The sequence below is a fragment of the Molossus molossus genome, unplaced genomic scaffold (genome assembly GCF_014108415.1).
Source record: "Molossus molossus isolate mMolMol1 unplaced genomic scaffold, mMolMol1.p scaffold_m16_p_12, whole genome shotgun sequence".
NCBI lineage: Eukaryota > Metazoa > Chordata > Mammalia > Chiroptera > Molossidae > Molossus > Molossus molossus.
In genome coordinates this window covers 22780638-22852726 of record NW_023425347.1, presented here as the reverse complement: position 1 = coordinate 22852726, position 72089 = coordinate 22780638, and the positions used below count along the sequence as shown (strand labels likewise).

At 41.3% G+C, this 72089-nt stretch overlaps 1 pseudogene; it reads left to right on the top strand.

Moving 5' to 3' along the window:
* The first annotated feature begins 57021 nt into the window (after positions 1-57021).
* On the top strand, positions 57022-61775 carry LOC118626236 (annotated as a pseudogene).
* The last annotated feature ends 10314 nt before the right edge of the window (positions 61776-72089 follow it).

The window sequence follows — 72089 nt, the reverse complement described above, 5'->3', positions numbered from 1 at the left end:
AACTTTCTGCATGAAATATTCACTTCATTGTTCTAAGGGCACATACAGTTCCATATGATGTTCTCAAACCACATTATTTATCTCCAAGGGCAGTATTGAGAACATTATTTGCTATTATAAATCTCCTCTTTTGTGGTCTAGGGTAGAAATTTTTCGTTGGTCTCAGTACAAAGAAGAAATGTTTTTTTTCCTAAGTAACTGATTTGCTTTGCTCTCACTGATCCTGTGAATCTTTCAGGGTCGTGAATATAAGGAAGCTTAAAGGTAGATTCGTGGCCCTCTTCTGGTTCACTTATGGCTTCACATTCTTTTCCTACCCTTACTTTTCTCTGGCTTCATTTTCTTCTTTCTCATTTTTATTTTCATATATTATTTTACCTTACTGTGTAGTATGCATGTTTCTAAGCTTCTGTAATTTTTTTCACTAGATAGGGGTATAAATAATTAAAAAATAAACACATGGATCCATTCCACTTTCCAGCTGCATCTCCTTCTGCTTTCTTGTCTCTTTGTTAAGGACATCTTTAAACGGCCTGTCTCTACACTTAAGACTTGGAGTTATTTTAAATTCTCTCTATTCCTCATTCCTTATATCTAGCTAATCCTCAGAAGTTTTTTAGTTGTGTTTCTACAATATCACTTGCACATTGGGGTAATAAAAAGAAAATAGTGGTTGTTTGTATCAGAAATTTGGGACATAATTTGAAGAGATGTGATGATCTGCATCCTTCAGATCACCAATCTTTTGGTAAAATCAGCTGCCTGTTCCCCATCTGTTCGAGCCTTTACTTTCCTTACCTGGATTGAGTCTTCATTACCAGTTATCTGGACAATTAAAATGAACTTGTAATGATTTCCTTGTTTTTAGAGCAGTTGTTCTCAGACTTGAGCTTGTATCAGAATCCCCTGAAGAACTTGTTAAACCATGAATCCCTGGCCCCACTATTTTAGCTGCTGCTGGCCTGGGGACCACACTTTGAGAACCATTGCTCTAGACTGCTCCCTTCATCCATTCTACATGCTGCTCCCAGGCTGTAACTTTTTCAGGGACATTTCTTCTTTCAAAAACTTCATAGCTCTTCACTGTTTATTGCATTTATTTTCACATTTCAAATGTCCTACCTACTATTCAAGACCCCCCCCCCCCCAAAATCTAAATGCAACTTGTCTTTTTTATTTCCTGATATTTCTCCTTAGTCAGGAGATACTCTTCTCTTTCTTCCCTCATCTCAGCTTATTAAAGATCAACTCATTCTCTAGGGCTCTACACAAATGATGTCCACTTCATGAAGCTTTGCCTGATATTCCCAGTTGAAATTGAGAATTAACCCTCTTTTATTCTCTTATAGCATTGATAACATTTTGCTTTTAATTATTAGCATAGTTATCTTGTCTCCTCTACTGAATTTAATAAGATCCAAAATAAGGAGCACAAATCCTCAGACTCTATTGCATACTTTTCACATAGGTCTTCTTTAACATGCATTTTACTAGCTATTTACATGGAGATTTTGAGGGGTGGGGTATAGAGGATGAATGCTTTTATAAAACACTTGTAGAATTTCCTGAAATCACTTTTGTTTGTTTGTTTGGCACAATTTATAACATTGCACACTTTTATTAATGCAAATGAAACATTTCACAAAACATAATAAGCAACTAAGAAATTAGGACCCCATCATGCCACAGGATTTCAACTGAACAGTAATTTTTGTCTCTTCTTGATTATTGCCAAAGTTTATTAATTAAATATTATGGCCAGTTTATGGACCAAATTATATAGATGGCAATCTGTCATAGAAATAGTCCTTCTATTTGCTAATTTGCAAATAATAAAATGTTCTGTTTTGACGTAGAAAATCAATATGTTAAAATTGCATGGCCTTGGAACACTTTTTCTGGTGTATTTATAGGTGTTGACTGTATAAAAACATTTTCCATCAAATACATTTAGAAAATTCTAAATTGAATTGTTCTTATGTCCTCAGAGTCCATAACGTGCTAATATATTTCAAGAATCTTTAAAAGAGAACATACAGCCTGGCCAGTGTGGCTCAGTGGTTGAGTGTCGACCCATACGCCACAGGTCACCAGTTTGATTCCCAGTCAGAGCACATGTCCAGGTTGTGGGCCTGATCCCCCCAGTGAGGGGCATGCAGGAGGCGGCCAATCGATATTCTCTCTCATCGATGTTTCTAGCTCTCTCTCCCTTCTTCTCTCTCTCTAAAATCAAGAAAAAACATTTTTAAAAAAAAGATTTAAAGAGAATACACAATATCCAGCATTGTTTCAAAATTCTTTTTATGTTTTCATTATTTTATGTTTTGTTTTAATTTGCACAGCAGCCTACAGTGATAACTCCCCTGTGTCACTATTTAGAAACCCAGTCACAAGGCTCCCATGTAAATGTTTGGAAAAGAGGCAATTGCCATTCCAATGACCTGAATTAAATGGGAAACTGATCCCACTAAGCATTTGATACGTATGTATCTTTACCCAGTGATGAAAGTGATACTCAGGGTGACAGCTTCGAGTTCACATTTAGTGGATTTCTTTTGTGATTTCTGATTCCTTCAAGTCACTGGGAAAGAGTTTTGTTGAGGATGGAGTAGGGAGGCTGCTAGACAAAAGATCCAGCTGGTTCCTTCATTAGGTTGCAATTAGCTCTCGCTGCCAGTGCAGGATTCTGCTTGACCTCATTGCCTGAGCGGCTCCAGACCCTTCACAGAGCGCCAACAAGACGGCTCCTTTCACAGGTCTCTCTGGAATATAGTGTTCAGATGTGTTGATAGCAAGTTAAAGCCAGCTACTAAGATTACTGGTAATTATAAGAGGTCACATCAAGGAGCTGGAAAACCAAGGATTTCTCTGCTATGCATTCTGTTTGTGAAGTTGAGTATGTTGTTCCTGACATTGCATTTCTTAGGGGAATGGAGATGGTGGGAGGTGGCTGTGTGGACTGGTATTAAGAGAGTAATACATGTCCCTAGCCAACCTTTTCTAGATTATCACCTCTACACCTCATCTCATTCCATCTGTTCTCTGTCATTGAGAACAGAGATGCTTTTGCATATTTTCTGAACCTTTAAAAGGGTTCAACTCTCTTTGATGCCTTTACCTTCAACCAGTCCCCTGGCTATCATTTTCTGTATCTCAATCAAGTTTTCCTTTTTCCATCTATGAAGACTTTTTTAGATGTTGACTTGTTTCTGGTTTGGATCTTGGAATTTTCTTTTTAAACCATTGTCTTGAAATAAATAAAATACAGTGTAGTGAAATGTTTTTGAAGCATTTGTTGTCTGAATACCCAGGGAATGATATAATATTTCTTTCCAAGAATGTCGACTCACAATTTTGCTGATTTATTATCTTATATCCCCTATTGTTATTCTTGTACTTTGCTTGATGCAGAGGTTTCTTTCTGAATCCTACAGTCAATGCCCAGGTGATTATTATGACACATCTGTTTCCTTTCATCACTGGGCTAAGACACATTTACTTATAATGATTTCTTCTGACTTAGATATGACGTTCTTTTTTACTTATTTTCAAACGGATTTTACCTACTGTTGGGGCATCCAGGCAGACCTCGTTTTATTGTACTTCACTTTATTGTGATACTTGCTTTATTGTTATAGTCTGGAACCCAACCCACCATATCTCCGAGGTATGTTTGTACTGTCTTACTGACCCATTTTTGAAGCCTTAAGGGTTAAATGCTGAGAGGGGAAGTTTGGGACAGTCTGATGGAAGACCAAACGTTCTTGAGATCTACTTTTATATCAATGTCCCAGCCATGGTCTGGGTTTTAAATGTGCCCAAGCAGGGATTAAAAATATTTATCAGTTGCTCATTTTTATATCAGGCTTTTGAAAGATCCAAATAACCTATTTAATGTCAACATACCTTGGAATCTCATGAACTTCAATCCCAGTATCCTAAGATTTACTTGGTCACCCTTTAGGTGCCTAAATTTGCACCCTAAAGCCGGCCTCGTGCTCTGTTTCTGGCAATGATAACATAATGGATGGGCATCAACACTGAAGATTTTCATTTCAGAAAAGGAAACGAGACAACAGGCCTGTCAGAGTGACCTTGCCTTCACGCTATACAGGTGGAAGGAGGAAGAGCCAGTTGGAGGCATTGTAACGCCCTGTCCTGACTGGGAAGAGCCAGCATCCGCTGCTGTCCAAGGGACAGTGCTCCTACCACTGCGGGAAAGGAGGGTGGAGGAAACCGAGGGAACCCCCACGGGGCCTCCAGGGGCTGCCTGTCTTCCACGTTGTTCTCTAAGATTTCTGTGTAAGAGTAAGAAGTGGATGAGCTCTACCTTTGTCTGTAACTTCCCTAAGAACCAAAAAACGAAGAATAAGAAAAACTGCTCTAGAGAAGCAACTTTCCATTGTGCCCGCAGCTGTTGGTTTTTGATCATGATCACGTCTGCATCTTTCCTGGGAAAGCCTCCATCTTGCTCTGTTTCCTTCCAGAGTCCCACCTGGTTCTCCTGAAGGAGAAAGTGATGCAGCCCCGGGGGTTCCTGAGGGAGATGTGCTCCTCCAAGGGAGAAACACAGGGCCACTGTCACGGAGAAGTTCCTGGGAACTTGATAGAGCAGGTGCGGTTCTTTAAAGCTCACATCAGCCGAAGAGTGGGACACTCACTCTCTGGAAACTTGGGTCAAACGTACTCATCTTAGATATTCTGCTGTGCTGATGTCATGTGGTATGGAAACCCTCTTCTTGTGTCTGAAAACAGTCCTAAAGAAAACCAGCATCGTCGCGGGAGGGGGAGGAACGGGAGGAATGTCCCTGGCCAGGAGGCCGGAGGTGCCCCAGGAAGCTGTTTCCTCTGAATAGTTAAATGGTTGCCTCTCAACTTGCACAATGTCACATTGAATTTGAAACAGGGAACTTTTTATATTTTCCCCCTGATTGTGCTGGCACCTGGCAGATGCCTATTTACCACAGGCATCAATACACATAGTAATCAAAGGAAATCAGAGGCACAGATTAGCAACAGCTGCAAGTCATTAGTGACAGACACGGGAAAGCACAATTCTGCACCCAACTTTGAAATAACCAATATGAGTATTTCAGAGCACAAGGGTTACCGCAGGGCACTCGCTAACACGAGAGCAGCCAAACAATAGCTGGGCTTGTCTCTCAAGAGAGCCCTTTTCTCAAAGGCAGCACCACACACTCCATATTAGAAACCAATCAATCACACGATATTGGTCCACTGAGTGTCAGTCCTTTCCAGATAGATGTCCCCATCTCCTGATCAAAGGTTGTCTCAACTGAGAAATAACCTTTGGCCAGTGGGAAAACATATCTCCTCTCATAATTTTAGGGGTGGGAGTTTGTGTGTATTTCTGAGGACTTAATTATATCATTGACCCAGTCAGAAAGGGGCATATAGAGGGGAAAATAAGACATTCCCTGTTTCCTGATTTAATCTAATTTTTTCACATTTCTGTTATAAAATCAGCTCTGATTGATAGCCATTCTCCTGGTGGTTACATATTTTCACTGGCAGCACTAACCTTAGCCCACTCCAGAAAATACTATTCAATTTTTAGCTTTTCCCTAATCAATTCATTCAGTGCCTCGGCGGAATACAAGTTGGTCATTTAAAAATTTCTAGCTGTTGCCTGATATGTCCCAAAACAAATTTAGCCAGCATGGGTTTCTATTTTAGACCATCTCTGGAATTGCAGATTTACTGTACAACTGGGTAATGGCTTAGAGATAAACAGATACAGTGAGCCGCTGTCTGATTAGCAGGACTGGGCAAAATGTAGCATTATATATGTATGCTGTAATAATTGGACCATTGGACCATGGGATGTAGATTAAATTGGTCTCATCACTGCATGCGGTCTCTTCCTTTACTTGATATTAAAGTTTATTTTTTCTCTCTTTCTCCTTCCCCCGGATCTCTCTCCCCCCAAATAGCTTCTGAAGTTTTCTTTCTAAAAATTCTTATAATAATAAGTAACTTGGTTTGGAGATTATAATAAGAATGGGAGAAAAATTCTCCCTTTTATCTAGGTCAGGGCCAACCATTCGCATCAGCTCTTTAATGAAAGGCAATACACTATTACTTTGGAAGAAAGCCTCCAGGGAACATGGACTCCATGTGGAATCTATCCACCTTCATAGGCATTCAGATGCATATTAACACCTTACGTATTGCTTCTTAAACTTTTGGGAGAGATTATTTCCTACTGGATTAAATATCATACAGTAGGCTTAAGGAGATGTGATTTCTTGGGGCCATTTTACAAGGGAGCAAAGACATGGTTTTAATAATATGTTTTCTCTTTATTGTTGAAAGTATTACAGATGTTCTTCCCCCATTGACTCCCTCCTCCCTGCTCCCATCCCCCTCCTGCTTTCCCCAAACTATTGTCTGAGTCCATTGATGCATATAAGTTCTTTGGTAATTCAGCCCATATTTATTGACCGTCTACTGTATCTCAGAGAATGTTTAGGCACCATGGATAGTGCAGCAAAATGAACAGTTGACTTGGTTATAAGATACCTAGTTGATGGTGAGGACTTAGGTGGCTTACATTTGAGGTGTATGCATTTAATATACCTCCTCCTCTTCTTCTTCTTCTTCTTCTTCTTCTTCTTCTTCTTCTTCTTCTTCTTCTTCTTCTTCTCTCTCTCTCTCTCTCTCTCTCTCTCTTCCCTTCTGTTCCCTTCCCTTCTTTCTCTCCCCTTTATCCATGTTTTATGATTTAGACCTTAGAGGGACTAACATTATTTATTACACAGAATTATTTTATTAAATAAAATATATATTTTGAGAATCTGTATTAGTTAGAGTAAAGCAACTGCAACAACTAAAGCCCCAGGGTCTAGTGGCTTCACCCAATAGAAGCATATTTCTTGCTCATGTAATAATCTAATGAGGGTAGTCCTAGTTGATGTGAGGCTGTCCTCCACACAGTGACTCCGGGACTCAGGTTTCTCCCATCCTGTGACCCTACCAGGCCTTGGAGTCCTTAGCTTCCAGGTGATGGGCAGAGAAAACCTAGATGGTCCCATCTGGATGAAAGGGGGCTTTCAAAAATTTTAGTCTTGGCTGAATAGACACTTCAAGGTGACAGTTCTATCCTAGGGAAGTGGGAGAACAGGTATGAGTAGGCAATTATGTGTCAGGCACTGTGCTAATTTCTGGAGACAAAACATGGCCTTTAGGATGGGTACCCAACTAAGCATGCTATCTAAATACTAATTAAAGATGTTGTGGGCAAAGATGCAGGGACAAATAACTCCTTCAGGGGGGCCCTTAGAAGAGAGGTTGTTAAAGCAGAGCACGAAAGGGCTTCCCCCAGCACAGAAGAGGAAGAAGGGTGTCAGGCCTGAGCAAAGGCATAGAGCTGAGACGATGCCCACTATGTCCAGACAACAGTGAGTGGCTCCATGTGTCAGGTGCCTGAGATGTGGGGTGACTGGGGTCAGACCAGGGCTTGTGGGCTATGCCTTTTGCACAAAGAACTAGAATAGGATTGTGAATGTGTGGTGTGTGCTCAAGGCTTCGGATGCGGGTCTCCTGAGTCCACTCCTTTCTGAAGTCCTTGTTTCTTGGATATTTCATTACATATGTGCAAGGAGACTGATTTTTAAAATTCGGGAATTCATATGTAGGAACATTAAAATGTATGAATTCTCCCACCCGACTTCAAGGTGGGTATTTCATCACGTATTTAAGGTCCTTCCCTTTCTCCCCAGACCTGTAGCAGTGAATGTGCTTTATTATACTGCCAGAGAGAGGAGTTTCAGGTACCACCACTGGCTGAGGTTGTCTCCGCTGTCATACCTGGAGAGCACTTGCTTCATGCTGGTTAAGCTTAGCCTAGGGCACCTGCCAGAGAACCAGGTCACTATGGTGTGAATGCGGGAGGCCAGCTGCAAGTCACACCCGTTACTTTCCCAAAAGTTTTTGTAACTCGAATCAAGGGCCTAGAAGAGACCACGATTTTGATGTCCTTGTATCCGGGCTGATCATAGAACACTGTTAATTTCATAGTGAATATCTGTTTTTTTTTTTTCTTTAATATACACATTTTTTTTATTCCTCACCAGAGAATATATATATTTTTCTATTTATCATCAGATAGAGTGGGAGGGACAGAGAGAGAGACAGAGAGAGAGACAGAGAGACAGAGAGAAACATCAATGTGACAGAGCCACATCGACTGGTTGCCTCTCGCATGACCCGACTGGGGCTGGGGATGAACTGCAACTGAGGTACGTGCCCTTGACTGGAATTGAACCCGAGATTCATTGGTCCGAGGGCTGATGCTCTAACCACTGAGCAAAACTGGCCAGGGCTGTTTTTGTTTTTCTTTATTATTTTTTTTTATCTTCACCTGAGAACATTTTTCCATATTATGTTCAGATAGAGTGGGAGAGAGAAAGGGAGAGAGAGGGGGAGAGAGAGAGAAACATCAATGTGAAAGGGACACATCGAGTGGCTGCCACCGCATGACCAATCAGGGCCAGGGACAACCTGCAACTGAGGTACGTGCCCTTAGCGGGAACCGAACCTGGGTCTCTCTGGACTGCAGGCCAACGTTCTATTGTTTTTCTTTAAATGATCTCAAGCTACTTAGTAAATATGATCTCTCCTTTCTATATCCACTTATATGTGAAGAGAGACTATTAGAGTGAAGTAAATTGATAAGCTTCATTTATGAATCTAATAAATACTTAATGAACCTGTATTAAAAATCAAGACTTTATCTGGGCTTTAGGTGGAAAGGAACAGAGATAGAAATATGGGTAAACTGAGGTTCCCGCTACATCTACTAGAGAAGATGTGTCTGTATGTAAGTAACTAATGCCACAATGGATTGAAAAGTTTTGGAAGGACGGAGTGGACAAGAGAAAGAATTTGCTACTGGAGGAAATCAGGGAGGGCTTACTGGAGTAGGGAACTGGGTCTGAATAGTATAGGTAGACGGAGGTTAATCTAGAAAGAGAAGGAGGCTGGACCGGGGCCATGGGGATGAGTAAGTATGGGGGACATATTTGGGGGTCAGGGAGTCCTCCAGCCCACTTGAGACAGGATAGCATTCGGGGTGGGAAGGGGTGGGGAGTAAGGAGGAGGAAGGGGTGTTAGGGATGTTCACATTTAGGACCTTGAATACATGGGTAGGAATCTTGGATCTAAAATGGGAAGGTCTATTTCTAAGCTTTCAGGCAGAGATGGTATTACCCAGACTTTGCTGACAAAGATTCTAAAACTCAGAGAAGTTTCCAGAGATTGGGCCAAGGTTACACAGCTGGTCGCTGCTTGAGGAAGAAGAGGCTCCTGGCTTTCTGCATGATGCTGGGTCAGAGAGAAGGTCTAGGGCAAAGGCCAGAGTGCACGGGCCCTCAGCTTCGCGCTCAGGACAGTGGAGACTCAGCTGGCTGTTGGCACATTTAGGGCACGAGGAGGAAGGTGGTCCTCTGAACCCAATCCTGCTCCTCCCACCTGGCGCGTTGGCTTCTGTTTTTTCCCCACTGAAAGTGCAAATCCAATTATCCTCATGACGTTGGAAGTCAGAGAGAGTTCCATGGGTCAGAAAGACTGCTTGTAAAATATAAAGACAAATGAGGACTAGCAGAAAAAAGCTTCTGAGAGGATGAAGAGACAAAATTCACTATAGTTTGAGACGGATAAGTGTTGTCCAATTGGCATTTTTTTTCCTTTTTTTTTTTTTTTTTTTTTTACCGTAAAATACAGAATAGAGAATGCTAGAAGATTTCCTTTTTAAAACTTGGTAAAAATGATAGCAAATGAGCCTTAGACAAAATCAAAGGGGGATTTTGCTCACATAGGAAAGTTGCTAAGAAATCGAGTTGAGTCTGGTTCCAGGATTTGCTGAAGTTTGTGGCTGTGTCAACAAAGATGGGTTAAAGTAAGCATATTTTAGATCCTAAACAGAGCAGCCTCATAGTCTGGAATAGAGAGAAGCGTTAAAATGTTTTAAAATGGGTTTCCTTTTCTTTCCTTCCAGCTGTGCCTAGTGCTGGGGGAAGATGAACTGGCATGTTCTTTGTTACATAGCAACATACCCACCCGCGGGACTGAGGCACATTCGATTTTCAAAACCTGACATCCTTTCAGTCAGTCGATAGTGGAGTTGGGGAAAATAGATGAGGAGAAGCTATGTAACCATTGAGTATGGCCCGGGAACGCCTGGAACATTTTAGGCACAGTCCTCAGAATGCAGCTGATGGTCTCATTGGTGAAACTGGCCCGATCAAAGGGCTCAATGGTTGAAATACCCTCACTGGTGTTTGCCTCGGCACATTTTGGCCTGTTTTGGCAGCTGCTGTTTTTCTCATACTCCAGTGGATATAATTGGAATAGAGTGGAGAAGGGCATTAATATCCAGATGAACTTCTTAGTTTTATTTTTGTACCTTCTTGATTTTATTTATAACTCTCTACCCTGATCAAAATTGTCTTCATTTTATGAATTTGATTAGCCTTGTGAGTACCTAGGACCAAGTGACCCTTAAGAAACCCAGTGTCCCTTTGCTATCCATCCATTGTTCTCTCTGAGGCAAATTCAGTTTTCTAAGACTGGTGGGAATTTTGACCTTTTTCTCTTCATGAAATACTCTGCAGATTTTGTGCTTAATAACTATTGTAATATAAAGTTTTTTAAATTCAAATCAAATACTAAAGTTTTCTTGAAATGTTTTAGGTCCCCCCCCTCCCCCCCGCCCCATTCACCTTTATGGCTTTAATTAGGAGCATTATTTTTCAAAATCCATTTCTGGTCCTATAAAAACAAAACCTACATTTTGAAGGCAAAGGATTTTTAAATAGTTTTAATACTAGGAACATTTGTTAATATTAATATAAAATTAACATAGTAACATATTGTTTAAAGCTTTAACATTTCCGAGTGCCCCAAGTTAGTAAATACTGAACCATCGCCCCAAAGGTAGATACACAGTTGAGTCCCTGAGAGCATCTGCCCACAGCATTTTCAGCAACTAATCGACACCTAACCTTTTCTTATGAGTGTTTCTGTTTAAAGACACCTTGTTGAGCATACATGGTTGAGTCATTTATAGTGAACTCTCGGCCAATACCACAATAACTCACGTCTGAACACAACTTATCCAACACAAGAATTTAAGTCACATCACAGCCTTCTTGCTCAGGAACACTCGGCAGTCCTTCAGTGCTACGTGTGGGGGCTATTTTAAACAGTGAAATCACGACCAAAACACACAAAGTATGAAAATGTTGCATTAAATAGATCAGGAAGGCCTTGGCTGGTGTGCTCAGCAGTTAGAGCATCGGCCCTCAGACCAAAGAGTCTCGGGTTCTATTCCTGGTCGAGGACACGTACCTCAGTTGTGGGTTCCATCCCTGCCCCAATCGGGGTCACGCAAGAGGCAACCAATTGATGTGTCTCTTTCACATCAATGTTTTTCTCTCTCTCCCTTCCTCCCTCCCACTCTATCTAAAAATCAGCAGAAAAAATATCCTTGGGTGAGGATCGAAAAATAAGAATAAGTAAATAAATAAATAAACAGACCAGGAAAAGGACTCTTGTCGACATTACCAGACCTGAAGTGGGAAGGCAGAGTGCCCCCCGGTTCCACCTCAGCGGGGAACACACGTGCTGGGCAGCTTAGGTCACTTGCCCTGCACACGTGTGAATGACTGTGAATGCACGTGGGTACAGATACCAGGTTGTGAGTAAATATTACCAAGCAGGTGAGTCCGCAAATACAGAACTCTTGAGCAATGAGGACTGACTATATCGGTATGTCCATTGAAAGTATGTGGAAACTCGAGAAAGAAACTCCCAGTTCAGAAGGTCTTGTTGGTGGTATTACAAGTAGAACTGAAACCTGGGTCTTCTTGGCCTTGGGGTCAGTGCCCATTCTAACATCCAGGCCGCCTACTCAGAAAGCGGTTCCCCTGAACCTAGAATCAGGCTCATAGGTACATAGATAGTTCCTATTTTTGAACAATAGGTGGTATCCACGCTTAAAGTTATCAAGTTCTGTAATTTGAAATGACTCATTGAAAACTTTCTTGCAAGTTATCTGTTTTGTAACTTGTAATGTTTCTCATTTATATTAAAGCATAAATAGTCTTTGAAATGTTGTCCCACTGTGTCTATGAAAGGAAAATGGGATTAAGGCTTATTCTTCTGACATATAAATTACATTATTGCAAGAAGGAGCATCACGATGCGCGGCTTTGCTCTTAGAGAACAGCCGGGGAACTCACACCATACAAGGTCCCGGCATTAGGAGGAGGCTGGAGAAAGGTGAGGAGGAGGTGGGTCACTGCCTTCAAAAACATCTTGAGGGTTATTCTGTGCTGGTTTGGTGCCTTGGTCCTTAACAGGTGTCAGCGTACTCAGCTCTAAGTAGAAAAACAAAAATGGGTCAGAGAAGACTTCAGTTTTCGCTCTTTAATACCAAGATGACAAAATACAGCTGTGTGTTCTAATGTTGGAAAAGAGAAGACAATAACGATTGCTTATGTAGTCTTAATCTATGACACTCGCAATATTTTCAAAAGACATTTTCCAATTGTGTTCTGCAGGACATTAGCATTCCATGAGATCTTTTTTTAAATCCTCACTGGAGGCTATTTTCCATTTATCTTCAGATAGAGTGTGGAGAGAGAGAGAGAGAGAGAGAGAGAGAGAGAGAGAGAGAGAGAGAGAGAGAGAAACATGGATATGAGAGAGACACATCGATTGGTTGCCTCCTGCTGCACGACCATGACCAGGGCCGGGGACTGAACCGAGGTATATACGTGCCCTTGACTGGAATTAAACCCATGACTCTTTGGTCCATGGGCTGACACTCTAACTGCTCAGATAAACCAGCCAGGGTGCATTCCATGAGATCTTAAAAGATACTCTGTTAAAAAAAAAAGTTCTTTAAGAGCAAAAGAGTTTTGGAGACATTGGGTTAAATGAGGTTAACCAGGTTTCTTTACTAAAGTCTACTTTACTGGACGCTTCTCAGAGCTTGCAGGCGTGGTCACTCTCTCAAGCATTTCATTGCAGAACACCGTTCTCGTGCTGCAGATCCTGGTTAGAAAAACGCCGTGATGCAATATTATGCACAACTTCCAGGGAAGGTGAGACAAGAGAAAGTTAAACTTTCCATTCTGCCAAAGGAGATGGAAAGCTTAGGTGAGATTGATTGTGTTCCCCACCTCACACCACTTCTAGCGGGTGAAACAGGATCTCCAGCAGCAATTCTCTCGGTGGAGAGATAGTATCTACCTGCCCAAGTCAAAGGGAACTGAGTTCCCTCAAGTCCATGCAGTGCACAGTGGGCGACCTAGTGAATTTCCTCCTTGAACCTAGGGGCTCTGAATGATGTCCTCCACAGCCAGTGGCCAGGCTCTGAGAACTGGGGCTTGCAGTGGGATGAGCGGTGGTCTTCCTCTCTTGCAAAGGGTAAGACTACCCACAACCTCTGAATGTGACCTTATTTGGAAATAGGGTTTTTGCAATGTAATTTAGTTGAGGATCTCAGGATGAGATCATCTCATCTTGGGTTATCTGATTGGGTACTAAATCCAATGATAAGGACTCTTTTTTTTTTTTATCCTCACCTGAGGATATTTTCCCATTTACCTTCTGATAGAGTGTGGGAGGGTGCTGGGGAGGAGAGAGAGAGAGAGAGAAACATCAATGTGAGAGAGACACATCGACTGGCTGCCTCCCGCACTACCCCACCAGGGTCTGGGATGAACCACAACCAAGGTACGTGCCCTGGACTGGAATCGAACCCACGACTCTTTGGTCCGCGGGCCAATGTTCTAACCGGTGAGCCAAACCCGCTAGGGCAATGATAAGGATTCTTTTTTTTTAAATCCTCACCCGAGGACATTTTTCCATTTTTTTGTTCAGACAGAGTGGGAGGGAGGGAGAGGAAGAGAGAGGGAGGGAGAGGAAGAGAGAGAGAGAGAGAGCGATAGAGAGAGAGAGAGAGAGAAAGAAACATCAACGTGAAAGGGACACATGGAGTGGCTGCCACTTGCACAACCCAACCAAACCGTAACGGAGGTACATGTCCTTAGTGGGAACCAAACCCAGGTTTCTCTGGACCGCAGGCCAGTGCTCTAACTGCTGAACCAAACTGGCCAGGGTGATAAGGATTCTTATAAGAGAAAAGGCAGAAGGAGGTTTAAGGCCAAATGGAAGACTGTGTGAAGATGGATGCAGAGATTGGAATTATGTGGTCACTGACCATGGAACCGCTGCGGCCATCAGAAGCTGGAAGAGGGAGGAAAGATTCTCCCCTGGAGGCTTCAGCCTAGTGCAGTTCTGCTCACACCTGAATTTTGGACCTTGAGCCACCAGAACTGTGAGAGAATAAATTCCTATGGTTTCAAGCCACCTCGCTTGTGACAATTTGTTATGGCAGCTCTAGCAAGTGAATACAGAGCTTTAGAGGAGGAAAGATGAAAACCGACAGAGAAGTGGGTGAGGTTGGAAGATGGGGACTGATACGTTCAGAAGGCAAGGATCATCCTCGGCAGTGCTCTGAAAGTGGAGATACAGAAATCTTTCAGAGTTTCGATATGGCAAGCTGACGGCCGTGTGTTGTGGGAGGATGGAAAGAAAGATGCACGGGGATTGTCTGGAGAGCAAGGCCACCCAGGAGCTGGCAAGAATGTTCTGCTGCCTGGCAAAGGGTTAGAACAGGGCACCTCTGGCAAAAGCAATACAAGATGGCTTGGCAAGAAAATAACATACATTTCCCTTGCCTTGGAGAATCAGTGGTGCTGGTGGTCTTGTGAATGGGTTTTAGGGTAAAGTCAGCCCACAGCCAGCAGGGTTCCTGATACTGCCGGGTCCCAGGTCTTTCAGGACTGCAGGAGAGCATTCCTGGGACAGGCAGTGTGAGCTTCAAAGAAATGTGCCTTAATTAAAAGACTTCCCACCTATGTAGCCATTATGAGTAGAGCAAGCAAGGAAAAGTTACTAACAAATGAAAATTTGTTACTGTTTTTATCTTCTTGGGAAATGCCATAATACATTACTCCCAAGGAAATGAATCTGTTTGCTTTGGAAAAAGCCCTGATAAACCTTTAGATTGAGAGATAAGACTTCCTGGGCATATTGCGGAGGAATCGGAATGAGACCAAGATAATGCTTTACTGCTCTGCACAATCAAGTGAAATAGATGGGTTCAGTGCAGGGAGAGGGGAGGGAGCCTGTGAGGAGGGCAGGGTGAGGTGGGGGCTCCCAGGAGCATGGAGGAAGTTGCATGTGGCCTCTGGACGACGATGGCTCCTGAAAATTTGCTTGTAGTCAAAACTGGCCAGTCCTTGTCTACCTGCACCTGTTTGTTTCCTGCTCCGCGCTGCCTTATTACTTTCTATTACTTTCAAGCTGTCAGTAAAATGTACTGCTCACAGTCCTGTGTTGGAGCTGCCTCAGGAAGTGCAGAAAGAGCTCGGTGTCCAGCGTGGATGTGGGGGAAGTGGTTGGCGAGAGGACATCCATCACAGGGACCGGGCACGAGGAGCAGGGATGGCAGGCTGTGGAGAGGACGCACTCAGGGAGGCAGGGGCAGATCCCAGACCTCGTGTCCTGTGTGGCCTGGGAGCTCTGTCTAGATCTTAAGGGAGGCTTTGCTCCAGACGAATGGGGGGGGGGGTTGTTCAAACAGGTGTCTGGGCACCTGAGTAAAATCAGATACGCTCGGGATCGGGGAAGGTGGGTGTACTTGACTGAGGAGACTTATCAGTTTATTATAAAAATCACCAAATTAATTGTTTTGTGTTGTGGAATTCAGTATAACTCTTTGGCAAAGCATCTGCCCTATATTCAGAATCTCTGTAAAAGACTGTGTATGTTTGATTGCATGTTTTGGGGGAGAGGGTGGATATTAAGGATGGGGGAAAGTGGAGGGAAACCGTGTCAAACGCCATAAAACCGTGGGCTGGTGGTGCATAGCTGTGTTTCTCACTGAACAAGGAGCAGAGAGAAATGGGACAGGCGGAACGGCAAAGCGTTGGTGACACTCATGGTGGAGCATTGCAGAAGGAACAGAAAGTCATAACCCAGAAAGATCGTTCTCCGTGCGGAAATGTAAAGTCATTTTGAAAATGGAGAAGTGGATGGTTTGAATCTACTTGGAAAAACAATGAAAGTGGGAATTGATGCTCAGTGTGTTTACTCGGACAGATAGATGATCATGCTCTTCTTGTTAGATAGATACAGGTTTAAATATTTAAGTCTTGCAGGTGAAAGGTCACTCAAGACTGAGACTCTGCCTCACCCAAGGTGTCAGATTGGTGTGAGTGTAAGTTACCAGGCCATCAAATATTATTTCTTTAGAGAATATAATGACCTCCTGAACAAGGGCTCCGTTGGGAAAACATTTTTGTTTGTGTATTAGGAACACTTCACTTTCCTATGATGTCTTCTTCCCATGTGATCAGATGAATGTCTGGTTTCTGTGCCTTCTGAGGCTTGAGAGAGATTAGATCACTCATACCCAACTGGTCATTTCTCTCTTTAAATGGGAGAATCAGTGCTAATTGATACTTTTATATTTAATTACACTTAATTTCTTCTGTCTGGCTGCCCTGAAACTGAGAAGAGGAAAACAGTGTTCTACAAGCAAATCTTCTAACATAAACATTCCTTAACCTCATTTGCTCCAGGATTGGTCCAAATATAGAATCGTTAACGATAAAAGCTGTTTAAAGTGGTTTCTTATCTTTTTTTTTTTTGATCCTGTCTCCTGAGTCTCTCTTTCTGGAAACCATCTCTGTGATTTCTGAGACAGGAGTGGTCTTATTCTCTGCTTCCGAAACACTCATCTCTTCTGTATTCATTATTACTATAATCAGGTCCCAGTCCTTTTGTAAACTGATTTCAGAATCCTTAGGTCCATTTCTCTGTCTTTGAAACACCGGGCTCAGGCCTCTGGTCACAGTGCTCTTCCCAATGGCTTTGATGGCACCACCCTCCTCCCAAACCTGCTAACTTTCCACTTCCTTCCGAACAGAGTTCCCCACCTGGTCCCAACTCACCATTCCTGATTTTCTCCGGTGCTTCTGTATCTGTCGAGCTGTTCCACTTGCTCTCTTACAATGTCCTGCTTCCCCCGCCTGGAACATCATTCCACTCCTCTCTCTCCCCCACCCATCGTTCCAGGAGCACAGCCTGTCTCTCCTGCTCTGGAATTCTTCCCGACCGCTGCCGCCCAGCGAGCTCCTTCTGGTCCCCTGCATCGACCTGCCAATCCAGGGGGTCAACCTAGGGAACTGGAAGGACAGAAAGGGAGGTTTGGGGAATAAAAAGATTCCAGTGTGAACTTTGCTGCTTACAGGTAACGGAGTTCAGAAAAACTTGTTGATCTCCACTGGTTTCTGTTTTTTTATTCCTAAAACGGAGACAAACTATTCTGCTCCTCTTTCTGCTTGTCATGGGGATTAGTAGATGTAATATATGCAAAAGTCCTTGTAATCTGTGAAGTTCTACACAGTATAAATGACCATAACTGCTGTTAGATACCTCTGTTATTGATTGACTATAAAATTCCTCTGTTGTTATTTAACTCTTCCTATATCCATATGTAATCAATGCAACTAACTTCTCTAGCTAAGGTGCAAATATTGATATCACATGTTATTTGTCTAATTCATTGCTTGATCTACCCTCCGCCCCATGATATTATTAGCAGGAAATCTGTTACCTCTCTCTTGAAGTTTCCAAATATCCCCTTCTCTGTTAGAAAATCAAGAGGTTTATTACTGAGTATATTTCCTATGATTACATCATAGGTATATAAAGTCGAATCATTATGTTGCATACCTGAAACTAATATAATATTATGTCAACTATATTTTAATAAAAATAAATTGATTAAAAAAAAACCCAAGGGGTTTATTCAGTCCCAAAGGGCAAGCCTTGTTCCTAAAAGAGAGGCAGAGAGAGAGGACTGAAAATTCCAATTAGTCTGCCAGTGAACATCGGTTTTGTCCAGCCTGGTGGACACTGCATCCAGGGATAATCCTTTCACAGGCCCAGATGCCCATACAGGTGGCGGGAGCTGTGGGTCCCCCAGCATGGCTGCATGGCATTCGGCCAGATTGTCCATGGCAGGCATGGAGGCGACCTGCCCCGGCCTCCCTTCAGGAGAACACGCTCTGGGAAGCATGCTGACTGATAGCCTCCAATGTCCCACCTTTAGACTGAGGGAGATGGGGCTGGGGAGGGTGCGTTAGAACCAGGACATTTCTACCCAACACAGAGGCTTCTAAAGGGCAGCTGGGGCCCCGGCACCGCCCATCGGCCTGGCTGAGACCTCCTCAGAGCTCAGTCCCACTGGCTTGCTCTCTCCCTGCACCATCGTCAGTGCTGCCTCATGGTCGGAAGACTCTCCTCCCCGTCCCTTGTTCTTCCACCTTTATTCTTGAGGAGAATTTCCTCCAGTACATCTCTCGCCTGTCCAATCCTATCTCTGTATCTGTTTCTAGGACGATCCAAAATGACATGGAAGGGTTTCCAGCCTCACCCCTACTTACCGGACTCGGAGACTTTTCAGCCGACACCCCTTCTCCCCTGTAAGCTCCCCTTTGGGACTTTCCTTTCACGCCAGCAGACCTGGGGCCAGGGACATTTTGGTCTTTCCTGACAAATGTCTTTATTCTGAATCAGGGAGTTTGGGTTGAGTTTTTCCCTTCTCAGAAGACTCACAGTTCCTTTCTGCAAACTGTCTCACTCCGTATGACTTGGCGAGCAAGGGAGCCACGTCTCCGTGTCTGCGTATGGTACCTATGTCCTGTGAATCCCTTTCCTCAGAGCCAGGAGGTGTCTACTCCCCTTATACTTTGAAATCCAAGGCAGAAGCAGTTTAAGGTATTTTCTACCTAAAAAAAAAATTCTCTGCCCTGACCAGTGTTGCTCAGTGGTTAGAGTGTCAGCCTGTGTAACGAAGGGTGGTGGGTTTGATTCCCAGTCAAGGGCATGTGCCTGGGTTGCAGGTTTGATCCCCAGCCCCGTCAGGGTGCATGCCGGAGGCAACCAATAGCTGCATCTCTCTCACATCTCTCTTCCTCTCCTTCTCTCTCTCTCCTTCTCTCCTTCTCTCTCTTTCCCCCTCCACCCCTCCCTTCCACCCTCTCTGAACATGAATGGGAAAAATATCCTTGGGTGAGGATTAACAACAAATCTCCTTCAGGTGACTTGCTATTTCTACCCCTGGTCTTCACAGAGGCTGACATGGTTTTAGGTATTTCTTCAGTGAGTATCCTTTTCATATATGTTTGTCTTACTTCACCATATTATAAGTTTTCTAAAAGCTGCTTCTTGTGTTGCAGATTGCTCGTCTGTAGAATTAAGAGCTAGCAAAACTGTTTTAAACATCCCTTTTTGTTTGTGTGATCTCCAAGGAAGATATAATATTAGAGATAGGCTGGTACATAATTTTTTTCCTTTGAATATTGTACTCATTCTCTTTGATAGTCTACCTTATCCTTATACATAGCATTTTCCTTTTCACTCACATGCATTATATTGTTAGTTCTTCGCACCCACCTTGTGAAATGTCAGAGTAGCTATTAGCTGCCTTTTACATGTTAGGAGCTTGAGGCTCGTGGAAGTTAAATGACTAGTCTCCAAGGTCCTGGAGGCGTCGCTGGGTCTGGTGCCCCTTGGCCTACTAATTGAGATGGGACATGATTTTCCTTTCACTCCATACGCAACAACCAGCAACCTTCATGAAGCACCTTTTTGTTTCTCTTATTCTTAACCTATGTCCTTAGGGACAAAGGGTTAGATAACGTATCACCGTTCCAAATGCCTAAAAGGGCCAGGCAGGGTGAGTTAGTGAAGGAGGGTCAGAATGCTGCCTTCGGAAGGGCAGGGACACTGAAGACCACATGTCCTCTCTGGAAGGGAAAGTCCCTATTCCGCCCTAGCCCTTTGTGGCCATTCAGAAATGCTAGCCTAGGGTGGCTAAATTTTTAGTTTTTCAAGGGAAGCTGGAAATATATTTTTAATTGTAAAATATACATTTTAAGATGCTGAAAATAAATGAAAAAATGTAAAACCCTGCGAGGCCAAAACACACACATCTATAGCTGTGTTTGGTCTCATAAATCCCCAAATCAGAGACCTCTCATTTGGAGGTATGAAGTATGTTTAACTAACTGTTAAGTTTCTTCCTCAAAATCTTCTGAGATGATTTGGTGTATTTTGCCACTTTTATTAAAAATTTGGAATAAATATCACAAGTAAAAATAGTAATCAATTATTGGTTGCCTTCTATGTTCTAGAGAGGATACTAGGTGCTTGATACATGTCATTACTAATTCTCTTCGCAAACCTATGGGAAATAGGTATTGCTATTTTCAGTTTATAGATGAGGGAGTGGAGGTCCAGAGCTGACCTAATTTGCTCAGGCTACATGTTCTGTTAGCAGCAGAACCACGATCAAGCTCAGGCGTCTGGCCTCAGAGTGTGTTCTCATTCTTTACGACACCACATTGCCAGCATCCTCAGAGCAGAGAGAGAAACTGTACAGTGGAAAGTGTGGTACTTTTATTTTGAAACTAGTCAAAAATGGTCTCTTGATATGGAGAACTTAAAAGACAAGCATAATCCTCTTTTATTTTCATAGTGGAAAATAGTGCTTTTTCTTCCTGAGCTTGGGGAGGAAGGGAAGAGACAAGGAGATTGCTCACAGTAGGATGAGCTCCCCCTTCCTCTCCAACACTTTTGAAATAGACTCGCAACCAGCTAGTGTTTGGCTTTTGTGTTCAGACTGTCTGCCTGCTTTGACCATGATGTCCTGTGCCATGGACACCGGCTCACTACTGCTATCTTTTGCTCCCAATTCCAGAAAGCAAAGCTCAAGGGGGGGGGGGGGTTGGGCTGGAGGAAGATCTTTTGTTTAGGGTCTGAAGTCAAGTCCAAATATAACGAGATCCCAATAACTTCCTCCACCCCCTAGGGTTTAAAACCAAATTCCCTCTGCCCAGATGGCTGCTACAGAAAGACAGAGCATTCCCCCACTGCTTCCTCTTTCTGTGGGCTGCCCACTGATTACAGCTAATGACTCCCAGCTGTACTGCCTCTGAAGACTAGGGGAAGATGAATCTTTGAAAAATAATTTAATAACAAGACTCCTCCAGGGGTGGGTGGGGCTGATGCCAGTCCTGCTGGAGCCCTCCGTCATGGGCACTTAGCTGGATGGTGTGCCTGGGAAAGAGAGGAGGCTGCTATTGTGCATTCTGAAGTCTTCTTGGTGTTCCCCTTAAGAATCTGATGGATTCTATTCCCTAATCTTGGTCAAAAAATATATATCTCTAAATGCCCCAAAAGAAAAGAAAAGTTAGATAAGTACAATGTACAATGTATACTTCTTCAGCTCCAAGCCAGAGAATTTGAGGAAATATCTATTAGGACTATGACTTTATCCAAATCAGACATACTTTAGGATAGATCTCTTTGGAGAGCCAACATGTTTATATCATACAAATAATTCAATGTCTAAAAAATTTTATTTTATTTTTACTTATTAGTATTTTTCACTTTATGTATAATCATTATTTTTATTGTTTAAATTTGTTAAATTGAATTTATTGGGGTGGCATTGGTTAATACAATTATATAGGTTTGCGGTATACAACTCTACAATATATTATCTGTATATTGTGTGTTTACTACCCCTAGTCAAGTCTCCTTACATCAACATTTATCCCCTTCTTTACCCTGTTCTATCCCTCCCACCCCGCTTCTCTCTGGCAGTTACCATATTGTTGTCTGTGTCCTTGAGTCCTTCTTTATTTTCCTTAGCTTAATCCCTTCACCTTTTCCACACAGCCTCCCAAATCTCCTCCCCTCTGACAGATGTCAGTATATTTTCTGTATCTATGAGTCTGTTTCTATTTTGTTTTTGTTTATTTTGTTTATTAGATTCCACATATAAGTGAAATTATATGCTACTTGTCTTTCTCTGACTGGGTTGTTTCACTTGCATGATGCTGTCCAGGCCCATCATGCTGTTGCAAAGGTAAGAATTCCTTTTTTTTTTTTTTTTTTTTTAACAACTGGGTAGTATTCTATTGTGTAAATGGACCACAGCTTTTTTATCCACTTATCTACTGATGGGCACTTGGGTGGCTTCCAAACCTTGGCTATTGTAAATAATGCTGCAGTGAACATAGGGGTGCATATATTCTTTCAAATTAGTGTTTCAGGTTACTTCAGATATATTCTCAAAAGTGAAATCGCTAAGTCATAAGGCAGTTCTATTTATTTTATTATTTTATTTTTTTATTGTTGAAAGTATTACAGATGTTCCCCTTTTCCCCCCACTGACTCCCCTCCTGCCTTCCTTAGCCAAGTATCTCTGTTGATAGGTTGGACATATAAGTTCTCTGGTTCCATTTTTAATTATTTGAGGAAACTCCATACTGCTTGCCATAGTGGCTGCACCAGTCTGTATTCCCTCCAGCATGAGGGTTCCCTTTTTTCATGTCCTTACCAACACTTGCTATTTGGTTTATTGATGATAGCCATTCTGACAAGTGTGAGGTGGTATCCCACTGTATTTTTTTTAAAGAATAGTTTATTGCATTTTGGAGAGAGGGTAAGGGAGAGGGAGAGAGAAAGAGAAACATTGATGTGAGACTCAAAACATCTATCCCTGGCCAGTTTGTCTCAGCGGTTGAGCGTTGGCCTACGGATTAGAGAGTCTTGGGTTCAGTTCCTGCTAGGGGCACATACCACCAAAAAAAAAAAAAAAAAAATCTTTTGGCTGCCTCCTTCATGCTCACTACTGGGGATCAAGCCTGAAAACCAGTCATGTGCCCTAACCTGGATTTGAACTGGTAACTTTTAGGTGCATGGGAGGACACCCAATCAATTGAGCCACACTGACCAGGGCTCACTGTGGTTATAATTTGCATTTCTCTGATGATTAGTGATTTTGAATGTCTTTACATATGTCTATTGACCATCTGTATGTCCTTTTTGGGAAAGTGTCTGTTCAGGTCCTTTGCCTATTTTTTAATTGAATTGTTCGTTTTTTTTGGTGTTGAGTTTTATGGTATTTTTTTTATAAATCCTCACTGAGGATATTTTTCCATTGCTTTTCAGATAGAGTGGGAGGGATGGAGGGAAGGAGAGAGAGAGAGATAAAGAAACATTGATGTGAGAGAGACACATCCATTGGTTGCCTTCTGTATAACCCCAACTGTGGCTGGGGATCGAACTCTTGACTCTTCAGTCCACAGGCTGATATTCTAAACACTGAGCCAAACTGACCAGGGAAAGTTTTATATGTTTTTAAAAAAAATAAAATTTGAATGTTAACCTCTTATCAGATGTATCATTGGCGAATATGTTCTCCTAGTCAGTGGGCTGTCTTCATTTTGTTGATGGTTTTCTTTGCTGTGCAAAAACTTTTTAGAGTGATGAAGTCCCACTTATTTATTTTTTCTTTTGTTTCCCTTACCTGAGGAGATATACCAGAACAATTATTGCTATGAGAAATGTCTGAGGTTTTACTGGCTATGTTTTCTTTTAGGATTTTTATGGTTTCGAGTCTAACATTTAAGTCTTTAGTCCATTTTGAGTTTATTCTTGTGTATGGTGTAAGAAGGTTGTCTAATTTCATTTTTTTTGCATGTATTTGTCCTATTTTCCCAACATGACTTATTGAACAGACTATTTTTACCCCATTGTATATTTTGCCTCCTTTGTCAAATATTAATTAACTGTAAAGGTGTGTTTTTTTCTGGTTTCTCTATTGTGTTTCATTTATCTTCATGTCTTTTAATGTCAGTACCATGCTGTTTTGATTATTATGGCCTTGTAGTAAGGTTTGATATCAGATAGTGTGATTCCTTCAACTTTGTTCTTCTTTCTCAAGCTTGCTGTGGCTATTCGGGGTCTTCTGTGGCTTAATATAAATTTTTGGATATTTGTTCTAGTTCTGTGAAATACACAACTGGTATCTTGATAGGAATTGTGTTGAATCTATAGACTGCTTTGGGTAGTATGGACATATTAAAGATGTTAATTATTCCTACCCATGAATATGGTACATACTCCCACTTATTTGTATCTTCTTCAGTTTTTTTCTTCAGTGTCTTATAATTTTCTGAGTACAGGTCATTTACATTCTTGGTTAATTTATTCCTAGGTATTTTATTTCTTTTGAAGCAATTGTAAATGGGATTGTTTTCTTAGTTTTCCTTTCTGATAATTCATTATTGGTGTATAAAGATGCAAGTGATTTCTGTATATTTATTTTGTATCCTGCTACTTGGCTGAATTCATTTATCAGTTCTAGTAGCTTTTTGGTAGATTCTTTAGGGTTCTCTATATACAGTACATCTGTAAATAATGACAGTTTTATTTCTTGAAAGCCTTTGATTTCCCCTTCTTGTCTGATTGCTGTGGCGAGAGCTTCCAGTACTATGTTGAGTAAGAGTGATGGAAGTGAATATTCTTGTTCCTGATTTTTAGGGAAACACTTGTAGTTTTTGCCTGTTGAGTATGATGTTGGCTGTGGATTTGTCGTATGTGGCCTTGATTACGTTGTATGTTTCCTCTATTCCCACTATGCTGAGAGTTTTTGTAATAAATAAGTGCTGGATTTTATAAAATGCTTTTTTTGTTTGCATCTATTATTATGATCATGTGATTTTTATTCTTCATTTTGTTTATGTGGTGTTTCACATTTATTGATTTGTGGGTATTGTACCAAATGTGCATCCCTGGAGTAAATTTCACTTGGTCATGATGTATATTAATGTCTACAAAATTTTAAATCTTGGCAACGTAAAGTTTTCATTTGACATTTAAAATATCAGATACTTTGAAAGGTTGATTTCAAATGCTGTGATCCATCAGAGAGAAAAGTTAGAACTAAAAGGATACCAGTGATGAAAACTATTAATAACAGAATTGTAGAGATTGATAGGTCTTTTCGTTTTTCATTTCCTCCTTTTATTCTTTGTTACTTCTTCTTCTTCTTCAACTACAAAAATAACAATCATAATTTCCTGGTGGCTTGATGAGGGAAAAAGGATGAAGGAATTTTACCAACCTAAAAGTTGATAAATTTTTTTTTCTCAAACCCTTTTTTCAGAAGTTTCTGATGGTATTTGGAATCCCTTCTCCTCCATGGGATCTTCTCCCCAAACTGCAGACAGGATTGATTCTATACGCCCATATTGAACATCTTCTGTGCACTAAGCCAGGTCCTGAGTTAGATACATAAACAACTTATTTTCTTCATGTCCTTTCAGAGCACCAGCTGGAGAAAGCACATTCTTGAGCCATTGATTGCCGTGTTGTCTTGTTTTATAATGATTTATTTATGGAACATCTTACCTTCCTGGGGGGATAATGTGGCTTAGTGGAAAGAGCATGAGTTTTGGAGTCAGAGCTAACTTTGAATTTTGACATGCTTCTTTTTTTTTTTTTTTGAAATTTTTATTTATTTATTTTTTTGTTACAGATATTTTACCTTTTTACCCCATTGGCACCCCCCACCCCACCCTCCCTCTACCCTGTCCCCGGCTTAGTTGTCCATGTCCATTGGTCATGCATACATGCATATAAGTTCTGTGGTTTATCCCTTCCCACCCCCCCACCCCCCATCCCCTCTTCTGAGGGATGTCAGTCTGTGCCCCACTTCCATGTGTCTGGGTCTACTGTATTCCTCAGACTGTTATGTTCATTATATTCCGTATATAAGTGAGATCATGTGGTATTTGTCCTTCTCTGCTTGGCTTCTTTCACTTAGGATAATACTTTCCAGGTCCCTCCATGTCGTCTCAAAGGATAAGAGATCTTTCTTTCTTACCGCTGCATAGTATTCCATTGTGTATATGTACCACAGCTTTTTGATCCATTCGTCTACTGGTGGACACTTGGGCTGTTTCCAGATCTTAGCTATTGTAAATAGTGCTGCTATGAACATGGGGGTACATATATTCTTCCTGCTTGGTGTTTCAGGCTTCCTAGGGTATATTCCCAGCAGTGGGATCACTGGGTCAAATGGAAGTTCAATATTTAATTTTTTGAGGTAGCACCATATTGTTTTCCATAGCGGCTGCACCAGTCTGCATTCCCACCAGCAGTGTATTAGAGTCCCCTTTTCTCCACACCCTCGCCAACACTTGTTTGATGATTTGTTGATGGCGGCCATTCTGACAGGTGTGAGGTGATACCTCATTGTTGTTTTAATTTGCATCTCTCTGATGATTAGTGATGTTGAGCATTTCTTCATATTGACATGCTTCTTGCTTAAACTTTCTGAGATTTACTTTTTACATCTGTCAAGTGGAAGTTTCAGGATTGCTGTAAGGAATGACATTATGTGGGGGTACTGGCAGGATGTTTTTCAGGCCTCCTTTTAAATACTTCAATTATGGTCTTTATTATTATACTCCCTATACATTATATATTATACAATTATATATATATATAAAATCAGGCAAAGGACATTTTCATAGTACTTTCAATTGACTCACAGGAAAAGAGATAGGGGAATGTGGAATTCTATTTTATGGTGTTTATACTTTAACTTTGATTTTTGTCTTTATTTTTAATCTTCAGAGTAATTATGAGAGGTAGATGCCATTAAACACATTTTAAAGACCAGAAATTAAGTCCCAGAAAGGCTAAGTCCCTTCCAAGTATACTACTATCTTTGAAGGATTTTCCATCATGGTTATATTGTATAAATTTTAAAATTTGTATTCTGGCATTTATATTTTGGCTTTGAAATATTGGATCTTTTGAAAGGTTATCTTCAAACACTTGTTCCACTCAGGATCCTGTTCTATTCAAGAATGCAATTAACCATGCATAGTCTATTCTAGGGAGGCAGGGTCAAGGAAGAGGACTGCTGCTTCTTTATAGTCACTAATAAGCATTGAGTCCGTAGAGTGCTGAGATTTTGCAGTTTGATTCTGAGGCTGGCTATCTTGGAAATGAGTTCAATAAGAGCAAAAGAAAATTTACCTGAGAAACTTATTTAAGATTCTGAGAGCAATGAAATCTTTCTTTTTTAATGTGTGTATAAGATCCAGTTAAAAATGTCTTATGGTATTACGAATAAATACTATTTTCATGAGCTTACTAGAGGAGCAGATACAGCGCTTGACACTCAACAGGAGTAGCCTGTCTTCCTTCCTTCCTCCCTCTCTCCCTCCCTTCCTCTCCCCATCCCCTTCTTTTCCCTCTTCTTTCCTCCTCCCCCATTTTTTTGTTATTTGGGGGGCAGTGTTGTGTACCTCACATACTTACCACCCTTCTTTCTGTAATCAAACCCACTCTCTGATTATAGAGGGGGCATATAATCTGGATTAGACCAGTCATATTCTTTCAACCAGGTGTTTGAATATTGAGTGTGGACACCAGAGACAAAGAGCTAATGGAGCTTGGTCATGTGATAGCTGGACCTTAGCTGGGCAGTCCACGGAAAGGCTCCTGCTGCTGGCCCTGGGGCTGCCCCTGGGCTTTGCCCTTCTTAAAGCCTACTTGTTCACCTCTTTCGTAATTTGTTGAACTATCTCAGTATCTTTCCAATACATTAACTGTTACTCTTTTTGTTTGTTTGTTTGTTCAGATAGAGTGGGAGGGAGAGAGAGGAAGAGAGAGAGAGAGAGAAACATCACGTGAAAGGGACACATCGAGTGGCTGCCACCTGCACGACCAACCAGGGCCGGGGACAAACTGCAACCGAGGTAGGTGCCCTTAGCGGGAACCGAACACGGGTGTCTCTGGACAGCAGGCCGACCCTCTAACTGCTGAGCCAAACTGGCCAGAGCCATTAACTGTTACTCTTAAATTAGTCAGAGTTAGTTTACGTTGCTTAAAACCCAAGAACCTTGTTTAAGTGACTAGACATATAGTATCTATCTTAATCTTCACATCAATGCTACATAGTAGGTTTTATTCTTCACATTTTACAGATGAGAAATGGAAACTTGTGAGGATAAGTAATTTGCCAAGGATCAGAACAGACTGGTGTTCAAATTCAGTTCTTCCTGGTCATGGAAACCAATGTTGTATTAAATAGAAAAACTAGGTAAAGGACATGAATACTTATTTCTTGAAGAATTTATAACAATGTGTCATACATGTGGAAAAAGTTTAACCCCATTAATAATACAAAGAATGAAAATTAAAACAATAGCATACATGTTTAACTACTTTATTAAAAATCATAAAACTAAGTTTTGGCAAAAGTTTTGTGAAAACCTTTCTCTCATCATAGGTCTGTGCAAACTTTAGAGAGAAAAATTTGTTCAAGTATGTTTAGAATCCCAAATTTGCTCAAAACCTCTGATTTAGACATTTATTCTAAGATAATCAGTGATATACTGAAAGACTTATGTATTAGCATATTTATCATCATACTGTTATTTATTTTTATTTTTATTTTTTTTTATCCTCACCTGAGGACATTTTTCCATTTTTTGTTCAGGTAGAGTGGGAGGGAGAGAGAGGAACAGAGAGAGAGAGAGAAACATCGATGTGAAAGGAACACATGGAGTGGCCGCCACCGCACAACCGACCAGGGCCAGGGACAAACTGCAACTGAGGTACGCGCCCTTAGCGGGAACCGAACCCGGGTCTCTCAGGACTGCAGGCCGACGCTCCAACCGCTGAGCCAAACCGGCCAGGGCTCATACTGTTATTTATAATAGCAAAAGTAAGAAGCAAATTAAATACCTAATAACCTGGAAATGGGAATAATTGAGTAAAAGCTATGACATTGTTTATCATTTTTTTCAAAACTAGGAGGTCCAAATATTCACTCACTCAACAATTATTCAGGGCATTTACAATGCCCAAGGCACTGTTCTAGGCATTGGAGAGACTGTAGCGAATAATATGAAGTCTTTGCTCTCATGAGCTTACATTCCAGTGGGGTAGACAACAAACAAATACATATATGATTATGATCAATATTGTGGATAAATATATAGAAAAGTAAAGAGAATTGAAAATGATTCAAAGGAGATAACACTTGAATCAAGATCTGAATTACATGTAAGAATAAGCTATGCAAAAATATGGGATATATATCCATGAACTATTGCTATAATAACACTGGGTACAAAAACATCTCAAAACGAAGTAGCTTTGATAGACAGGGTTTAGTTAATTCAGTCTGAGCTTGGGTTTGGCATAAAGTTGAAAATAATACCCATATGAGTCTCATTCTTCTTGGATTAACAGGTCAGTTGGGGCATGTCACCCTTGGTGATGACAGAAGCACAAGAAGGCAGACCCCACCACACAATTAAACTGCAAACCATATGCATATGTGCATCACCAATGGACATAGACAACAATACTGTGAAGGGGTAGTGGGAGCAGGGACAAGGATGTCGATGGGGGGAAAAGGAGAAACATCTGTAACAAAAATAAATTAATTAAAAAAAACAAAATAAAACAAAAAACTGCATATCATATTTGAGTCACGTTTGTGAACTTTCCATTGCAAATTCCAATGCAAATCATGCTGACAAGCCCGATATCAATGGACCAGGGGAGCATATGCTATCCAGAGTAGGACAGGCAGGTGAATGGATATTTGATGAACTATAATCCAAGTAATCCGAGGAAGAGAGAGATGTGCCAAGGTTTATGATGGAAGCATGCTTGGTCCAGCAAGAAGTATAGTGAGGTTTAAACAGAATAGGTAGGGAGCAGAGTGAGAGGAGAGGAGGCAAATAGACCTGGATCATTTCCAGTTTTGAAGCAAGGTTAGGTAAAGGGTTTAGATTTTATAAGAGGGTACTAGAAAGGCACTGGAGGTTTGCAGGAGACAAATGATCATATAATTTACATGTGCGAAACATGACCCCATTTTAAAAAATTAATTAATTAATTATTGTTACAGATGTTTCTCCTTTTCCCCCCACTAAGTCCCCCCTCTCCTCCCTCCCTGCCCTATGTCCCCGTTTTTATATAAAAAGCGAAACAAGCCAATCAGAGAAAGACAAATATCACTTATTTGCCACTTATTTGTGGATTATAATGAACAAAACAAATTGATGAACAAAATAGACCCAGAGACATAGAAGTGCGGTACAGACTGACAAACCTCAGAAGAGGGAGTGGGAGGGGAAGGGAGGAGATAAACCAATGGACATAGACAACAATGCTGGGGACGGGGCGGACGGGGGTGGGATCGAGAGGAGGGTGACATTGGGGGGAAAAGGAGAAACATCTGTAACAAAAATAACTTAATAAAAATAATTTTAAAAAAGATATATGTCTCCATAGAAAAAAGACCAAAAGAATCTATACCTAGATAGAAACAGTGGCAGTCTCTTAGCAGCATGATTATGTAAAATTGATGTGTCTGACACCTCAATGTTTCTCTCTCTCCCTCCCTCCCACTCCATCTGAGAATCAATGGAAAAATATCCTTGGATGAGGATTAAAAAAAAAAATTGATCATGGTTTGGTCATAACTATATCTATAGATTTAGAAATAAATATATATTTAAAGATTAGCATATATTTCATTTTATTATAGAATATTTCACACATATGGGAAAGTATAGACACTAATATAATAAACAATTCATGTATTTATGACTCAGGTCATTCATATAATAAATTTTTCCTTATCAGCTTCAGATCTTTCTCTCTCCCTCCCTTCCTTCTCCCTTGCAAGTTAAAATGTTACAGATACAGTTGAAGTCCCTGTAACTAACATGATCCTATTTCTCTCCTGCCATATGCATAGAAAGCCTGAATTTGGAGTTTTGCTTCCTGTGAATAGTTTATTCTTATTTGTGTAGCCATTAAACAATTTATAGGGTTGCTTTTTCTGTCTTCCATCTTTTTTTAAATTCCTCACCTGAGGATACTTTTACATTTATCATCAGATAGAGTGGGAAGGACGGAGGGAGAGAGAGAGAGAGACAGAGAGAAACATCATTGTGATAGAGTCACATCGACTGGTTGCCTCCTGCACGACCTGACTAGGGCCAGGGACACTGTAACCAAGGTACGTGCCCTTGGCCAGAATCGAACCCGGAACTCATTGGTCCGCAGGCCGACACTCTAATTCCCAAGCCAAACTGGTCAGGGCCTGTCTTCCATCTTTATTAAATGATTTATTCTATGCTTTTCTAACTTCTCACTCAATATTTATTAATACGAATTCACTAGTCTATTTAAACTACTATAGAGTATTCAACTGTTAAGATAATAATTTATCTATTCTCTTGTTGATGGACTGTCAATTTTCTATTTTTTCTCAAACAGTGCAATAATAAACATTCTGGTACATGTCTTCTTGTGAGGGTTTCTCCATACAAGATAGAATGTCTCACCAAAAATATATACACAACTTTGAATATTTATAATGTTTGTTAAAATACATTTTATTTTCAAAGTGTAATAGAATCTACAGACACATTGTATACAATTTTTGGGGACACCCTGTATATACCTAGGTATGGCATCACTGAATGGCATTGTCCTTGATAACTGGGGTATAATTCACATACCATAGTATGCATCTGGGTATTTATCCAAAGAAATCCCAAACACTAATTTGAAAAGATGTATATACCCCTATGTTAATTGCAGAATTATTTACATTAGCCAAACTATGAGAGCAACCTAAGTGTCCATTGATAGATGAATAAATAAAAAAGATGTGGTATGATATATAATGGAATATTATTCAGCCGTAAAAAAGAATGAAACCCAGACATTTACAACCACATGGATGGATCTAGAAGTTATTATGCTAAATGAAATAAGTCAGACAGAGAAAGACAAATAACATATTATTTCACTTATAGGTGGAATCTAAAAAACAAAATAAACAAAATAGAAAAAGTGTACAATTTGGCAGTTTTTAGTATATTCAGACTGTGCAGCCATCATCACAATCTAATTTTACTTTTGTTGTGCCACAAAGAAATCCAGGACCCACTAGGAGGCATTCTCTATTCTCCCCTCCCCACAACTGATAGCACCTACTAATTAACTTTCTGTCACTATATATTTACCTATTTGGAAACTTCATATAAATGGAACCATACAACATGTGGCCTTTTGTGTTTGGCTCATTTCACTTCGCATAGGCTTTTAAAGGTTCACCCATGTTGTAGCATATAGCAGTACTTCATTTTTTAGCAGTCCATTCATTGCCTTAACCACTTGGTCACCTTGTCCATTGTAGTTCATTTTTTAAATGGCTGAATAATATTCCATTATAAGGATATTCCACATTTTGTTTATCCATTCATCATTTGATTCTTTCTGGCTATTATGAATAATGATGCTATGGACATTCATGTACACATTTTTGTGTGTTTTCAGTTCTCTTGGATATATCCTGTGAGTGGAATTGCTTGATGATATGGTAAATCCATATGTAACATTATTTTTGATGCATAAAGAAGTTTTTTGTATGTTTTTGTTGTCATATTTAAGATCACTGATTAACTTAAGGTCATGAAGATTTATGTCAATGTTTTCTTCTAATAGCTTATAGTTTTAGCTCTTGCATTTACATCTTTGATCCATTATCTATTAATTTTGGTGTATGGTGTAAGCTAGAGGTCTTACTTCATTTTTTTTTTTTTTCATGTAATGTCCAATTATCCCAGCACTATTAGGTGACAAGACTATCCTTTCTCCACTGAATTATCTTGACAACCTCATCAAAATTCAGTTGGTCATAAGCGTATGGGTCTATTTCTGGAATCTCAATTTTATTCCATCTATATATCTGTTCTTATACCAGAACTACACAGTGTTGATTATGTAACTTTTTAGTATGTTTTGAAATTAGGAAGTACGAATGAGTACTTCTAACTTTGTGATTCTTTTTCAAGATTCTTTTGAGTCTCTTGCATTCCCACATGAAATTGAGGATCTGCCTGTCAATTTGTGCAAAAAAGGCAGCTGGGATTTTGACAGGTATTGTGTTGAATCTGTATATTGATTTAGGGAGTATTTCTGTATTAAAATATTAAGTCCTTCAATATATGAACTCAGGATGACTTTCCATTGTATAGATTCTCTTTAATTTCTTTCAGTGATGTTTTGTAGTTTTCAGTATACAAGTCTTATTCTTTTTTTGTTATATTTATTCCTAACTAATTCTTTTTATTGCTATTATAAACAGAATTATTTTCTTATTTTTATTTTCAGATTGTTCATTGCTAATGTATGATATACAATTGATTTTATATATTAATCTTGAAACCTTGCTAAACTTGTTTACATTTCTAAAAGGTTTTTTGTGTGTGGTACCTTATGATTTTCTATATACAAGAGTAAGTCACCTGCAAATAGACTTAATTTTACTTCTTTCTTTTCAACCTGGATGCCTTTTATTTTCTTGCCTGATTGGCATGGCCAGAATCTCTGGTACAATGTTAAATAGAAGTGGTCAGAATGATCCTAATGACTGTGGGGGATGATGGAGCATGATGTGGTGATAACTGGGCTGCAAGCCTGGTGGGTGTGCTTCCCCTTTCCTTCCTCCTACCCCAGGCTCTGCACCCCTGATGCTGCACAGGTGCCGAGCCTGCCCTAACCTGGATGATGGTGATGTATGTCCTGGGCCAGAGTGTGCTTCAGAGTTCCTGGGACCAAGTGTTTGCTGCCTTCTGGTACCCGAATCCCTACAGCAAACATGTCTCTCTTTTTTTTATTAATTAATTTTTGTTACAGATGTTTCTCCTTTTCCCCCCACTGATTCCCCCCTCTCCCTCCCTCCTCGCCCTGTCTCCAGTTTGTTGTCCATGTCCACTGTTCATACATACATGCATATAAATGCTGCGGTTTATCTCTCCCCCACAATCCCCTCTTCTGGGGATTGTCAGTCTGTACCCCACCTCCACGTCTCTGGGACTACCCCATTCCTCAGACTGTTATGTTCATTATACTCCACAAATAAGTGAGATAATATGATACTTGTCCTTCTCTGTTTGGCTTGCCTCACTCAGGATGATACTCTCCAGGTCCCTCCATGTAGTCTCAAAGGACAAGAGATCTTTCTTTCTTATAGCTGTGTAGTACTCCATTGTGTATATGTACTACTGCTTTTTAATCCATTCATCTACTGATGGACACTTGGGCTGTTTCCAGATCTTAGCTATTGTAAATAGTGCTGCTACAAACATAGGGGTACATATATTCTTTCTGATTGGTGTTTCAGGCTTTTTAGGGTATATTCCTAGAAGTGGGATCACTGGGTCAAATGGAAGTTCAATTTTTAATTTTTTGAGGTAACACCATATTGTTGTCCATAGTGGCTGCACCAGTCTGCATTCCCACCAGCAGTGTACTAGAGTCCCCTTTTCTCCACACCCTCACCAACACTTGTTGTTTGATGATTCGTTGATGGCGGCCATTCTGACAGGTGTGAGGTGATACCTCATTGTTGTTTTAATTTGCATCTCTCTGATGATTAGTGATGATGAGCATATGTCTCTTAGCCATTTGTATGTCCTGTTTGGAGAGGTGTCTATTTAGTTCCTCTGCCCATTTATTAATCGGGTTCTTTGTCTTCCTTTTGATGAGTTGTATGAGCACTCTCTATATATTGGAAATTAACCCCTTATCTGATATATCATTGGCAATTATGGTCTCCCATACAGTGGGTAGCCTTTCCGTTGTGTGTGGCCTTAAAGTCTCTGTTCTGTTAGCTTAGAGGTCAAGTAACAATTGGACAATTGTATCTTTCGCTGTGCAGATGGTTTTGAGTTTGATGTAGTCCCATGTGTTCATTTTCTCCTTTGTTTCTATTGCCTTAGGTGATGTATCAGTGAAAATTCTGCTGCGTATGATGTCTGAAATTTTGTTGCCTACAGTTTCTTCTAGGATTTTTATGGATTCATGAGTCACATTTAAGTCTTTTATCCATTTTGAGTTTATTCTTGTGTAGGGCGTAAGTTGATGGTCTAGTTTCATTTTTCTGCATGTAGCTGTCCAATTTTCCCAGCGCCTATTATTAAAGAGGCTTACCTTACTCCACTGTATGCTCTTCTACAGCAAACATGTCTTGATGGGAAGGAAAGGGAGAGAGATAGGAACATCGATGAGAGAGAACATCGATTGGCTGCCTCCTTCATGCCCCTCAGTGGGGATCGGCCCCAAAACCTGGGCATGTGTCCTGACTGGGAATTGAACTGGCAACCTCTTGGTGCATGGGTTGACACTCAACCACAGAGCCACACCAGCAGGGCAAAGATTTAACATTTTTGTCTAGTGAGTCCCCTGTCTGGGATTTCTAAGGGAAATTTATATTGAATATTTTTTCCTTTTGTGTCTTCAGCTGTCTATAATTTTTGTTGAAAGCTGGATATTTAAAATGATATAATATGGCAATTCTAGAAATTATATTCTCTCCTCTCTTGAGAGTTTGTTATTGTTTTTATTTGCTTTTATTGTTGTTGTTTGTTTAGGGATTTTCCTGAAGTAATTCTGTGAAGATTATATTGTTTGTTGTGTGTGGCCTTAAAGTCTCTGTTCTGTTAGCTTAGAGGTCAAATAACAATTGGACAAAAATTTCATTAGATGCGTGGGGCCAATAAGTGCTTTCAATATTTGATGAGTCTCTATGTGCATGTCAGGGTACAGCATCAGTACTCTGCCAAGCAATTTATAACTCTGCCTTAGACTTCACTTCCATCTTGCACAGGGCCTCAAAGTTAGTCAGAGGTGAGAGCTTAGCACCTTCTCAAGTCTTTCATGAACATACACACTGCCCTATGCATCTGTGTGATTATTTTAGATTCTCAGGAATATGTCAGAGCTTTTCAAAGTCTCCTATGGGCATCTCATTCTGCTATATATTCTTTTTAAGCATTTTGGTTAGTCTATTATTTGCCTCAACTGTGATCTACTGCCACAGTCAGCTGAAATGTTTAACAATTGCCTCTGATTGCTTTTGGCAAACATCACCAAAGGAAACGCTGTTTGTATTAGAAGAGCTCTGAGTCAGATCAAATAAAGACTGCCTTGTGAGTGGGGTCTTCCAGAAAACTACAAGACAGGTCAAATAAAGACACTTCTCTGAAGATGAGACTTTGATGGAGCTTCCTTCTCTTCCATCTCCTCCCGTGGCTGCTAGGCTTCACGTTTCCACTGTGATTGCTTGTTGCTGGCTTTCAAAGTTACCATGGAGCTGAGGAGGGGGAGACACAAATAGGGCTGGTAAAAATGCTACAAATATCACTTTTTTGTTGTTGTTAATCTTCACCCAAGGATATTTTTTCACTGATGTTTTTTAAGATAGAATGGAAGGAATGGAGGGAGGAAGAAAGAGAGAGAGAAACACTGATGTGAGAGAGACATATCGATTAGTTGTCTCCTGCACAACTCTGACTGGGGCTAGGGATTGCACTTGTAATTCAGATATGTACCCTTGACAAGGCATCGGACCCATGACCCTTTGGTCCTTGGGCTGATGCTCTACCCACTGAGCCAAACCAGCCAGGGCACAGATATCACTGTTTTTACTGAGTCATTCCCCTCCCTCCCCATAAACCTTCATAGAGTACCAGAAGGCTTTGGCTAATTTCCAGAGTTCTAAAAAACTTTATTTTGACAGTTTTGCCAGTAGTTGTGTTACTTTCATGGAAGAGAAAATTTTCAGAGTTTCTACTCAACCTTTTTCTGACATCACCCCTTGGTTCGTAACTATTTTACCTACAAAATCTAAATCAAGTATTAACAGGTAAGATGAAGTCATGGAAATGTTTTGATCAAAGAGAGTGAATAACAATGTTGCATTGTTTTGAGATGGCAAACAAAATAAAAACTATGACTCTATTGGATGTAATACCATGGAAGTCATTGTTCACCTTATACAATTGTTTGGATAGGATAGAGTGGCACATTTGAGAGAAAAGCCAGATTGGGTACATGAATAATTTTAAGATCTGAAGATATAGGAACTTTGACTCTTGACAATCCTTGGAGAAGTTTGCCATAAAGTGAGAAGAGAATGACCATGTGTAGTTAGAATAGGGAGGAAGTATATAGGAGGGTTTGAAAATTTGGAGATACTTGAACATGGTTGAATATGATAGAAAGAAGCCAACAGGAAAAAAGGATTAACCACACAAGAGAAACATGCTTAATAATGCAAGGTCCTTGCCCAAAACAAAGGATAGAATTTGTAATGCAGATGGAAGAACTGGCCTTAGAGGGATGAAAGATGGGTATGTGTGTAGTGTTTGGGACACCAGAAGGAGTTACTGTCTGATGGTTTTTATTTTTTCCAAGAGGTCATCTTCTATATGGTAGAGGAAAGATTGTAGTGATGGGGTATTGTGGATACTTGAGAAATTTTGAAATGGAACTGGAGAATGAGAAAGTGTGGTGATAGGGATGGTAATATTTTGAAGAAGACTTCAAGGGTCAAGAGAAGTTATTGATATGATTGGTTCTAGTCAACCTGGTTGAATATTTCTGATAATATTTAACAACTTGTGAGGCATCCACTGAAATGTGGGAATACTGGAATTCATCTAATGTTGAGATTTTGTTAGCAGTTGTAACTAAAAGATAGTAGGGCAAGGAAGTTCCTGAAGATTAGTAAGGGAGACAAATACTGCATGATCTCCCTTATGTACGGAATTTATAAAAGCTGAACTAATAGAAACAGAGAGTATAATGATGGTTACCAGGGTTGGGGGAGGAGTGATGGGAAAAATGAGGAGATGGTGGTTAAAGGATACAAACTTACAGTTATAAAATTAATGAGTTCTGGGATCTAATGTAGAGCAAGGTTAACAATTCTGTATTATATACTTAAAGTTATTGAGAGTAGATCTTAAATGTTCTCAACACACACACACACACACACAAATGGTAATTATGTGAGATGACGGAGGTGTTAACTAACTATTGTGCTAATCATTTTGCAATATATACAAGTATCAAATCATATTATATGGAAAAAAAGATTAGCAAGAGAGTTGAGATTATGAACCACAGACTCTTAGATGAAAAAGGAAGGAAATGGAGCCTGGAAGGGTGAGGGCCTCAGAGGTTTTAATAGGACTGACAAATATGTGTGTTGAGAGTAACTGAGCGTGTAGGCTGGAGTGATAGTAGTCTGTGGTCAGGGGTGGCTTGTATTAACGAGTAGTTTCAGAAGTGGAACAGTTCTGAGGTATATTAGTTATGGGAGAAGGTAGCCAAAATGAAATGGAAGAGGAACTTTCTAAAATCATAAAGTTAGATTGGCTCTGAAGAGAATAAAATCACTCAAGATGATGACAGAATTTAGGATAAAGAGAAAAACTGCAAGCCAGTTGCCAAATAATTCAATCAAGTGCAACCCATACAGTGAAACAAATATTGAAATTTGAGTCTGGAGCCCTGGATTGTACTTTCTCAAACTACACTCAGTACTGTTCTGTTTTTAGCACCTTCAATTATATTAAAATTATTTTTAGAATCTCTCCTTTATCTGATTATAATCCACTTTAGGTTCAAGTGCAGTGTCTTCATTATCACTGTGTAACTCAGATTACATTATCTGATATTCAATAAATTTTATATTGATTATATGAATAGGAGGAAAAATAAACAGAATAGACACCATTTTGGAGAGTAGAGAGACACACTTTCATTTTTCTGAGTGTGGTTTTAGTAGATCACATGTCTCTTTCTCCTCTAACAAGCTCCGGTATAACTAGTTAGATACATTTAAAAAAATAAAGTAGAAAAACATCTACAGATGTTGGTGAAAGTGAATAAAAGAAACAAACCTTGCCTGCTATTTATCTTTGATTACCTGTTTCCTATTTGTCTTTCTAACACCTTTCAGCATTGCAATTAAGGATTTCTAAGTACCCAGTATAAAGCTGTCAAACAGAATATAGGGTGATTTAATTTTAAAAGCCTTATCACGGATTGACTTTTTTCCTCAGAAAGCCAATAGATGTTCTGTTTAGAGAGGATAAAATAAATAACGAGAAAAATTAAAGGCATCTGGATCTTTTATAATACATCCATCTTCTAATGCTTTCCTTGTAATGATTAAGCTTTTTATGAATGAAAATTGTTTTCCATATGGTCTGACTTGTCTGCTCCTTAGCATTTTTGCTCATGTAACAAAATTGTTATTAATGTTATGTAATTTGATGATTTGTTATACACAAATACATAGTAAGTCCTTACTTAATGTCCTTGTTAGGTCCTGTGACTTCAATCGAAATGACATGTCATGAACCAGCTATACCTTAAACAAATTGATATAAGAACTTAAGTTCCTGCAGTATTTCATCAATGTTATAATGAACCAATGTTAAATGAAACGATGTTATTTGGAAACCTGCTGTGTGCGTGTGTGTGTAATGAAATTTCACATTATACCATTTTTAAATGCTAATTTTCTTTCTTAAACCTGGAAACAAGAGGATACAATGAAGGATAAAGATGGAGTAAATTGAATGAGAAAAAGGCAACACATTCAATTCTGTAGTCTAAAGATATAACCAAGGCTTGATTTTTATTTTCTTGGACAAATTGTATTTATCTTTAGTATATTCTTATACTCCTTTCCGAGATAAAAAAGTAATTTGGCCCTGGCTGGTTTGGCTCAGCGGTTAGAGTGTCGGCCTGCGGTCTGGAGAGACCCGGGTTTGGTTCCCGCTAAGGGCACGTACCTCGGTTGCAGTTTGTCCCCGGCCCTGGTTGAGTTGTGCGGGTGGCAGCCACTTGATGTGTACCTTTCACATTGATGTTTTTCTCCCTGTCTCTTCCTCTCTCTTTCTCCCTCTCTATCTGAACAAAAAATGAAAAAATGTCTTCGGGTGAGGATAAAAAAAAAGGGTAATTTGGCTTTGACAACTGTCATTACGTTGATCCCTGTGGTTGGTCTTGTACTTTTCTTTCATCGATAGCTACATTTCTTCCTTCTGAAGCTATGCAGGAGGACATTGAGGAGGATGACTTTCAATTTAGTGTTTAGTTAAGTGCATACAAGTAGTTAGACCACCAGTCAACATTTCTCATGCCTCCCTTTATTTATGGGCCTTTCTGCCCTCACTCCTCCCATGTGTCCAGTATCCCTCTGTCTGGACCGACGGCTGACACTCTAACCGCTGAGCCAAACTGGCCAGGGCTCCAGTATCCCTTATACAATTTTGGCTGCCCAAAATCCAATGCTGTAATGCTTCATGACGGCTTCTCCTTCCTCAACATGCTCCATGCTTTGCATTTTATTATTCCCTTCCCTTCACTTCTTCTATTAAAATTTCCCTTCCCTTGTACTTAATGAACATATGTAAGATGTCTTCTCTGGCTTATCCCAATGTTTAGACCTCATGCTTACAGAACTTATCCTCTAGTTTGAGTCAAAATTTACTTATGTAAACAATCATACACACACAAAAGCATTGAAGGGTCAATTATATTACATTAGTCATAGGAATAATTTTCAAAGAAAGACAAGGTCAGTATGTGCTGGAGTAGTTAGATAAAGATTAATGGAATGTACATGCCCCAGTATCTGGAGATAATGAATTAATGTTTTATTTCCTTATTGAATAACTTACTGGAATAGCTGGCAATTAATGAAATAAGATTTATGGCATTGTAGGGAGGTTTCTGGTCAAGGCTATATAAGCTCCTCAGTTCACTTAGCTTCCTGCATGGTGTACTTTCCTCCTATCAGCTAAAAGCTTACACCCCAACTTTCTTCCTGTTCATGGGGGGCACTATGGAGAAGCCATGGTCAAATATATACAGGTCTTTACTCCCAGTGGAGTCTCTATGAGAGTTGACTGAAGACAAAGCTGATAACAATGATGTCCACCTGACAACCAGAATTTTTGGATGCATTATGCCTATAATTTGGGAAGGGACTATAGGCTAAGATTTTTTCAAATGCTTGGAGCTCATCTAATTTTAATAGTTTTTCAGTGACATGAAGAATCAGACTTTCTTTCTGCAAGCCATTTTCTAAGAATTATACCTCATATCTCTGTTCCCTCTGGTAGACCAGTTAGCCTGCCACTCTCTTTTTAAACTAAATTTGATTTTTGAGAGATTTAATCTCATTCTCTATCACAACATTATTTTTCATAACAGCAGGGAGAAATTTGATAAACTATTCTAGTTTCTTACATTTGTGAATTTAATTCCCACTTCGTCAAAATGGGCTTCTGTCAGGGGATGAAACCAGATGCGCCAAGTTGTTCAAATCTTAAATGTCTCTCCAGCTGGTTGAAGCAATTGCATTAAAAATCTTAATAAATATGGTTGCTGACTTTGTTGCTCCCTCTGTGTTCCTGCTGCAGTTATACTATTTACACTTGAGCTTTTGCCACATCTGGTTAGAACTCAATGACTACCCTTCTCACTTCTCCTGTTTTAAGTTACTACCTCCCTCAAGGCTTCTCTTCCACGCATTGAACTTCCATTAATTTCTTTCTTTGATTGAAAAGAGGTGGGGTGGTGTAGCAAGAAGAGCATGGGCATTGATCCTAGAAATATTCAGGTCTGAATCCTAGCTCTGGCTTCCACTAGCTGCGTGATCATGGATATTATCACTTTTCTGATAGTCAGTGCTATCATGCTTACCTTGAAGAGTTGTTAGGATTCAATAAAACAACCCATGAAACAGCATCTGCCACAATGATTTGCGTATAGCAAATCATTCTTTCCACTTATATTGATGTATTTGGGCATAACCAAGAACTAGCAATATCTTATTTAAAGAGGGCTTATTTAAAACTTAGTTCTGAAGATTCCAAAATGGTGGCAGAATGAACGGAAGCTACACAGACCATCTCCCAGGACCAAACTGGAATTACAACAAAAATAAAGACAAATTGCCAGGAAAAAGCAACAGAAAAGTAGCTTGGGGGCCAATATAATCAGGGACACTGACTCAGTCCTGGTAGGATTGCAGAGTCGTGAGAGAGGGGCTGGGAGCCCATGAACAGCAGCGGTCTTAGCTGTGAGCAAGTGGCTCACCATCACCTTTGTTACACTCCCAAGTGGCTCCACAGCGCAGAGCCAGGACAAACGCTAAAATAGCCACAGCCACTCACCTTCGGCTCTGGCAGAGGGACAGCAGACTGGACTGGAACTATGTGGGGACACTCGGGATTTGGAGGGCACTCAGAGCATTTATTGAGTTGCAGCTGTGCAGGAGAGTGGTCATCTTACTCCCTCCCAGGGCTCTGGGGAGAGGCAGCAGCCCCTCCCTTGGAGATTCAACCCCACCCAGTGGCCATTGAAATGCAAATTGAGGCTCATTAACAACCAGCATCTGCCCTAACCTTGGGAAATCCCCTTATGCTGAACACCTGAGGGAGTTTTTCATTCAACTCAGAAGCCAAGGCTCTTCAAGTAACTGCGAATAATAGCCTCCAGGAAAAAAGCTAGAGAATAACTGATTCATTCCTGGGCTTTCAACTCTGCCCAGGAAGGTAAGACTTGAAGGTGGTGTTTGACGTGGGTCCTCCCATGCTCATCCAAACCCAGTAGAGGGTGCCACAAACAGCAGAACACCAACACCCACAGGGAATATTTAGCAGGCTCCAAAGCCCACTGAGATAGCCAAAATAGTGAAACAAAGAAACAAATGCCAAATGAAAGAATAAGAGAACTCTACCAAAGATGAGATAAATGAGGTGCAGTTAAGCAAGTTAACAGAACTAGAATTCAGAGCTATGATCTTGAGAAAGCTCAACAGCATGTGTAAGAATATGAGCACCATGAGTAACGACATAGAAATGTTGAAAATCAACCAGTTGGAAATTAAAAACCACCAAGAAGAAATGAAGAATGACATACCAAAAATAAAGAACACATTGGAAGGTCTAAACAGCAGAGTAGAGGAAGCTAAGGACCGGATCAGTGAATTAGAAGACAGGGTAGAAAAAATCAACCAATCAGAAAACCAAAAGGAAAAAACAATTAAAAAACCAGGATGATAGCTTAAGAGAACTGTGGGACAACTGGAAACATAATAATATTTGCATCATAGGAGTCCCCAAAGAAGAAGAAAATGGGCAGGGGTTAGAAAATATATATGAAGAAATAATGACAGAAAACTTCCCTAATTTGGTGAAGGAAGAAGGCATTCAAGTTCAAGAAGCACAGAGAGCCCCAAATAAGAAGAATCCAAACAGGCCCACACCAAGACACATAGTAATCAAAATGCCAAAAATCAAAGACAAAGAGAGAATCCTAAAAGCAGCAAGAGATAAAGAACAGGTTACCTACAAAAGAACCCCTGTAAGGCTCTCAGCTGACTTCTCAACAGAAATACTACAGGCCAGAAGGGAATGGCATGAAGTAATCAAGGTCATGAAAAACAAGGATCTGAATCCAAGACTACTCTACCCAGCAAGGCTGTCATTCAAAATAGAAGGTCAAATAAAGAGCTTCCCAGACAAAAAAAGGCTAAGGGAATACATTAGCACCAAACCAACACTGCAAGAAATGTTAAAAGGACTGCTGTAATTAGTAGAAGAAATAGGAAGAAAAATATAACCAAACTAAACAAAAATGGCAATAAATAAGTACATATCAATAATCACCTTAAATGTAAATGGACTGAATGCTTTGATAAAAAGACAGAGTAGCTGATTGGATAAAAAGCATGACTCATCTATATGTAGATTACAAGAGACCCACCTCACAACAAAAGACTCACATAGGTTGAAAGTGAAGGGATGGAAAAAATCTTCCTAGCAAACAAAAAGGAAAAAAAGCTAAGGTAGCAATACTCGTATCTGATAAAAAAGATTTCAAAATGAAGGCTATTACTAGAGACAAAGAAGGCCACTACATAATATTGAAAGGATCTATCCAACAGGAAGATATAACCTTGATAAACATATATGCACCCAATATAGGAGCACCAAAATATATTAAAAATCTTCTGGAGGACTTCAAAGGAGAAATCGACAGCAATACAATCATAGTAGCAGACTTCAACAACCTGCTGACATCACTGGATAGATTCTCTAGACAAAAATTAGCAAGGAAACAGAGACTCTAAATGAAGCACTAGACCAAATGGATTTAATAGATATCTACAAAGAATTACACCCCAAAACTATAGAATTCACATTCTTCTCAAGTGCACATGGGACATTCTCAAAGATAGACCACATGGTAGGACACACACTAAGTCTCTACACGTTCAAAAAGACTGAAATCATATCAAGCATCTTCTCAGATCACAATGGCATAAAACTAGAAATCAACTGCAACTAGAACATGCAAAGACATTTGAACACATGGAGGCTAAATAGTATGTTATTAAACAACGAATGGGTTACTGAGGAGATCAAGGAAGAAATTAAAAACTTCCTGGAAACCAATGAAAATGAACACACAACAACACAAAAGCCACAGAATGCAGCAAAAGCAGTTCTGAGAGGGAAGTTCATAGCACTACAGGCCTACGTCAAAAAACAAGAAAAATCTCTAATACACTATCTAACCTCACAACCAAAAGAACTAGAAAGCAAACAAAAAGAAAACCCCAGAGCAAGTAGAAGGAAGGAAATAGTAAAGATCAGAGCAGAAATAAATGACATGGAGACCAAAAAAACCATTCAAAGGATCAATGAAACCAAGAGCTGGTTTTTCGAAAAGATGAATAAGATTGATGGACCCTTAGCTAGACTCACCAAGAAACAAAGAGAGAGAACCCAAATACACAAAATCAGAAATGAAAAAGGAGAAGTAACAACTGACACCACAGAAATACAAAAGATCATTAACAATTACTATGAACAATTATATGACAACAAATTTGATAATCTAAGCGAAATGGAGAAATTTCTAGAAACACATAGTCTCCCAAAACTGGACCAGGAAGAGATAGAAAACTTGAACAGAACAATAACAACAATAATAACAATAACAACAGAACAATAACAATAACAACTAAGGAAATTGAAGAGGTAATCAAGACTCTCCCAGCAAACAAAAGCTCAGGTCTGGATGGCTTCATGGGGGAGTTTTACCGAACATTCAAAAAAGAACTAACACCCATTCTCCTCAAACTATTTCAAAGCATTCAAGAAGAAAGAAGAATTCCAAACTCGTTTTATGAGGCCAGCATAATTCTAATTAAAACAAGAGAAAGACATTGCAAAGAAAGAAAACTACAGGCCAATATCTCTGATGAATATAGACGCCAAAATCCTGAACAAAATACTAGCAAAACAGCAAAAAAAATTATTCACCATGACCAAGTGGGATTTATCCCAGGGATGCAAGGCTGGTACAATATTTGCAAATCAATAAATGTGATACACCACATAAATAAAATGAAGAATTAAAAACCACATGATCATATCAATAGATGCCGAAAAAGCCTTCGACAAAATCCAGCATCCATTTCTGATAAAAATGCTTAGCAATATGAGAATAGTGGGATATCTCGATGTAATAAAGGCCATATATGAAAGACCTACAGCCAACATCATACTCAATGGGAAAAAATTAAAAGCATTTCCCTTAAGAACAGGAACAAGACAAGGATGCCCACTTCAGCCACTCTTATTTAACATAGTACTGGAAGTCTTAGCCACAGCAATCAGACAAGAAGAAAAATAAAAGGGATCTAAATTGGAAAGGAGGACAGTTTCACTGTCATTATTCGCAAATGACATGATACTATACATAGAAAACCCCAAAGACTCAATAAAAAATTTACTACACTTAATAAATGAATTTGGAAAAGTAGCAGGATACAAAATTAACATCAAGAAAGCGATGGCATTCTTATACACCAACGATGAACTCACAGAACGAGAAATGAAGAAAACAATTCCATTTACCATTGCAGCAAAATAGTTAAGATACCTAGGAATAAACTCAACCAAAGAAATAAAGGACCTATTTGCAGAAAACTACAGGTCATTAAAAAAAGAAATAGAGGAAGATATAAAAAAGTGGAAGCACATACCTTGTTTATGGATTGGAAATATTAACATCATTAAAATGTCCATACTACCCAAAGCAATCTATCTATTCAATGCAATCCTCATCAAAATATCAACGACATACTTCACAGACCTAGAACAAATATTTCAAAAGTTTGTATGGAATCAAAAAAGACCTCCAATAGCCACAGCAATCTTGAAAAAGAACAAACTAGGAGTAATCACATTACCAGATTTCAGGTTATACTATAAAGCCACAGTAATCAAAACAGCCTGGTATTGGCACAAGAACAGGCATATAGACCAGTGGAACAGAACAGAGAACCCAGAAATGGACCCAAGGCAATATACTCAATTAATATTTGATGAAGGTAGCAAGAGCATACAGTGGAGACAGCCTCTTTAATAAATGGTGTTGGGAAAATTGGACAGCTACATGCAAGAAAATGAAACTAGACCATCAACTTACACCCTACACAAGAATAAACTCAAAATGGATAAAAGACTTAAATGTGACTCATGAATCCATAAAAATCCTAGAAGAAACTGTAGGCAACAAAATTTCAGACATCATACGCAGCAGAATTTTCACTGATACATCACCTCAGGCAACAGAAACAAAGGAGAAAATGAACACATGGGACTACATCAAACAAAAAAGCTACTGCACAGCAAAAGATACAGTCATCAAAATGGAAAGGTAACCTACTGTATGGGAGAGCATAATTGCCAGTGATATATCATATAAGGGGTTAATTTCCAATATATATAGAGTGTTCATACAACTCAACAAAAGGAAGACAACCCAATTAAAAAATGGGCAGAGGAACTAAATAGACACCTCTCCAAACAGGACATACAAATGGCCAAAAGACATATGAAGAAATGCTCAACATCACTAATCATCAGAGAGATGCAAATTAAAACAGCAATGAGGTATCACCTCACACCTGTCAGAATGGCCACCATCAACAAATCATCAAACAACAAGTGTTGGCGAGGGTATGGAGAAAAGGGGACTCTATTGCACTGTTGGTGGGAATGCAGACTGATGCAACCACTATGGAAAACAATATGGTGTTACCTCAAAAAATTAAAAATTGAACTGCCATTTGACCCAGTGATCCCACTTCTAGGAATATACCTTAAGAAACCTGAAACACCAATTAGAAAGAATATATGTACCCCCATGTTCATAGCAGCACTGTTTACATCAGCTAAAATCTGGAAACAGTCCAAATGTCCATCAGTAGAGGAATGGATGAAAAGCTGTGGTACATGTACACAATGGAGTACTATGCAGCTGTAAGAAAGAAAGATCTCTTATCCTTTGAGACGACATGGAGGGACCTGGAAAGTATTATCCTAAGTGAAACAAGCCAAACAGAGAAAGACAAGTATCATATGATCTCACTTATTTGTGGACTATAATGAACATAACAGTCTGAGGAATGGGGTAGTCCCAGAGACGTGGAAGTGGGGTGAAGACTGACAATCCCCAGAAGAGGGGGTGGTGGGGGAGAGATAAACCACAGAACTTATATGCATGTGTGCATGAACAACGGACATGGACAACAAAGCTGGAGACATGGCGGGGTGTATGGGGAGGAAGGAATCAGTGGGGCAAAAAGGAGAAACATCTGTAACAAAAATAAATTAATTAAATATAAAAATAAAAATAAAAATAAATAAATAAAACTTAGTTCTGGCCCTGGCTGGTTTGGCTCAGTGGTTACAGCATCAGCCCGTACACTGAAGGGTCTCAGGTTTGATTCCTGGTCAAGGGCATGTACTTAGGTTGCTGGTTTGATCCCCAACCCTGGTCGGGGTCCTGTGGGAGGCAACCAATTATGTGTCTCTCTCACATCAATGTTTCTCTCTCTCTCCCTTTCTTCCTTCCACTCTATCTAAAAAAATCAATGGAAAAATATCCCTGGATAAAGATGTACAAAAACAAAAAATAAAAACCAAATCAAACTTAGTTTTATATTCCATGTACACTTTCTGTAGACTGTTACTTAACTCCCATTGTGATTTCTTAGTTGTCAGTGTTTCTATACTACTTTCATTGTTGAAAATATTACAGACGTCCCTCCTTTTCCTCTGATCCCACCCTGCCCCAAGCCTTCATGCACTGTTGTCTGTGTCCATTGGTTATGCATATATGCATATAAGTTCTTTGGCTTATCCCTTCCTGCACTCCCCTCAACCCCTTTCCTTCTGAGGTTTGTCAGTCTGTTCCCCACTTCCATGTCTCTGGATCTATTTTATTCATCAGCTTATTTTGTTCATTAGATTCCATAAATAAGTGACATCATGTGATGCTTGTCTTTTTATGACTGGCTTATTTCACTTAACATAATACTCTCCAGGTCCCTACATGTCACCTCAAAAGATAAGAGATCTTTCTTGCTTACAGTTGCATAGTATTCCATTGTGTAAATGTAACACAGCTTTTTTATCCACTCATCTAGTGATGGTCACTTGGGCTGTTTCCAGATCTTAGCTATTGTAAATAACATTGCTATGAACATAAGGGTATATATATTCTTTCTGATCAGTGTTTCAGATTTCCTAGGATATATTCCAAGGAATGGGATTGCTGGGTCAAAGGGCAGTTCCATTTTTAATTTTTTGAGAAAATACCATATTGTTTTCCACAGTGGCTGCACCAGTCTTCATTCCTACCAGCAGTGTACTAGAGTCTCCTTTTCTCCACATCCTCGCCAGCACTTATTTTATGATTTGTTGATGGCAGCCATTCTTGGCAGGTGTGAGGTGATACCTAATAGTATAATCTCTCTGATGATTAGTGACATTGAATATTCTTTCATATGTATCTTGGCCATTTGTATGTCGTCTTTGGAGAAGGGTCTATTCAGGTCCTCTGACCATTTTTTAATTAGATTGTTTGTCTTCCTCTTGTTGAGTTAGTTGTATGTGTACTTTATATATTTTGGAGATGAACCCCTTATCGGATATATCACTGGCAAATATGTTCTTCCATATACTGGGTTCTCCTTTCATTTTGATTCTGGTTTCTTTTGCTGTGCACAAGCTTTTTAGTTTGATGTAGTCCTATTGATTCATTTTTTCCTTTGTTTCCCTTGTCCTAGGCAATGTATTGGTGGAAATTCTGCTACGTGTGATGTCTGAGATTTTGGTGCCTACATTTTCTTCCAGGATTTTCATGGTTTTACACCTTACATTCAAGTATTTTATCTATTTTGACTTTATTCTTGTATATAGTGTAATTAGGTGGTGTAGTTCCATTTCTTTTCATGTACTTTTCCAATTTTCCCAGCACCATTTATTGAAGGTACTGTCTTCACTCCATTGTATGCTCTTGCCTCTTTGTCAAATATTAATTGCACATAATGCCTTGGATCGATTTCTGGGTTCTCTGTTGTTTCATTGATCTATATGCCTGTCCTTGTGCCACTCTATACTGTTTTTATTATTACTTTTTATCCATATAGCACTTGATGCTTATAATGTGCTTTTGTGATTTTATGTTCCTTAATGTACTCTTGTAATGTGTAGCTTAGCCTGAAATTCATCTTGTTGGCTCATAATTCTGTATAAGATATTGCTTACATGATCTTCTCATTCCAGCATCACAGTCTTAACTGCAGCATTCACTTCGTCAAGAAATTCAATTATAACAAATGTGGGGCTTTTCTTTTTTTTTTTTTTTTTCCCAAATCTTTATTGTTGGATGTAAAATGTATTACAGATGTTCCACATTTTTCCCCCATTGACCCCCTCCTCCCCCCTCCCGCCCCCCTCCCACCTTTTCCCACACTATTGTCTGTGTCCATTGGTTATGCATATAAGTTCTTTGGTTTATTTCTTCCCACCCCCCCAACCCCTTTCCCTTTGAGGTTTGTCAGTCTAGCAATGAGTTTGTGCTTCTTAATCCCTTCACCTTTTTCACCCATTCCCCCAACCCCCTTCCCAACTGGCAACCAATAAAATGTTCTCTGTATCTATGAGAATGTTTCTGTTCTTCCTGTTCATTTTGTTTGTAGATTCCATTGTTGATAGATATGTATTCATTGCCATTTTGTTTGTTCATACATTTTATCTTTTCCTTCAAAAAGACCCTTCATCATTTCATATAATAACGGTTTGGTGGTGATGAACTCCTTTAACTTTTTCTTGTCTGGGAAAGTTTTTGTATGTCCATCGATTCTAAATGACAGCTTTGCAGGATAGAGTAATTTTGGTTGTAGGTTCTTGGTTTTCATCACTTTGAATATTTCTTGCCACTCCCTTCTGGCCTGCAAAGTTTCTTTTGAGAAATCAGCTGACAGCCTAATGGGTACTCCCTTGTAGGTAACTAGCTGCCTTTCTCTTGCTGCTTTTAATATTCTCTCTTTGTCTTGAACCTTTTGCATTTTGATAATGATGTGTCTTGGTGTGGGCCTCTTGGGGTTCATCTTGTTTGGGACTCTCTGGGCTTCCTGGACTTGTATGTCTGTTTCCTTCACCAAGTTAGGAAAGTTTTCTGCCATTATTGTTTCAAACAGGTTTTCAATTTCTTGTTCTCTCTCTTCTCCTTCGGGCACCCCCAAGATGCGAATGTTGGCACGCTTGAAGTTATCCCAGAGGCTCCTTACTCTATCCTCATTTTTTTGGATTCTTTTTTCTTTTTGCTGTTCTGATTGGGGATTTTTTGCTTCCTTATATTCCAAACTGATGGTTTGCTCCTTGGATCTACATACTCTATTATTGAAGCTGTGTAAATTATTCTTTATTTCAGTTAATGCCTCCTTTAATTCTAACTGTGTATCCATGATTTCTAACTGGTCCTTTTTTATGCTCTTGATGCCCTCCCTAAGTTCACTGAGGTTCTCACTAAGTTCATTGAGCATCCTTATAAGCAGTATTTTGAACTCAGTATCTGTTAGGTTGCTTATCTCCCTTTCGCTTAGTTCTTTTATTGGGGTTTTGTTCTGTTCTTTCATTTGGGACCTGTTTCTTTGTCTCCTCATTTTGGCTGCCTCCCTGTGTTTGTTTCTGTGTATTACTTAATGAGAGGTATGGGGCTCGCTGAGACCCGGTGCTGCTCGTTTGAAAGAATTTAGGAAAAACCTGAAGCAGGATCCAAGACTGGCCAATCCTATGGTTAAGCAAGTGGCAACAGCTTATTGAAGTTGTGTGGGGCGGGGCGGGGCCTCAGGGAGTCAGCAGGGCGGGGCTACGAGTGTGAGCCAGGTTGCTGGAGTCCCAGATATGGCTTCTGTCTGCTGCCCGCCCCCGGGAAGGGCTCACCAAAGGAACAAAGGCCTCTGACAGCACGTTTGTCCCCGAGGAAGCCCCCTCTCCAGCTCTCGCTCCAGTGCCAAACAGCTCAGTTCTTCCCTGTGTGTCTCTGGTGCCCCTCGAGCTGCCTCCCCTCCGAGCTTAGAGGGAGAGAGTCCGATGAGTCCGTGCGCGGGCCCTTTAAGGAGCTGCCTGGGGCTCCAGCCGCTTCAGCTTCCCTGAGCCTCAGTTTCCGCTGGTTTTTCCAGCCAGAAGTTATGGGGATTCTCTTCCTGGCACTGGAACCCTGAGCGGGGCACCTGGTGTGGGACAGGGACCCCTCAGTCCTCAGGAAGGACCTTCCCAGCTGCGGGATCCTCCTGATTTTTATCCACCACGCTTGGGTGTGGGACCAGCCTGTCTCGCCGCTGCTCGCTCCGCCGCCGCGCCGCCGCCCCCCCTCGCGCCGCCGCCCCTCCTACCAGTCTGGATGTAGCTGCTTTTTTTTTTTTTCCTTAGTTCCGTAGTTGTACGACTTCCATTCAGCTTGATTTCAGGCGGTTTTGAATGATGGTTGTTCTGTAGTTTAGTTGTAACTTTGATGTGGTTGTGGGAGGACGCGATACCGCGTTTACCTACCCGCCATCTTGACCGGAAGTCTCAATGTGCGGCTTTTCAACCTAGGACTCTATGAAGGCAACAGAAAATATCTTTTGAGCTCTAAGGAAACATGGTAGAGGCATTGTCTGCATTTTTCTATTTCTCCTCTTGGAACTTATACAGAGCAAGAAGCTGAATGAAAAAAAAAATTCACAATTTCCATTTTCAGTGAATCCAGGAAACCCAGAAATACCTTAAACTACAAAATATATATACATGAAGCAACCAAGGCCAACGGAAGCAGGCAGAAGCTGATGGTAAATGATGACAGGCAACAAGAAGGGTGAGGAGGGCGTCAGCTGTGGTGCATTACAGAAAACACTTCCGGTAGGAGGGAGGCCTCTTCCTCAATGGCATCTGCAGTGAGCAAGAATGAATTCAGGGTGATCAACGTTGTCCCAACTTGCCTGGACCTTTTCTAGCTTTAGCACTGAAGGTACCATGCCCTAGGAACCTCTTTGAACATGGGCAAACTGGGATGTTGTTTACCCTAGATGAGAAGGAACAGGGTGTGACATTGTGGGGAGATGAGAAGGGCTTGGGGGCCACATAGATGTCAAACTACAGAAAGTACAGGCAAAATGCACCAACAAAAAGTGGGGCTACTCTCTTGGAAGGTAAGGAATGTGTCCCTTGGCAGTGGCTGGTGAAGAAACTGGAGGATCATGTTGGTAGAAGCCATTTAGAACCTTAACAGCAAAGGGCATGTGGTTGAATAGAGGCATAATTTGAAAAGGAAATAATCTGTTGCAACAGATAGTAATAGAGGAAGCCCATGAGCTATAGAGTTTGGCAGACTGGAACTCTTCAGTCCTTCCGTCTGCCCCCTAGTAACCTTTGCAAATAGCTGGTCCAGGAAAATTAAACTCATTCACACATGAGTAACAAAAAAAGGAGTTGGAAGAGTATGTTTACAGAGATACTATTGAACTATAGAAAAGCATAGGAAAATTTTTTCTGTAGATGAATGAAAGACATCAGAAAACTATTGCCAAGAAGCAGATAAAAATGTAACTTAACATTCCATGTATGAAAAAAGTGAATAAAGTAATAACAGTTATTAATAAAGGTACACACAGCAGAAATACAATGACTCAGGACTAGACAACAGATGATGAATAAATTAAAGGAGAAGGTGAAATGGGATTTGTCAGAATCATGAAGGAAATAAAAAAGACCAAATCATTTAGGAGTAAAGACTAAATTAGATAGAACACAAGAAGAATAGACATCATTGAGAGCACAGTAGGGGATGAGAGATATTTTTAAAAAGTGAATAAAATGAACAAAATACAGAGATAAAAAGAATTAGAGAGAAGTTGATAGGAATAAAACACAAGCAAACCTATGCATATGGAGTCTCCCAAGAAGAAAACCGAAATGAAAGAACAGAACACATATTTAAAAATAGAATTCAAGGAAACATTACTAAAAATAAAATAAGGGCCCTGGCCAGCTTGGCTCAGCAGTTAGAGCGTCGGCCTGCGGTCCAGAGAGACCCGGGTTCGGTTCCCGCTAAGGGGACAAGCTTCAAATGTACTGTGGTTTCAAATTGTTTGCTTATCGGTATGGCCAAGACAGTATTTCCAAGTCTTTCTTACTGGGTCCCTACTGACCCAAAGAGAATTTTCCAAAGATACTCTCTCATCCCAACTGCAATTAAACCAATGTACAATGGACAGTTTTCCCTACAAAATTTGAGAAGCATACATTTTACTTTAATGTTAATTTACTGTGAAAATGTTAATTTACTGTGCAAATATAGCAACCTGTCCACAACAAAAACAAACCATCTGAAGATTAACCAAGGTAAATAATGTATGGTTATAAAATTAGTACATAAATAAAAGGAAGGTTGAGATGATGAACAGTAAGGAAGAACTGAGGAAAGTTTGGATACCATATACATTGCATACTTTTTCTCTTTAAGTGAGAGCAATTTCAGAATGATCATTCAGAGGATATCTGGAATAATCACTGTGCCTCAGTATGGAATGATTCTGAGGCTAACAATAAAAGCGTAGTCCAATTCAACACGAGAGAGCCGTTCCACCTTGACAGAGTGCCCCAGATCTAATATCCACAGCATTAGCCACTGTGGGTTTTGGCGAACAAGACTGTGATGTAGCCGAAAGAGCACAGACGTTGAAGCCAAGCAGAGCTGGGCCCTCATCCTCACTGCAGTACGCACTAACTGTATGACAGGATCTAACAATACCTTCTTTCTAGGATTGTTAAGATTAGCAATAATGTGAATGAAGTACTTAGCAGAGTGCTGGACACAGAGCAAGTGCATGGTGAGTGATAGCTACTCATATTATTGCTATTTCATGGCAAGACATTTTGTTAGGGTTAAAAATCTCAGAGTAACAAAACATCCACAAATCTCAAACAGCCATCTGTTTTGAGCAACATTCATGCTATGAAACTCTAGCTCACTGGAGTGATTTGGATTCCCTCTTAAAACTCACCATAATGAGATTTGGCCTGCACCAGAGAAAAGCCATTAATGACCTAATTGTCAAATCAAATGGCCTGTTTTCAGTCATGTTCTTATTTATTTCCTCTGTGGCATGGGATGCTATTGACTATTCTTAATTCATTCATTTGGATTCCTCAGCAATGCTTTCTCTTGGTTCTTCTCTTGTTTCGATCCCTTTCCTGGGGTTAGGATTTTGGAGGGGACTTCCTGATCTCATCTTCCCTTAAGTTTATCGGGCAGAGTCAACATCATTCAGCAAATCTTTACTCAGCACCAAGTATACACTTGTCCTTCTTCAGGTATTGGGGTCACAAGTAAAATGAGATTGAACTGGTAGAAATGCCCAATGCTTACTGGATTGAATTCTCTCCTTCCAGGAAGTTATACCATTTGGCCCCTTGCAGGGGATGGGGCCGTGTAATGGGCTCTAGTCATGAGATGTGAATGCAAATGATGTGAACACAAATCATGGGCTAAAGCATTTAAGAGCCAGAACACCACCTCCTCTCTCTTCCCCCATGCTGCCATGACCCAGGAATGATGTGTTGACCTAACAGTTGCACACAGTGCAGATAGCCTGGGCCCATGATTGCCAGATGGAGGAAAATCTTGGTGACTTGCTTCAGACTTCGTATGATTGAGAAAAATACTCGTACTAAGCTGCTGAAATCTCAGTTTGTTATTGCATCCTATTCTATCCTATCCACCCTATCCTAATCTAGTACAGTAAGATATACTTGGAGGAAATGGGTAAATGGATACAGATAGCACCAGGAAAATGTGCAAAGTGCTATGATGGAGTAATCACAGGATGTTTTTGGTGCTTTGAGTAGGGGCAGTGAACTCCTTCGGAGTGGGGAGTCTTTTGGGAAGGTGTAAATTCCTAGTTTAATCCATTTCTTCCCATCCTTTCTTTCCATCCCTGGGCCCAACTGTAAGGAGATGGCAGGGGAGAGAAGGCCACTCCAAGCAGCGGTTTTCCTAGATTTCTGTGAACAGGAAACCGAAGACCAAGCATCTCCTTTTTCTCAGTCCAGGTCCCTGATACCTGGGGTTTTCTTTCAAACCATGATGCCTGAAATGACAAGATGAAACATTGAGGCTATATATCTTCATGGTTTTTAAATTAGCACAGCTCAGACCAAAGTCAGCTAGAGAAGCTAGCTATAGCTGAAAGATCTCTTGAATATACAATCTTAACTATTTTATGTATGTCTTATTCTTATTCCTGTATTCTTTATATTCTAAACACCTCACACATTTTTCTCCAGGTCTTCCAGTAAGGTAGAGATAATTGGAAAACATGCTGCCTCTGGTTACACTGTGTTCATTTACACTTGAGTTTTGTCATTATGGGCATACCTCATTTTATTGTGCTTTGCTCCATTGCACTTCACAGGTATTGAATATTTTCAAATTGAAGGTTTGTGGTAACCCTGTGTCGAGCAAGTCTTTTTGACACCATTTTTTCAACAGCGTTTTCTCACTTTGTGTCTCATTTTGATATTTCCTACCATATTTCAAACTTTTTCATTATTTTATTTTATGTTGCTCTGTGATCAGTGAGCTTTGAGGTTACTACTGTATTTGTTTTGGGGCCCCATGAACCGCACCCATGTATGACAGTGAACTTAATGGATAAGTGCTGTGTGTGTTCTGACCGCTCCATTGACCAGCCTTTCCCATACCTTTCTCCCTCAACGTGGGCCTCCCTATTCCCTGGAGTATGACAGTATTGAAATTAGGTCATTTAATAATCCCACAGTGGCCTCTAACTGTTCCAGTGGAAGGAAGAGCCACACATTTCTCACTGTAAATCAAAAGCTAGAAATGATTATGTTTAGTGAGGAAGGCATGTTGAAAGCTGAGATAGGTGAAGGCCAGGCTTCTTACACTAAACAATTAGCCAAGTTATGAGTAGAAAGAAAATGTTCTGGAAGGAAATTATAAGTCCTACGCCAGTGAAACAGCCTAATGCTGATATGGAAAAAGTATTAGTGGTCTGGATAGAAGATCAAAACAGCTACAACATTCCCTTAAGCCAAAGTCTAATCCAGAGCAAGACCCTAACGCTCTTCAATTCTACAAAGGCTGAGAGAGGTGAGGAAACTGCAAAAGAAAAGTTGAAAGGTAGTAGAGGTTGGTTCATGAGGTTTAAGGATAGGAACTGTCTCCATAACATACAAGTGCAAGGTGAAGCAGCAGGTGCTCATAGAAGCTGCAGAAGATTGCTCAGAAGATCTAGATAAGATAATTAAAAAAGGTGGCTACACTAAATGACAGATTTCCAGTGTAGACAAAACAGCCTCATATTGGAAGAAGATGCCATCTAAGACTTTCATAGCTAGAGAGAAGAAGTCAATGCCTGGCTTCAAAGCTTCAAAGGACAGGCTGCCTTTCTTGTTAGGGGCTAATACAGCTGGTAATTTTAAGTTGAAGCCAATGCTCACTTACCATTCTGAGAGTCTTAGGATCCATAAGAATTATGCTATACCTACTCTGCGTATATCCTATAAATGGATGACAGCACGTCTGTTTGCAACCTGGTTTACTGAATATTGAAAGGCTGCTCTTGAGAACTGTTCAGAAAAAGATTCCTTTCAAAGTATTACTGCTCATTGACAATGAAGCTGGTAACTCACAAGCTTTAATGGAGATATATACAAGATTAATATTGTTTTCATGCCTGATAACACGACATCCATTCTGCAGCCCATGGGTCAAGAAGTAATTTCAGGTTTCAAGTCTTATTATTTAAGAAATACATTTTATAAGGCTCTACTTGCCAAAGATGGGGATTCCTCTGAAAAACCAGGGCAAAGTAGATTGAAAACCTTTGGGAAAGAATTCACCACCATTAAGAACATTTGTGATTCATGGGAAGAGGTCCAAATATCAACATTAACAGGAATTAGGAAGAAGTTCATTCCAATCCTCATGAATGACTTTGAGGGTGTTCAAGACTTCAGTGGAGGAAGTAACCGCATATGTGATGGAAACAGCAAGGGAATAGAGTTCCAAGTGGAGCCTGAAGATGTGGCTGGATTGCTGCAGTCTCATGATAAACCTTCAGTGGATGAGGAGTTGCTTCTTATAGGTGAACAAAGAAAGTGGCTTCTTGAGATGGAATCTGCTCCTGGTGAAGATGCTGTGAAGATTGTTGAAATGACAACAAAGGATTTGGAGTATTACAGGAACTGGGTTGATACAGCAGTGACAGGGTTTGAGAGGATTGACTTCAGTTTTGAAAGAAGTTCTATTGTAGGTAAAATGCTATCAAACAGCATCACATGCTACAGAGAAATTTTTTGTGAAAGGAAGAGTCAACTGATGTGGCAGACTTCCTTGTTGTCTTATTTTAAACTTTTCACAGCCCCCTCAGCCTTCAACAACCACCACTCTGATCAGTCAGCAACCATCCACATTAAGACAAGACCCCCCACCAGCAAAAGGATATGACTCACTGAAAACTCAGATGATGGTTAACATTTTTTAGCATTAAAATAGCTTAAAATAAGGTATACATGTTGCTCTTTAGACATAACACTATTGCACACTTCATGGACTACAGTATAGTGTAAACATAATTTTTATATGCACTGGGAAACTAAAAAAAAAATTATGTGACTTGCTTCATTACGATATTTGCTTTGTTACGATGGTCAGGAACCTAGCAGCCATATCTCTGTGGTATGCCTGCCTGTGCAATGCCATTCCCATATGGTTTGCCTCTTATTATTAGAGAAAATGTTAGTTTAGCCCTAACCTCATTTGCTACCTCTACTTGGTCAGAGTCCTTCCGGTATTTTGTTAAGTTCAGTTTTTAAAGTTAAAAACATGTGAGTCATCCTACAGTTGCACTTTTTTAGTTTGTTCTCATTTTCTTTTTCTCTCCTCAAGGTGTGGCTGTCCTGGAATTTCTCCTGAATGTGTTAATTTAACTCTTTGATGCCTTCTGTTCTTCCTACATCCTGGACATCTCCAATATTTCTCCTCTGGTCAACACTTTCCACGAAACTGCAGGTAATATGGGTGAGGGGACACTTGAGATGATTATAGATCTAGTGTTATTTATCCAGGTGAACAAGTTAAAATATTATTCCATACAGAGCATGGGCATGAAACACCATGAAAAGTGTTAAAAGAACTATAAATAATTTGGTTCTGAGGAAGCATATATGAAGACAGAGATGTCATTTTTTTTTCTTTTATCCTCACCTGAGGACTTTTTTGCATTTATCTTCAGACAGAGCAGGAGGGAGAGATGGAGGAAGAGAGAGAGAGAGAAATATCGACGTGAGAGAGACACAATGAGTGGTTGCTACCCACACGTCTCCAACTGGGGCCGGGGACAAACTGCAACTGAGGTACATGCCCTCAGCAGGAACCAAACCAGGACTCTCCAGTCCGTGGGCCAGTGCTCTAACCACTGAACAAAACTGGCCAGGGCTGTCTTCATGTCTTGATCCTGGATGTTGGGACTAGTCTTGTTAAGTGTCAGTCGAGTTACAACTTACACTTGGATCCTAAGAGTTTTTAAGAGTTGATGTATAATGTTTATGCCCAAGACAAACAAAGATTCCACCAACTGGACCATCAATCTAAGTCAAAGTATATTAGAAGAAAGTCTAGATTCACCAGAAAGATCGACTATAAACACCGAACTTAAAAGGCCCCAGTGGGATGCAGGTCAAAGTCACAGAACCATTAGAGCAAGGCCAGGTAGAGATCAACTAAGGGGCATGGCTGAGGTCCAGAGTGAGAGCTCTATAAACTAGGGTGTCTTCACAAACTGATGGGTTTGAGAAGGAGCTGGTTGTGTTATAGGCTTAGGGCAGGACATATAGCAGAAAAGGATTCACAGAGAGAGAGAGAGAGAGAGAGAGAGAGATCATGTACATCATGGAGAATTTTTGGCTAAGGAATTGGTAACTTATTTTATAGGCCATGCAGAGTAAATAAAGGATTTTAAACAGGAATGATAAATGCTGAGATTTGCACACATGGGAGCCTTCAAGCAACAGTGTGGAGGCTGGACTGATGGAGAATGAGAGAGAAGTCAGGAGGCTCCCTAGTTAAGGGCCTACTGTTGTTGTTCAGGTGAGAGGAGAGGGGCCTGACTAGGGAAGGCAGTAGGTTAGTGAGCACTGGACATTTACCCGAGGGTGGGCAAATTTAGAAGGTAGACTCCAGAGCACCTTTGTGGTATTGTATGTATGATATGAGGGAAGGGGGAGGGGTCAAAGTTGACTTGCTGATGGTAGGTGAATGCTGATGTTAGCAGCAGAGGTAGGAAGGTCCAAAGAAGAAGGTTTCATGAAAAAGATGTTGATTTAGTTTTAGACACTATGCTTTTGGGGTTTTCACAGAATATTTAAGCGCAGAAATGACCAGTCCATTGGAGCTACAAACCAGAAGCTACAGGAAAGAAGAACTAGAGATAGCTTAGACATTCTTTCGGAGAAGGCAGGCTCTCACCCGAGAAAGGATAGACAGTAACAAGTGGGCTGAAGATACATCTTCTCATTTTAGGTGAAAGACATGCACACACCTGGAAGAAAGAGAGAACGCATGGTGTCAAGGCTAGAGTGGATGGATTGCTCTTGAATAGGAGGCGGTACCTGAATCCACCGAGTCTGGACAGGCCCAGAGGGGCATAGAGATAGCTGTAGACTGTTTAAGAGGTATTGGGACAAAAGTTGAGGGTATTCACCTTCACATTGTCTTGGCAAAGTAAGAGATACTGTTTTCTACTATGCATTAGAGCAGGGTTGGCAAATGGTTTTTCTGAAAGGCAAGATAGCCAGTAGCTTAGACTTTGTGGGCAAGATGTTCTCTATTATACCTCTGTCCTCTGCCATTTAGCAGGAAAGCAGCCATAAACATTACCTTAAAATAATTCTGTGTTTCTCCTGCCTCCCAGCCAGCACACACCCTGGCCTGCCCATCTTCCCTCCCATGCCCTGCCCTCACCCGTCTCCCTCTCAGAACCTTCCCGCGGTGAGTTCGGACCTTGCTGCTCCAGCCTCCAGGCATGTCCCATCCTGCCAGCCTGTGACCAGCAGCAGTGAAAAAAGAATCACATGTTTTCTTGTCTGGTACACACTTTGAGGTGAGCAAAAACTTTTTAATTTGAACCGTGAAGGAAACTGTGCACATCCAGGCTGGCTGATTTGGCAAACAGATTGGTGCCAAGTTCTGGGAGGTGATCAGTGATGAACATGGGATCAACCCCGCTGGCACCTACCATGGGGACAACCTGCAGCTGGATCGCATCTCCATGTACTACAAGGAAGCCACAGGTGGAAAATATGTTCCTCATATTATGTTGGTGGGTCTAAAACCCAGGATCATGGACTCTGTTCGCTCAGGTCCTTTTGGCCAGATCTTCAACCAGACAACTTTGCTTTTGGTCAGTCTGGGCAGGCAACAACTGGACCAAGGGTCGCTATCCAGAGTGAGCTGAACGGGTTGACTGGGTCCTGGATGTACGCAGAAGGAGGTTGAGGGCTGTGACTGCCCACTCCTGACTACATCATGAACACCTTCAGGGTTGTACCCTCACCCAAAGTATCTGACGCTATGGTTGAGCCCTGAAACACCCCCCTCCACCTCTGTTTATCAGTTGGTAGAAAATACTGATGAGACTTACAAGGCCCTTTATGACATCTGCTTTCACACCCTCAAGCTGACCATGCCAACCTACAGAGACCTGAACCACCACGTCTCAGCCACCATGAGCAATATCACCACCTGCCTCTGTTTCCGTGGCCAGTTCGATGCTGACCTCCACAAGTTGGCAGTCAACATGGTGTCCTTCCTGTGCGTCCAATTTGTCGTGTCTGGCTTTGTTTCTCTAACCAGCCAGGGAAGCCAGCGGTATCAGGCCCTCACTCTGCCCAAACTCACCCAGCAGGTATTTGATTCTAAGAACACGATGACTGCCTGTGATCCCCAGCAGGACCAGTACCTCACCGTGGCTGCTCTCTTCTGTGGACAGATGTTCATGAAGGCAGATGCTCAACGTGCAAAACAAGAATAGCAACTACTTTGTGGACTAGATCCCCAACGATGTCAAGACAGCTGTCTGCAACATCCCGTCCCATGGCCTGAAGATGGTGGTCACCTTCATCAGCAATAGCACAGCCATCCAGGAGCAGTTCAAGTGCATCTCAGAGCAGTTCACTACCATGTTCTACCAGAAAGCCTGCCTCCACCGGTACATGGGCTAGGGCATGGATGAGATGGAGTTCACTGAGGCTGAGAGCAACATGAACAACCTCCACAACCTCGTCTCTGAGTACCAGCAGTACCAGGATGCCACCACAGAAGAGGAGGAGGATTTTGGTGAGGAGGCCACAGGCCACACCCATCATTCAAGCTTCTTAATTCCCTCAGCCTTCTTCCTCAACTGCCCCTTTTCTCTCACTCAGAATTTGCATCTTCTGCCTCTATCTTTTTTTGTTTAGAGAGGTTTCTAGAACAGTGCCTGGCACATAATAGTCACTCAGTACAGATTTGTTGTTTGATGACTGTTTCCTCTCTTTTTCCACTTTGGGAAACCTAGATTTCTGCCATTCTGGGTAACCTTATATTTCCTTCTAGTGCCTACTACTCCCATCTGTCCAATGAATAGTTCCTTCTATGTGTTCAAGATAATTCTCTGAGAAGCTGGGTCTCATCCAGATCCATTTATTTAATTAATTAATTTTTATTTTTATTTTTTTTAATCCTCACCTGAGGATACGGTTTTCATTATTATAGTGAGAGAGGAAGAAAAAAGGAGAGAGAGAGAGAGAGAGAGAGAGAGAGAGAGGGAGAGAGAGAGAGAGAGACATCGATAGGTTGCCTTCTATATGCACCCTGACTGGGGATTAGACCTGTGACGCTTTGGTGCATTGGATGATGCTCTGATCAACTGGAACACCCAGCCAGGGCATACAGATTCCATTTAGAACTGTGTGCTCAAACACCATCCTAAGCCCATGCGGTAGCCAAGAGGAAAGGGGATCATGATAACTCTTGCAGGTAGTAATCCCTACAAGGAGCCAGTGGGTCACTCATTCAAGAGCAGTTTTGGAGAGTGGGATTCAGGCTATTAATGTCCTAATTTCCAGATATTTCCCCCTGCTCCTCTCTCAGTTTTGGGGGATATGTTAACAATATTGTCTCCATTTTCAGTCTCCCTCCAAGCACTGTCTTGAACTCTGTTTCCTTTGCAGGGTCTGCCCCTCTCTGTCACGTAGGATCCTTCTCTCTTCTACTCCCCTCCCCCCCCCACATTGATTTCTTCCTTTCTCTGGCTGGGGGAGGGGTAGAGGGGATAGAGACCAGCCTTGGTCCCTAAGCCTCCAGAAAGGCCCTCCGCACTTCACCTTTTCTTACCCCAAAAGTAATATCAGTCGTGTATGTGTATGAAAAAGGGTGTATGGCCACCTAAATGCTGGAGCCACTCCCTGGAGGAGAGGGGACAGAACACTCCCCGTCTGGTGGCAGCATCTCATCTTGTCTTCTTTTGCTGTTGTGTCCTTGGCTTTGTCTTACTATCTTACTCTTCAAATTTCTGTTTTGTGTTGAACTTGCTCTTTTTTTCTCAGATGGAAAAAAATGACATTGCCCAAGAGCCAAAAATAAATGGGAATTGAAAAAGAATGCTGTGTTCCGACAAAACTTTATTTGTGAAAGTGGTAGTGGGCTGAATTTGGTCTGCAAGCCATAGCTTGCTGACCCCAGTACTATTGGAAGGTTGGGGCTTGAGCTCCGGTGTGAATGCTGGAGGTTTGGAAGAGTCTTTGTGGGAAACAGGAAAGAGTGGGTGATGACAAGGAGAAGTACACAGACAGAGCTGAGGGTCCAGAGGACATTGGGCAGAATGTGCTGCTGGTGGCCCCATTTGCATTGGTTTTCAAGCCTCTAACAATTCTGAGTTACTTCCTCCCCTGTGATTTGAGAGCGCTGCTTCCATTTTATGGCTCATCATAGGTGTCTCTCCCCCTTAGACTATGGACATTTTGAGGGAACAGCCCTTGTCTAATTTTTTTTAATAGCCTAACATTTCTCACTTTCCAGCTAATAACCCTATCTTGTAGCCATAGGCATTTGCCTGTCACCTCACTGAGACACAGTGGGAGCCCTTTCCGGGACTTGAGCCCAAATTGCCAGTCCTGTCTCACTTCACATTGACTCCACCCAGGCCCATCTTGTCCTTTGAGCACTGGTGACTAATGCGGTGACTGTGGCTGGTCAGAGAAGATGAAGTCATGCAGCAATTATGGCTCCACACACACGCATCCACTGTTTTATCTGCTTTCTCCCCCATCTTCCTGTCTTTGGAACAAAAAAATGCTCTGACTTCACATGGCCAACACAGCTGGCCAGCTGGCTGCAAACACAGAAGTGAATGAAGTCAGCGAAGGGGTGAGTCACTGCGCAACAGTGTCCTTTACACCCCATCCCTGCCCCCCACCTCCTCCAGATGGGGATTTACTGCTTGGGAAGGAGCGCTTTGCCCCATCTCCCAGGACGACGTGCAGGAAAGAGCCTTTTGGGGGTGGAAGTAACTTACTTGGCAAATGGGTTGTTCATGCATGCTCCATCTAGCTGAGTGATGAGATGGTAGGATTTAACAGACAATTCGCTGAGTGGCTTAGTGGTATTTAAATCCTCTAGAAAAAGGACATACAACATACAATTCAAGACCCAGATCCGTACAATTTAGTTATAGCCTAATAGTATTTCCTGAGTCACAACACCAAGTGAATCTATAACCAGGAGATCTCATAGGAACCAATGATAATCTTCGTCCCTGCTGCTATTGTCCATAGTAATTCACAAACCACCATGCAAATCCGCATCCTTGCAGGGCACAGGACATTGCCTGATCATCTAAATTCAGGCTGTTAGTTTTTACCATGATGAATTTTTTATTTGGATCAATGTTGGCAGGGATTTAAAATCTATTATCCATAACAATAATATCAATGATAATATTAATAGACATATTGTTTTCTCACGGTGCTTTCTGCTGTTCTGTTATAAATTTCTCCTCTCTTAAGGATGATGCTGTTCAGAATATGAGAAGCTTAGACTGGCTGAAACCCACTGACTGCGTTTCCTGCTTTTCTTGCCCTCGGCCAACCTTCTGTAATCATCACCCTTCCATCTCCCTCTTTCAAAGTTCTCTTTCCTCTTCTTTGTAACAAGCCTCCCAGGGGACTGCTCTTGGATTCTCAGGCCGAGGAGGAGGAGAGAGACCAGACTAAATCTGGAGGAGCAGCTGCTGGTCCACCCTGCTGCCAAGGCTTGGCACCAGGTTCCTGGGGAAGCAGTGGGCACCTGGTTCACACAGGACCAGCACAGCTGGTCCAGCTTTTGACTGGCAGAGCGTGGCTTCCTTCGTCACCAAAGTGACTGTCCCTGTGATCTCGCTACAGCCTGCTGAAACCGAGAAGGACACGGTGAAAGCAGGTCACGTTTCACTAACGAACAATGGGCACTTTGCACACAGGGAGGCTTTGATCTGAGAGCTAAAAAGTCCTTCTGTTGTACAGGATGTTGGCTGAGGCAGGCAGCAGCAAGAAGCATTGGGAAGGATCATTTCTCCCAGAAAGTCCGGCAAGAGCGGGCACCAGATGATACTTGCCGTCAGGGTCTCCCTTCTCAGGGGCCTCTGGGGAGAGAGCAATGTGTGTGTGGAAGTCTCTAGTTGATGCTATACTTGGACCATCCCCCAAATGAGCCCATTTCTTCTATATTGAACTTAAATGTGTCTTCCACTGATCGGTTTCATTTCTGCCTTATGGGTTTCTATAGAACAATTCTACTTCAGGAAGAGGATGTCGAGGTGAGAGCCTTCCATATATTTGAAGACCACTCTCATGTCTTACAGGAAACGGTAAGAGGGCATCTTTCAAGAAATTAAAAATATAAACGAATAAAATAGTAAATAAATTTATAAATAAATAAAATGAGATAAATTGCTCTCATAATGTACTAAGTGATGCATTCCTCCTGCACAGTGACCTCAAAGGTTCTATGAAATGTCTTGTCTCTTCCCCTATGCATTGAGCAGAATTGTAGGTTTGTACAATGGAAAAGACCCCAGAGATCATCTTTCCTGAGCCCTCATTTCACAGATTGGGAAGTGGAGGCTGACAGAGGCCAAGTCACACAGTTGTTCAGAGCAGATTGGAACCCAAGCCGGTCCGGGCTTGTGGCTCTGTGCCACGTTGCCCTCATGATGTCTGCAGCCACGTGCAGGAGTGACCGTGGCTCCGTGCCAGGCAGGGTGCGAATGATCCCCCCCCCCCTTTAAGTGCACAGAGCTTCATCATCTCACCTTCTTTTCCCCACAGCCTGCTCTCAGAGGATGACCTGATCTGACACTATGTGTGAAGCTCAGCCAATGCACTTTTATTCTTGTATTTGAATTATTTCCTCTCACTTTTCTTGGAGGGGTGTTGGGCAAGGAATTGAGGCCTCATAAAGCAGACGAGGGAGGTGCTTTTAGGGAGAGGGGAAAGGGGGAATGACCATATAAGGAAAAAGTCTCCCTAGGGTAAGGATGGGGGATCCCCACATCTGTGAGGACAGCCAGGGCCAGAGGAACAGGCATGTCCCCTCCATGTGAACACTATGGGAATGGCTGAGAGTCAGGAGATGCACCTCATGGAAGGAAACCAGTGCAAGCAAATTAATGCTCACAAGGTGGATATGCCAGGAGGCAGGTGGATTCATAGCAGTAAAAATATAAGCACCTGGTTCCAGTCCACAGACACAAATAACAGGGCAACGTGGCTGCCGAGCGGCCACCGCACCTGAGCTCGTGCCCCAGGCAGAGGGAGATACCTGCCCGAGCGCGGGCATCTGAGCGGACTACGCAGTAGAGAAGCATGTGAAGAGACGGGCAGAGCCCCGGGTAGGAGGAGATGTCTGGAAACCCACGGGGAAAAGGTAGGGGGACATGATTTAAAACCTAACGTGGAAAGGCTTTGAGCCCTGGTATCTACAGATGTACTGTGTGCCTAGGAAGGTGTTTGTATGGCCGTTCTTGGTTAGGCTCGGAAGAAGTGGGGAATGCAGTGTTTCAGAGAGAAAAACGCCACTGTTCTCAAATCGTGCCCTTGCTCTTGGGTCAGAAGCTTGTTCAGGCTACTCCCAGCAGATTAACTGACCTAGTGGCACACCGCTGTCAGGACGGGCCCAGGGGCAGTCAGAGCTCTGGGGGTTCAGAGGAACAAGGCTGAGGAAGGCAGGGACCGATTCCACATTAGGTGCTGGTAACACTTCACACTTTCTTCCCTCCTTCTTTCGCCTTATCAAGACACATCTCTCCAATGTACATATTCCTGTGGACCTAGCTTTTTAAAGGAACCAATCAATTAATTTTGCAGGAACATTGTGCTTAACTAGATTATACCATCATTATTAGACAGAAATCATTTGACACAGGAGTGAATTTACCCAAAGGAGTGGGAAAGCTGTGTATCAGGCGTGTGTGGGGGAGAGAGAGGCTTCATCAGCATGAAAACCGATCCCTCCATAAGAGTTGGAGGTAGAAGGCTGACGATGTGTTAAGGGTCCCTCTACGCATGCCCCTTCAATTCCTGCCATTCTCTCTACCCCATCACAAAGTCGTTGCCCTCTGTAGAGTTATTCTGCATTGCTAAGGGCTTTCAGGAGCCCTCGACTCCACAACCACCTTATTTTCCCTAATCAATTACATCGAAATCAGTGGATTATGTTTTCTTTTTGGTTGGAATTTGTTATTTTGAAATCAGTTGACATTTACTTCCATGAAAGACGGTGAAGGGATTAGCCAAAGAACATATATGCATAATCCATGGACACAGACAGCAGTGTGTGATGGGGGCTGGGTGGAAAGGAGCAAAGATTCGGGAAGATGGGGGCATATTGTCAACAGTAAACATAAAGCAAAAAAGTTTTCTGAGACTACATCTTTCCCTTTGCTTTTTTTTTTTTTTTTATCCTCACCCGAGGATATTTTCCCATTTTTTGTACATATAGAGTGGGAGGGAGAGAGAGGAAGGGAGAGAGAGAGAGAAACATCGATGTGAAGGGACACATCGAGTGGCTGCCACCCGCACGACCAACCAGGGCCGGGGACAAACCGCAACCGAGGCACGTGCCCTTAGCGGGAACCGAACCCGGGTCTCTCCGGACCGCAGGCCAACGCTCTAACCGATGAGCCAAACTGGCCAGGGCTCCCTTTGCTATTTTTTAACACTTTGAGTCAACTCATTGGGTCACCAGTGACGGCCAGTTTTGCTCCTTACTTTTCCTTTTCATTTGAACTCTGCTCCTCCTTCTAAACCTTCCTGGTGGATTCAGGCCCTTTACATCCAAAATGTCCTTATTTTTCTACCCTTTGGTGGGCCACAAGCATTGCTGTTTTAGATTCCAAGTTGATAAATGCCAATTCTTTTTCTTACGGTTTTCTCAGAGAGGTTGGGAGGCGTGTGAGTTGGTGCTGAGCTCTGCCCACAGATTTCACTGTGTTTCCACTTGAAACATCTCATTTCACATTTCATCTACCATATGACATTGACTTTGTCCATGTTTTCATACCTTTTTTTGGTGTCTTTCATAATTATTTTATTTATTTTTGCTTCACTATGGTTAGAAAGTTTGCGCTGGGATTTCAACCTTTATCCGTGTTTTGCAATTTATGTATTTTTTTTATTGTTTTGTAATTGGTATTTTTACTTCTGTTGCAATCCACAATTGCACAAATGCTTCTTCCTGCCCTCAAGACATAGGTTTGTTAATTACTTAGATTTGCTTATTTACTCATTTCTTCTGCATCTTCATTGGAGAATCTATGGGTTCGAATGGGTGTGTAGATGGTAGTCCCCCAAAGCCTTCCTTGTCCATTTTTTTAAATTGATTTTTTAGAAACAGAGGGTGAGAGAGAGAAACATCTATGTGAGAGAGAAACATCTATTGGCTGCCTCCTGCATGCCCCTTATTGGAGATCAAGTCTGCAACCCGGGCATGTGCCCTGACTGGGAATCAACCGTGACCTCTCAGTCCATGGGATAATGCTCAGTTCACTGAGCCACACCAGCTGGGCTCCTTGTTCATTTTTGACTTGCTGGTCAGTTTCTCCCTTGTTCTTCCTTCACCATGGTTCTGCTTGGCTCAGGTCTCCCTGCCAGAGAGGCTGGGGACAATTTGAGAAGACTCTTGAATCTCTCCCATGGTGACAACACCCTGGACAGAGCTTGTTTCATTTTTGTTGTGAAGTGGGCAGCAGGTGGGGGGAGGCAGAGCAGAGCCAGGTGCCCCTCTGCCCCGAGCTCCAGTCCCACTTTGTGAACAAAATTGTTCTTCACTTCATGAGCCTGGGAGACTTGCTCAGAAAACCTGAAGCATTTATTGTTTTTGTCTCTCCTCTGTTAATCAAAACGTGGTCTGTAGTCACATCTCCAATCAGCTTGAAGTTCTTTCAAACATAAAGAGTGTCTCCCGTGTCCCCAGCATCCAGCACAGCACAGAGTCTGGAACATAAGTAGCTGTGAATATATATTGCTGAACAAATTGATTAGCATTTTCCCCAATTCTATATATGGTAGGCATTCAATAACTTTATTAATAGTCACTAATAACATATTTAAAAAGTAGCTCCATACTTTTCTGGTTTATGTAAACCCTATCCATTTTTTCTCAATTACATCTAATTATTAGTTCTTTTTTTTTTTTTTAATTCCTCACCTGAGGATATTTTTTCCATGGATTTTTAGATAGAGTGGGAGGGAGGAAGGGGGGAGAGAGAGAGAGAAACATTGATGTGAGAGACACATCGATTGGTTGCCTCCAGCACTGCCCAAGACCAGGGCTAGGGATTGAACCTGCAACCACGTACATTCCCTTGACCGGGAATTGAACCCGTGACCCTTAGGTCCACAGGCTGATACTCTTAATGCTGAGCCAAACCAGGGCATATATCTAATCCTTGATTTTGTCTTTTGTAAGCAAATATATATAAATTAAAAAAAACGGGGATTGTTGAGTTTTCCTGAGCAGAGCTTCGGCTAGACTGCAAGGGTAGCAAACACATGGAGGGTGTATTCACTGACACCCCTGGTCCGGTGACTGTCAGCTCTGAGGCTGTGAAGGAGACAGATGGGAATCATCCGTTTATTTGATCTGTGCAGAGAACCAGCTTCCCTTGAAGCTTCTCTGGCGTGGGCCCTACAGTGATCGGCAGACAAAGCAGCTCACTGCTAGATCTCCAGTCCCTGTCCTTCTGCCTGGACACAGAAAAGGGACCGCTTTCTCTCTTATCTGGATGGCAGGTAATTCCTGCCAACCCCGTATTATCCTTGGCAATATAAGATTATTTGGATATACATTCATAATAAGGTGAATACTTTAAGTGGTGTTTCCAAGAATTATTCGCTGAAAGCTAGAGGGAGTACCATTCAGTGATTTTGAGTGACTCTGTTAATAGAGCAATATTCCTGCGCTTAAAGTGGTGGCATAGCAGTCCTTCTTTTCTTTCTTTTTAAAATATGTTTTTATTGATTTTTTAGAGAGAGAGGAAGGTAGAGAGAGACAAAAACATCTGTGTGAAAGAGAAACATCGTTGAGCTGCCTCCTACACACCTCCCGCTGGAGATCAAGCCTGAAACCCAGGCATGTGCCCTGACCGGGAATGGAACCGGGACCTCTCGGTCCATGGGATGGTGCTCAATCCACCGAGCCACACTGGCCCCCCCAGTCCTTCTCATCTTTTAGTCTATGACTCTCCTCACTTTCTCTCTGGCACTTCCCCAATAAAGTGCTACCTAGAGCAAAATGTGAAACATGTAATCTTGGATCGCTTGCAAAATTAAATGGCAAGTTACGCCAATAGGGACATCTGAAGAATTTTGGGTGGTAAGAATAGAATTTTGGGTTCTAAGAATAACAGGGAAAGAATGAACAAGTACATGGAGTACCTGGCACATAGTAGGAGCTGTCTAGATACACGTGGATGCTGAGCACACAAGCACAACACCAAAGCCGAGGGCGCGCACACAGGGGACCCCATCTGAGTGCCCCCCGGTGCAAAGTGCGGGTGCAGAAGTCGCCCCGATGGACTCCGTGTGTGCTTCTGAAATGCACAGCAAACCTTCCAGAATGCAACAGAGCTGACTGGGCGTGATGTGACATATGACATGCTTGTAGCTGTTCAAGTGACACATCAGCTTCAGAACATGGGCATTGTGTTTTGGTCAAGCTCTTATTCTTCTTTGTATGAAATGTTTTTTACCTTTGAGATTTAGAAAAATAATTGTTTGTTTGTTTGTTTATTTATTACCAAAAAGAGCATTGGAATGAAACAATTAACCAAGGATCCCCTTAATTTTCCTTGTGCTCACACACTGAATCTAGGCTTTTTTTCCCCTTCTTCTTCTTTTGTTCTCAGGATGAAGTCATTTAAAAATCAAGTGAAAACAAACTTCTTTTATTTTTTCTGGGAAAAGGGTGAATCCCTCATTCCAACATTGTGGTTCTTTGATTAGTGGAAGATGCTCTCATTATCCTGCCAACCACTGGGTGTGTTCACTCAAAATTAACCGACCACATTAAAAAATAAGAAGCATCGTCCTCATCATTGCGGAGGGCTCAGGTCTTGACCCAGTGCCTCAAGGATCAGTCAAGTTGCACTCATTTAGAGGGAGTTCTGAGTCAAAGGGTCCTCATTTAACATGCCCACATTCAGTTCTTTAGAATCCAGCTTGGTATCATTAGCTGAGTCTTCCCGCTCCGTCTCGAGGGACAGAGACAGACTCTTAAGCAGCATCTGTCCTAATTGCCTTGTTTGTGTTAATATCTCCCAAACTTTACCTTATTTGGAAAGGTTCCTTTTTCTGTGTTCTGCACCCAGCCCCAAGAATGGTCTGAACTCACCTGTCGGATCCTTCCTGAACCTGACCTTGCGCAACAGCTTTGTCCTTAGGAGTCTTCAGCTGTGACTGCAGAACACCATAAAAGTGGACTGAAAAACTTAGCCTGGCCCTAAACTTCCCTTTCCGTTATCATGTTCCACTGCTGTCTTTCAAGCGTGACTATTTTTCCCGTCTTGGCCCTAAGCATTCTCCTCTCTGCCTTGGCTCCTGGGGGGGAACTCTACATAGAAGGTCTTCTCCCAGCTCCGCCTGTGTGAATTTTCACCATTGTCCAGCTGGTAGTAAACTCTTCCCGTGAAATCCTTCTGGGTTCTGTGGCTGCAGACCCTCCCCTCTGCATTCCCACAGCTGTCCAAGGGCTCCTCATGGCCAAGTCCACACGCTGCCCTGCGTCACCCTTATGGCATCTCAGTGTTTATCTCCTGGTATTCTTAGGCTGCTCCTGTTTTTTACCTTCACTCGAGGACATTTTTGCATTTATCTTCAGATAGAGCGGGAGGGAGAAAGGGAGGAAGAGAGAGAGAGACATTGATGTGAGAGAGACACATCGACTGGTTGCCACCCATGCCAACTGGGGCCAGGGACCAACTGCAACCGAACTACTTGCCGATAGTGGGAACTGAACCCAGGACTCTCGGGTCCGCGGGCCATCGCTCTAACCGCTGAGCAAACCGGCCGGGGCAGGCTTCTCCTCTTTTAAGAGGTGGGACTTTGCTTCTCAGCATTTTCCAACCAAGAGCCCTTGTGGAGAAGTTGCTCACATGATTGATGAAGACACAAATACACCTTGAGATAAAATGATCTGTTTAGACTAAATTTTTGTCCTCGTTTTTCAACCTTGTAGTGTGTGGGGCCTATTATTTTAGG